General features: G+C 45.3%; 1 protein-coding gene and 1 non-coding gene across 6 annotated transcripts; both read right to left on the bottom strand.

Moving 5' to 3' along the window:
• Positions 1-548: 548 nt before the first annotated feature.
• On the bottom strand, positions 549-39,958 carry GMEB1 (glucocorticoid modulatory element binding protein 1). Of its 5 annotated transcripts, none has more exons than XM_043997424.1 (10): positions 39,894-39,958; positions 27,474-27,628; positions 14,671-14,783; positions 14,094-14,218; positions 13,311-13,414; positions 11,199-11,356; positions 8,784-8,915; positions 8,020-8,157; positions 7,497-7,619; positions 549-2,948 (listed from the first exon to the last, which is right to left on the bottom strand). In XM_043997424.1, exons 2-10 carry the CDS (start codon positions 27,599-27,601, stop codon positions 2,248-2,250), a joined length of 1,722 nt encoding a protein of 573 aa, XP_043853359.1. In that variant the 5' UTR covers positions 27,602-27,628; positions 39,894-39,958; the 3' UTR covers positions 549-2,247. The 5 variants fall into 5 exon arrangements, with proteins under 5 accessions (XP_043853359.1, XP_043853357.1, XP_043853356.1 ...); XM_043997422.1 differs by lacking the exon at positions 39,894-39,958 and adding an exon at positions 39,630-39,732; XM_043997421.1 differs by lacking the exon at positions 39,894-39,958 and adding an exon at positions 38,981-39,137.
• A 25,989-nt stretch (positions 39,959-65,947) lies between these two features.
• LOC122752394 lies at positions 65,948-66,090 on the bottom strand. Its single transcript, XR_006356141.1, has one exon. It is a non-coding gene; the product is annotated as a U11 spliceosomal RNA (small nuclear RNA).
• Between the last annotated feature and the right edge of the window lie 5,162 nt (positions 66,091-71,252).

The following is a 71,252-nucleotide window of genomic DNA, read 5'->3' on the forward strand; positions in this document are numbered from 1 at the left end:
GTAATGGCACCACCTCATAATTCATTCTTCTGAAAAAGAGAAATAGAATCTTGGGGGACTTTTAAAGTTAGAAACCAAAAGCCTGGTGGAGCCTGACACCATGCCTGCTGGCTTTTATGACCAGTTTTGTTTTTTTTTTCTTAGCAAGGCTACTAGGCCTTTAATACCACTTCTGCAGGGGATGGGAAAGGGGAAGAGAAGTCAAGCCCTTCTGGGGAAAGGGTCCAAGGCCTGAGCAGGGACTTAACTGAGGACAGGGGAACCTCCCTGGGATAACTCTGTGAGGTTGATCTATTAGCAGCTCTCTAACTTAGAGAGCTAAGTGACCACTCGGGGGCTCACAGGTAATCAGTCTGTGGACTCTGCCCAGTCCAGGGCTTCCCAATCCCCCATCGCCAGGAAGCCTCTCCTGCAGGCCTGCAGCCTCCGTCAAGTGACAACTTCTCCAGCTTCTGGGGTAAAAAAAGGTGGCTTCAAGTGGGTGCCTTCCAGAGACAAGAAACCATGGATCAAATTGTCCTTTTAATAAAAAAGAAATGTCCCATCCCACAAACCTGCTCTCCTCCCGCAGGCAAGGGTGTACTCTTCCTTCTCTCTGAGTGGAGAGAATCCAGCAGGTCCCTCACACCTCCCTCACCCCTGCACCAACCAGCTTCCTCCCACTTCTGCCCACTCCCCCACCCCCAGCCAAGAGGAAGCCAAAGGGAAGAAGAGATGGGGCTCTCCCAAGTCCCAGACAACTGACAGAAAAGAAGGGAAACCAAACAAACCCCCAGAGACATTATTATTGACATTCCCGGTACATTTCCTATAATATGTCACAGACAATGCTTCTTTCCTGGGGAGTCCAGCTCTCTCAGGAGGAGACATCTGTTCGGTGCCCACCAAGAGGGCTGGGGCCACAGCATCAGTTCCTGCCCAGCCCCAAGGCTGCCACCAGCTCATTATGTTGCAGCAGCAGCAGCAGCAGCAGCAGCATCCCAAGTAAACGAAACTAGAGGGGGTCAGGGGGTGGGGGTGGGGGTGGGGAGGAAACGAGGAGGAAAGGAGGGGGTGGAGCAGGCACCTGTAGTTCTTCTTATCCAAACTGATGACCAAAGCCTGCAAAGGTTTGGTTTTGAGAAGACAGAGGCCCCCCCAGGGGTTAGGGAAGATAAGGATCAGAGGAAGCACCAATAATTGGGCAGCTGCTTTAGATTCCAAAGCTAAGAAGGAAGGAAGGAAGGAAGGAGAGAAAAAAGAAAGACAAAGGAAAAATGCTTCCAAGTCAAAGCAGCAGCTGATCTGGAGAATTCTCTTGCTCCTGGAGTTACACAATGAGCAAAAAATGATGGCTTCAGAATACGGGCTCACAAGGGAAAGGGTAAAACAACCAATAAGCACCAGAGGGAAGAGAGAGAGGGTGGGCAGGCCAACTGGGCGGATGCCACTTTAAAAAGGAAAATCCCTGGACAGAATGGGGAGCGGAGGGAGAGGGGGGGGCATCCTGCTCCTCTGAGGATCCTTTTGCACCTTAGGATTCATCCCTGGGAATTCTCCCTCAAAGGCTGCCAAGTCCTGGGGCTCCTGCCTGGGGTATTTTGTGGGTGGCCGCAGGCACCTTCCATCATACTTACCTGAGGTGAGGACCTACCTGGGGCCACTGCTCTCCGAAGGAAAGCCTGTGGCTCATTCCCCAACCTTGGCTCTTCCCACAGGCACCTTTGGCTGCTGCCCCCTGGGGTCCCGGGGACAGGGCACCCTTTGAGAGGCAAGAGAGCCACCCCTCCTGCCCAGATCCTTGTCAAAGCACTTCCCTTACTGGAGGAGAGGTTGATCCACTCCTTCCCACCAGCAATCTGGCCACTTCCCCACTTCCTCTGGCCGCCAGGTTTCCCCTTGGCCCTGCGAGGGCCCACTCTTCCCTCCCAGGAACTTTAAAGGCAAACTCAAACAGCCTGTGCCCCATGGTGGAGGGGTCATCCTGCTGCCTCATCTAACTGAAACAACTTTCCAGGTGGCAGCAAGATCAGTCTCTTCCCTTCCTCTCTAAGGGCAACTCCTCTTGTCCACTGCTTACCTGGTGGGGGAGAGGGGAAGACAGGGGACCAGCATGTTCAGTCACATTACTGAGATTTTTCTTCTTTTTTTTTTTTTTAAATTGGAAAAACAAAACCAAACCAAAAAAGGATCCTATGTGGAAATGAGCAGGACAGTGGTAAAAATGAACCAACCATTAAAATCCCCAACAAAGCCTGAGTCTCCCAGCTAATCCTCCAGGACCACGATCTCCACGTTGTGCACTTGGTGCTGGTGCTCCTCGATCTCAGCCACCACCTTCTCCTCAGTCCTCAGCTCAGTCTCCAGGATGAGGGCTTTGCCCTCCGGCTCCTCCGCCTCCGGGTCTGGCGCGGGATCGATTTCGATGATGGTCTGCCCATCCTCCGAAGTGCTCTCCACAGCCTGGATGGCGGAGGTCAGGCCCGACTCCATGGCCACCAGCTCCACGGGACTCACCACGGTGGCCATGTTGCCCAAGGCGCCCCCGTCCTGCATGGCGGCCGAGCTCAGCAGTGCCAGGCTGGAGGAGGGGTGGATGGTCACTGCATCAGGGGAGCTGGTCTTGGCGGAAGAGACGACGGTGGCGTAGCGGAAGAGCTGGGAGCCGGAAGGCAGCGTGTGCACAGTCACGGGGCTGGAGCCCTGGCCGAGGGTAGCCATGGGGAGGTTGCCCATGGAGAATGACTGGCCCATCGGTGCTATGGCGATGGGAGAGATGACAGTGAACTGAGGCTGCTGGACGGGGGGTGAGGGGCTCAGGACGGTGGTGGAGGCAGGGCGCTGCAGGCGGGGCCTCTTTGGAGGCTTGGGGTTATTCATGGGCATCAAGACCACATTCTGCACAGTCTGAGACTTCAGCCTGTGGTCCTGGGCCTGCTTCTTCTGCTCTTCCAACTGCCGTTCGAGGTCTACGAGGAAAACACAATTTCGGTTTAGACGGCAGCAAAGTCTGTTCAGGGTGGCAGATTTTTTTCCCCAAGAGACGTTAATATTTATCAACAACAACACAGAAGTGGCGTGGCAGGGTCAAGAGAGTGCTGGGCTTGGTGGCAAGAAGCCCTAGGTTCAAATGTTTTTTTTTTTGTTTGTTTTTTTTGGGTGAGGCAATTGGGGTTAAGTGACTTGCCCAGGGTCACACAGCTAGTAAATGTCAAGTGTCTGAGGCAGATTTGAACTCAGGTCCTCCTGAATCCAGGGCTGGTGCTCTATCCACTGCATCACCTAGCTGCCCCCCTGGGTTCAAATATTAACTCTAACACTTAGGACCATGAACTTGCCCACTTAACAGGAAGCTGTCCACCAAATGATCACTTGCTGGGGAAGGTCCTACACTGTATGGATCCCGTGAAGAATAAGCACATGTATTCTCCTAGTAACCACATCCATTTCTAGCCTTCCACTGTTTCTTCCCACCCCTAGGAGAAAGGCTGTTTTGTTGTGACAAGTGTCCTGCACAGGCCCACGCACCCCTGATCACAGAGGCCCTACAGGGCATTTCTGAGCCCCTGAACAGGGAGGGAGGGCTCAGAATAACAGAGAGGCCCGTAAACCTCATTCAGAGAGACACAATTCTACGTTTCCTGTGTAAACTGTGGTCCTAGAAAGGGCCCGGTCACCCTGTGCCACATGCTGACTGCCCTGTCTAGTGACTTGGGGGTCATCTAATCTGGGTTGTCCCTGGGCATGGGAAAATCACAGGGCTCCCTGCCCACATACATGAACATTTGTACAAATTAACAATGTGATGTATGCAAACACATTACTATCATCATCGTCATCAAAAAATTCATGCTAAGAGAGGAAGGGACCAGATCCGTTACCTCCTCCAACTCCTTCATCTGACAGAGAAGGAGAAAGGCCGTGCCCAAGGTCATGGTGCTGGTCAGTTCCTCTGACCCCAAAGTCCTCACTGTCCATTGACATGGGGAGCCTGAAGCTATTTTGTGGCGGAGCTTTTTCCTCCCATTTTAACCCAAGAGTTCCTCCCTCCTTCTGGCTCTGTGGTGAGAAAGGCCCCTCTGAAGGGTCCCTCACAGGGCTTTTCCTACATCTGCCACCTGCCGGTTCTGGCCAAACTGGCCAAGTCTCTTGTCCGGAGCAGGAGCTCCACGCTCAGCCCTCTGCGTCTGGGCTCCGGCGGCTCCTCCCCACCTCCACCCCCTGAGAAGATCTGTCCCTCTGTAAAGCCCAGCTCACACATCCCCTCCTCCAAGAAGCTCTCCCTGCTCCCAGATCCTCAGAGGCCTTGCTCTGGTCCCCACTGATGTGCATGCACATGGGGTCTGGGGTGGAGGTGTGTGTGCGCACGCACACGCACGCTCTTCCAAAGAGATTACAAGCTCCTCAATGGCAGGGTGGCACACTCTCTACACGCTGTCTATCTCCCTTTGTCAGGAATGAGGCTTGCATGCAGGAGGCGCCCTGATGGTTTTATCCAGTTGCCTTATTTGCTCTGTTTCTTAGGTGGCACAGTGGATAGAGTGCTGGACTCAGCTGGTAGGAAGAAGTGAATTCAAATCCTGCCTCAGAGACTTAATATCTGTGTGACCTTGGGCAAGTCTTCTCACAGTCTCCGTTTTCTCATCTGTAAAATGGGGATGATAATAGCACCTATCTCACCAAGTTGTTGTGAGAATCCAATAAAATTACATGGGGTGTTCTGCATGCCTTCAAGTACTATAGAAATGCTGGCTTTTCTTCTAGTTTCTTAGCTACAGGAATAGAAGAAATAAGATTCAGCTATCAAGTTAGCGACTGGTTTTATCCCTGCAGTGGGATGGCTGGTGTGCTAATGACGATTCAGAAAGGGAAGGGTGATCACAGAGAGCCAGCATGGCGCTAACCAGAACATGCTAGGCCAGAGCCACCTCATTTCCTTGGTTGACAGGGTTACTAAACTGGTAGCTCAAGGGAATGTTAAAGATCCAGCTTACCAAAATTTTAGCAAAGCATTTGATAAAGTGTCCCATGCGATTCTTGTAGAAAGGACAGAGGTATGTGAGTTGGCCAAATGGCTGAGACTCAGGAAGAGCCCATTTGCTGTTGGTTTGGAAGGTGGCCTCCAGTGGGATGCCCCAGCTTTGGTCTTGTGCTATAGAGCAGTTATCAATTACTCAGAGAGATGGAACATTAAATTTACAGAAGACACACAAAGCTGAAAGGGAAGGACAGCTAGCTAGCAAACCTGCTAGATAAATGGATCAATCCATTGGTTGGGTCGATAAGAGTCAATATTGAGGGGCAGCTAGGTGGCGCAGTGGATAAAGCACTGGCCTTTGATTCAGGAGGACCTGAGTTCAAATCCAGCCTCAGACACTTGACACTAGCTGTGTGACCCTGGGCAAGTCACTTAACCCTCATTGCCCCCGCAAAAAAAAAAAGAAAAAAAAAATTTGAAAAAAAAAAAAAAGAGTCAATATTGAAACAGCCTTGATGAGTAAGAACTTTAGGCTGGATTGAATAGAATGAAATACAACAGGGCTAAGTATAAAGTCTTACACTTGGGTTCAAAAAATCAACTTCACAAGTAAGAGATACAGGAGGGGCTAAATGGCAGCTTGTCTGAAAGATATCTAGGGGTCTTAGTGGACCAGAAACTCAATATGAGTCAACAATGTGGCATGGCAGCCAACAAAGCTAGTGCCCTGTTCAGGCTGCCTCCTGGCAGGCGGAGGCAGCTCTCCAGTCATACCACATGTCCAGGACTGTGTTTAGCCCCACAGTCTGAATGACACTGGTAAGTTAGAGAGGATTTAGGAGGGCAATCAGGATTGGTGAAGGATCTCAAGTTGCTGTTAACTGAGGATCTCCTTGGGGCTACACAATAGCAGTGTTAAAGTATGTGAAGAGGAAGCCGACTGTGTTCTGCTTTGCTCCAGGAGGCAGGACCGGCCGCAGGGAAAGGAGGTCCAAAATGGCCCATTTAGACAGAAGAAAAGGCTTTCTTGTACTGAGAGCTGCTCAGAAGTGAAATGGGCTGCCCTCAGACCCCCAGGTTTAGTGATTCTACCTCTGCCCACAGACTCCCTCATCTCTCTCTGTCTCCCATCACTAGTTGCGAGGTGGACATTTCCGGCGCGCATCTCAAACCCAGGATGTCTAAAAGGGAGCTCCTTCTCCTTCCTAGGCCGCTTCTCGCCCTCCCTCCTTCTGCTGAAGGCCCCATTGCCAGACCTCCAGGCCTGCAAGGTCCTAACCATGATATCCCCCCAACTCCTCGGTCCTCCTGATGTCTCCGAGGCAGGCAGCCGCCAAACCTCCACAACACCTCTGGGGCCTGAGCTGCCGCTCTCACGCAGCTCTTGAGTTTTCTTGCCTAAATTACTGCTGTGACCCTCCAGCTCCTTCTGGCTTCCAGTCTCCCCCGACTCCAATACATCCTCCTCACTGATGCCGGAGAGTTTTCTTAGTCAAGCAGAAGTCCATGTCCCTGCCCATCTCTATGGTCTGATTCCTCTGCCAATCCTTCAGTCTGTCCTATACTCCATGAGCCAGTTACAGCTTGCTCTCACTGCCCACTCCTTTGACCCCATCTCCAGGCCTCTGCACTGACAATCCCCAGTCCCTGCCCTGTACGCTCTCCTGACCAAGGCTCTGTCACGGTCCTTCTCTTTTTTCTTGACTCAGCTAATGAGTCAGTCAACCAGCCTATGTGCCAGGCACCGTGCCGAGTGCTGGTTACACAAAGAAGGACAAAGCAAGATGAACTCTCAGGGAGCTCCCATCTTCTCACTGCTCCTTATTGCCAGAGATAAGGCAGCACGAGCTACTCAAAAGGAAGGGTCACAACTGATGGGCACCAGCCCAAGGGGAACCTCGGCCTTCTGCCAAAGACGTGCAGTTTTCTAGGGCTGCTGGGGGGGTCCCGCTGCCCCGGACTTGGGCCCTGGGCTCGGCTGCTTCAGCCCCTCCTGTCTGTTCCCATGATGCTCCCTGTCCTTCGCTGGGTGTTACGCTCACTCCACCTGAAATGGCCAAGCTGATGTCAATCAGCCTTTCTGCGGGAGGCCCAGACTACCTCTAGATTTCCATTTCCGTTGGCACTGGCCCATCTGCAGGCTTCTCCTCACTGAATCCAAGAGGTGCCAGGGAGCTCAGAGGCTGTCTAGTCCCAAGGGGGTTCCTTTGTGATCTAAAACGCCTTTCCTCTACAGGGAGCGCTGTCCAGCCTTCTCCTGAGCATCTTCAACAAGAAGGGGACTCATCTGCCCTTGAAGTGGCCCCTTCCACTCTGGCCAGGATATTACTTACAATTTTCTGATCGATCCCCATTATTGCTTCTGGACAGCTCTCACTTTCTACACATTTGTCCTCACACAAAGCCTTGCTGGGATACTATCTGATGTAACTTGGGGTAAAAAGGTCTCCCCCACTTCCCTCTAGGGACAGTCAACCACGAGATCTTGTGCTGGCCCCTGAGAGGAATGGAGGGGCAGGAAAGAAAGCTACACAGTTACCTGACAGAGTGTAGAGAAAGTGTTCTTCTCCTTGCTCTGTCTGGCTCCTCCTGTTGTCCAAAACCCTCTTGACCGTGTCCATCAGACCGAAGGTGTGGGCTACATTGTTGAGGACAGCAGCATCTGAAAGAAAAGTCCCCCCTGGGATGAGGGCAGAATGCTGGCATCCCCCCCTACGATCAACCCCCAAGTGAAGGGGCCTGCCCCACCATCCCACCAGCCAGGCCAGGCTTTGTGAACACCCCTTCCCCAGGCCTCTGGCTATCTGCCACCCCTCCACTCAAAAATCTGGGGGGAAAAAATCCCTTTTCCCAAGAAAAAGCAACACAGCTCCAGCTGTGTGACCTCACTGGCCTCAGTTTCCTCATAGCACCTGCCTCCCAGGGCTCCTGAGAAGCCAGTGGGATAATGTATGTGGAGTGCTTTGCAAAGCGCCGAGTGTGGTGGAAGGGCGAGCTATTATTAGTCTCATTGTTAATTATATAATAAATCTGTTAATTGCCTGTGTCACGTTTTGGCTCACCTGTGATCTGAAAGGGGGCCTGCAGAAGCCTTTGCTGAACTCCCCGGAGCAGGTCCTCTATCTCCTTCTGAATGTTGCACACCACCTCCTCCATGAGCCCCACATCGGCTATGCCCTTCCAGAACATCAGAGTGTCCTCTGGCACAAGGAGCAAGAGGCGGAGTTGGAGAAGGGACATACCATGGCCGAGGCTCTCCATGGAGGCTGGAGGCCAGGCCACCTCCTCCGAGCAGCCGCCTTAAGGAGGAAGCCAATCACAGTAGGGGGCCCGCCCCCACCCCGCCATTGTTTCAAGCTCTGCCTCTGAGAATGCTATTCAGGGTCGTCCGGAAAGGCACCCGCCAGCCTGCCTGCACCGCCCTGAATTCTCTTTCTGGAGTTCTGGGGGAGGCCTAGGTTTTGAAATGTGCATGAGGGAATAACAGAGTGGGGGAGATGGAGGAGAAAGAAGGGAAGGAAAGGAAAGAGAGGAGGGGAGAGAGGAGAAGAGGGAAGAAAGAAAAGAGAAGGAGATGGAGGAAAGAGGAGAAGAGCGAAGAAGGGAGAGAGACAAGTAGAAATAAAGAGGGAGAAAGAGAGAGAGGGAAGGGAATGAGGGGAAGGAAGAGAGGAGGGAAGAAGGGAGAAAGAGAGAGACAGACAGAGATTTTAGATCTTCAGTCTATCCACAATCATAACGGGCACTACGAAGATGCCAGGAGAGGGGTGGAGGTGGTGATGGGGGTACTGGTAAGCACACTCTCCCCAAGGCCTTCACGCTGTACCCGAAATCTCTTCGGAGTCCTTCTTCAGTCCTTCCTCAGTGGCCATGGTGACAGCCGCAGTGAGAGCTGAGTTCCACTCCAGCCCTGCCTCCTCCATGTGCTCCTCTGAAATGGCAATCTGTGTGACTCCCCCTGCCAAAAGGTCATCAGAGGGAGAGGTTGGGGGCCTGCGGTGCAGGGAGCGCCGAGTTCTCGCTCACACCCACAGCCTCTGTGACTGTCAGAGGACAGGCCCTTCCCCTCCGGCCCAGGGAAGCTGTGAGCAGAGAGCGTCCAGCCAGTAAAGCCCATATTCACTGCCTAGCCTGAGGCCAAGAAAACCACTGGACAGCTGATAGACGAGTCTAGAATAACACCCAGCAGAGGGGACAGGTCAATGCCCGGCTGCTGATCGAGTGACTGGATTCCATTGGCACAAAAGCGCCAGAGGGCTGCGGGGTCACTGAGAGGTTAAGGGCTTGGGCTCTATCACCCAGGTCACCCACACCACAGCCGAAGGGATTGGGGGGGATGCTCCAACAGGTCAAACCATCCTGAGGGGAGCCCAAGGAAGGTAACGTTCCCAGTCTGGCATCTGGCCAGCACAGCCATACTGCAACAAGAGAGCAGGAAAAGAAATGAAGAAGAAATGCCTAGCAAGGCAAGGGCCCTGATGGGGGGAGCCTGAGGACCCAGGCTTTCTTCCTAATCTAGCCATCTGCCCCTCTTGGGAGGCCCTGTGCGAGCTGGGTCAGCTCCCTGGACCTGTGTCCTAATCCAGTCCTGCACAAGATCTTAATAAAGCCAAATTTTAAAGTAGAGGAGACCAAATGCAAATGAGCTGGGGTTTACTTTTTGTTTTTTTCCATTTTTCTAGCACAAAATCCAACTGCCCGAACAGCAGAGGTGGTTTGTCCCCTAAAACCACCCAATGGCTGATCAAAGATCAGAGAATATTTGCTCTGGAAGAAACCAGGAGTCATGACTGTCTAGAACTGTGCTTCAGGGCTCCTGAAATTATGCATTTGTCTGAGATAGTCATGGTCCATCCACATTCCCTCCAGATGTACTAAAGGCCAATCATGGGGTCCTTTGCTCTCTGGCCCTTGAGGTCCTGGCCCAAGACCTTCTTTTGGGAGATCACAATTCTACCCTCAAAGGTGGCCCTTGGAACGTTAAACCATGGTCTTTCCTGGGCCACCCTCAGCTAAATGAGGTCTCACTGCAGGGGTCTAGCAGGGAGCAATCATTAATCTAATCTGATGTCCTACCAGGCCTTCATCAGCTGATAGATTCACCGGAAACGTGCAGGGGCCCCAACCTGAGAAATGTGTACAAGATGATGGCTCTTAAGAAACCTGCATGATGCTTCCTTAGGTATGAGTGCTGGACTGAAGTCGGGGTGATTTGAGTTCAGAACCTGCCTCTGACAACTATTAGCTGTGTGACCGTGGGCAAGGCACCTAATCTCTCTGAACTTCAGTCTCCTCATCCATCTGTAAAATGGGGGCAATGGGGGGAAGCTAGGTGGCGCAGTGGATAAAGCACTGGCCCTGGATTCAGAAGTACCTGAGTTCAAATCTGGCCTCAGACACTTGACACTTACTAGCTGTGTGACCCTGGGCAAGTCACTTAACCCTCATTGCTCAGCCAAAAAAAAAAAGGGGGGGGGGGGCAATGATGATGATCTGCTATGAATGACTTGGCTATTCTCACAATACGATGATTCAAGACAATTCTGAAGAGCTTAGGATGAAAGGCGCTGAAAGGTGCTGTCTCCAGAGAAAGGATTCATGGAGCCTGAATACAAATCAAAGATACTTTTTTTCCCCTTTATTTTTCTTGGGGTTTTTTTTGTCTTTTTTCTTTCATAGGATGACTTACATGGAAATGTATACTACATGACTACACATATGTAACTTATGTCAAATTGCTTGATTTCTCAATGATGGGGAGGGGATGGAGGGAGAGAGAGAATTTGGAACTCAAAATTTGAAAAAAGAATATTAAGGTTGTTTTTACATGTAACTGGGGGGAAATAAGTATTAAATTAAATTAAAAGGGAGAAAAGGGGGACAATAATACCTCACGGGGCATCTGAGGAGACCAGGTCTGTAAAGCATTTCTTAAAACCCTAAAGTACTGGGTAAAAAGTGCTAGATAAACATCAACTCAATGATTATGTGGGATACGGTTTGAAGAAAGAAGCAAAGGAGGCCACAGCTATCAGGAGGAGAAGGGATGCAGCACAAGACCTAAAGCATGGGGCTTGTTTTCCCAGCTCTATTTGCCACAGCCACCTTGAGGGGAACTTGGAGGTGGAGGCCAGTTAAAAGGACAACATGTGAGCGAGCAAGCTAACGAGCAAGGAGGGAGGGAGGAGACGGGGCAAGAGGAAAAACAAAGTATGTGTTCAGGTGGTTTCCTACCCCCTACCATCAGCCGAAGGGGGTGTCTGCACCACGCTTGTCTGCTGCCCTGGCACCGGCGCTCGGGCACTGCTGATCAGGAGGTCAAATTTGGTGCTTCTGCAGGTATTGGAGCAAACCTTGTCATGCTGGTAAAAGTCTATCTGTCCGGAGTCCATCATTTTCCTGTCCAGAGGGGAAAGACACAAAAATCTCAGACTCATCTGGATGTTACAGCCCAAACCTGTCAAGTGTCATCCACAATTCACTGGTTACAGAAAAGTTTAATGACTTTATTACTAAGATTTTCATAGGATCTATTCTCTCTCTCTCTCCCCCCTCCCCTTCCCACCCCTGAGGCAGAAACAGGCTGCCCCGCCCCCCCCCCCCCCCAGTCCTGTGCAAACCAAACCCAGAAAGAACAGAAACAGAAGGGAGGGCAAACAGGTCAAATCACAGATTAAAAACTCCGTGGGGAAGTTAGAGCAGTGTGGCGGTGGCAGCTGCTGCTGCTATCATACATTTCCACGGACCCAACAGGGCCAGACAAGCCCTCTCCAATCCAAGGCACCTCAGCAGCCGGCACCCTCTCTTTCATCACTGATAACAAGCAGCATTGTACTGACTCAGAATGGAGAAGACCTCAGTCCTGCTGGACTGTCCCAGAGAGAGCACTGGTCTGTGAGGGATCTCCAGGGCCACTGCCTGCATGGGCTTGGAGAGCCTTTCATCACAGTGGGCACGCCTGTCACAATGGCAGCTGGGGTCCTACCAGGATGCGGCCTGCAGCCACGCTCCCCAAGGCTTGGGCTGGAAGGCCACCCTGGTTTCTTTTGGGCCTGGGGCATGTGGGCACATGCTTATCTTCACCAGTAAGACAAACAAGCCAAGGTATTGGAGGCATCGAGGTGGCTGAGTGGAGCCCAAGCTGCATGTGGAGTCAGGAAGACTCGAGTGCTGGCTCTTCAGCCTAAGCAAGTCCCTTAACTTTCCTGTGCCTCGGTCTTCTCAGCTCTGAAATGAGGCAGGTGGGTCTGATGGCCTCTCAATCTGTGATGCAAGGATCAGGTTTAGGAAAAACCTCCTCCTATTTACAGGGATCCAAAAGCAGGAGGCGCTGCCTCAGGAAGGGGAGAGGTGGGAAAGGGCACCTCCTGGGCAACTTTCAGTTCAGAGATTCCATGGTTCTGAAGAGCAACAGAGCTAAGGAGGGAAGCACAGTCCTTCCCAAATTCACATCTACTCAATGAGACGTGATTCTACCAAAGATCATCTGGAGGAGCGCTTAAAGCACACACATCCACCTTAGTATAATTTAATCTAAGAGAATAGAGGCCAGAAAATGTGGCGGGGGAGACTTCACTGGACCTGGAGTCAGAGGACCAGCCATGGCTCTGATATTTACTGATACTCAGTAACCTCAGGCAAGTCACCTGCCCCTCACTGCTTACAGAATTGGTGACATCCCTCAGAATCCCCATGTGTAAATCTGAGGGAGCTGGACTAGATGATGTCCATAGGTACATTCCCTTCCAGCTCTACACCCTATAATTTGGTATAAAGGGAGCAGGTGACACTGATTACCCCAAAGCTTCATATCACATGTTTAGAAGGCAGTATAAAATGACTTAAGGATGTCCCCCAGGAGCATGGCTAATTGAGAGCTGACTGACTCTCCTCTCTACATAGATGCAAGTTCATTCATCACTGTGGGTAGAGCAACAGTACCCAAGTATACAGAGAAGCTCTCTGAGCGGCCCTTCTCGACCCCAAACTCTCCCCACATCCAGCCAGCCCAGAGGAAATGAGGGCCTGTTCCCCAAATGAGGAGGAGAGGATAAGGAGCTTTTTGCCCTGTCCCTCCCTCACCGGCTCGGTCCAACCAGGGTCCAGGGTGATGAGGCCAGTCGCTGAACTCCCCTGTCCTCTGGAGAGGCTGGCCTGTCATCCAGCTCCATGGAAATTTCTCGGGCTGACAGCACGAGCTGGGATCGGCTCCCCTCCCAGAAGCACCCAGGTTCCTCAGGTGCCGCCCGGATCAGTGCATCAGCTAAGTGAGCCAGGCCACCAGGACCACAGCGCACGGCACTTCAGCTCTCAGGAGGGGCCTGTCCCCAGCTGGCGGCTGCCCGGAGCTTACCTTAGCATGATCCCACCCAGGCGAATGGCCCTCTTCCAGTCCTTCAGGGTGGACTTGCCAGCCAGATGAACAAAATGCTTGGGGCTGATCAACTGATCATTGAACTGAAGCCAAAAAGCAAAGTCAAACAACAGACGTTAACTCAGCCAGGCAGAAAGTGAAGGAAAAGCCATCAAGAGACAAGATACAGGAGCCCTCTTTGTACATCTTGCCCCTCTAGCCCAGTCTCAGTCTTCCCTCATTCTGGCTCTGCTCTCACAGCTGCTGACCCCACCCTCATGGCTCCAAAGAAAACACCACCCCCCAATGCCCCCTTGTGCAGAGGCAATTAAAGCGGGGCATCTACTGACCTGGGCAATCCCCTTGTGCCCCAGGGCAGGCTGGCTGACCCAACATTCAGCATGCAGACAAATCCTCATGTGAAGTGATCCTGCCAGGCCTCACTGCCCTGCACTGGATGTGAGGGAGGGGACTGTCCTGGCAGAAAATGCCATCCAATAGCCACTTCAACTACTTGGTCACCCTTCCCACTGACAGTGATGACCTCTGCGTGAGCAGCTATGGCTTACTGACTGGCACATGAAGAGCAGTCTTGCATATACTTTGCGCTCACAGGCTGCTGAAGACTGCTCTTTGGTTTGTTGCTGTGGCCCCAAACACAAATACACACCTAATAATAACAGTGATAAGAATAGCGGAGGGCATGGGAGGCACCAATAAGCCACCCCCTTACATGCAAGGAGCCCTTTGGAGGAAGGCACAGAAAGCCAAGGGAAAGGTTACCTTGACGCACTTCACATTAATTCCTGGACATACAAACTTCTTCCAGAGGAGGATGGCTTTACTTTCCCCACAGGTGATTGGATACGCAATTTCCATCTCTTCGTTTGCATCTATGGTGCCAGCATCTGCAAACAGAAACATCTCAGCGTAACACTCTTTGTCTAAAGAGATTCAGACAGCTGGCATCCAAACCCACGTTGGCCAGGCCTTTGGTGAATCCTAGTTGTTGGTGAGATTTATTAATCAAAAGCAGCAAACATGTGCTCTGCTCAGTTTACAATCCAAAGCAAAAACATCTGGGGCAGGGACCATCCCTGATAGTCTGGGGTCCTAGATGGGATTTCATCTAACCCAGTTGGGTAGCTATATTGGGCCAGGAGGAGGAGGTGGGCACAAGCAATAATGTATTCAACATGCTTGTGCCAAAGGACAATGATATGCTAGATGGGGCACCATGAGACTTCTAGCAAAAGCATTTAATCAACACCATATTCAGGTCACAAGGGATAAAAGACAAGCAAAAATCCAGCACAAGGTATTGGGAGTCAGTGGGTACCACATGAGCAGACAGACTTACCAATCCCTTCTTCAATTTTGTGTATTGTGTGGGTTTCTACAGCTACAACCGACGCATTGTTCTCCGACCCCGCTTCATAAATCCTGTTGTAAAAGTGTCCATCGATAAACAAACTATATAAATCACGAAAAAATTAAGACTCATAGCATCGAGCAAAAAAATGTCCATACTTGTCCTTAATCTGTCCCTTAGGGCTCAACATAGAAAAAAGGAGCCTACCTTGGGACAAAAACCTCAGTGATCTACATTATCCCCAACTGTACTTAGACTCAAGTAAACCAAATGCCCAGAAGTGTCTTGTAAGTAGTACCAAAGAAATGAAAAAAACTCTAGTTTTTCTCTTATCAAAAGAATGTGAGCACTTGGCTTTCTGTAAGGGGTTGTACTTATCCCTCATACACTTGGGTGCCATTCTTTCAACAATAAAAATGGTCAGGAAAGAATACCCTTATGCAAGAAGGTGCTAACAAGGTAACGAGTAGCATTACCTCCACAGTTCAAGCTAGGAAGAAGGAAAAAAACAACTGGAGTCAAAAGAGAATATGGTGGCTCACATTTATGTAACACTTCAAGAATCACGAAGCACTTTTGGTAGTGTCTCCTTTGAGCTTCACAAGACCCTGGTTTTGGAGAGGATAGTATTCTCTTCATTTTGGACCTGCCCCAGGGTCACCCCAGTGTCAGAAGCAGGATCTGAGCCTGGGTCTTCCTGACTCCAAGTCTGGCCTTCCGCCTGCTTCTCCCAGAATATTGCTATAGCACTTAGTATGCCTTAGGGGTCCTGCTAACCAAAGCAGTGATCTGACCAGTGATCAAAAAATTACAGAGAACTTTGCCCAAAAAACAACTCACTCTGACAATACTAATTATTATGGTGAATCAAATCACCACAAAACCTGCTAACCTACTGAAAACTCTACCTTCAAACAACACAAATGGATGGTAACAATAAATGGCACAGTGTCAGGACAGCTATTGGTCTTAGATTTAGGAAGACCTGAGTTCAAGTCCTAACTCTAACATTGGCTGCATTACCATCAAGTCATTTAACTGTGAAGAGCCCTCTCTAAGTCTATAGGCTGCAGAGGAATCGATGATCTACAATGAAGGCAATTTACACACCCTAGATTTCTTCTATGCTAATGATTCTCAGATTTACTTATCCAGCCCTAACCTCTCTCCTGATCTCCAGACTCATATCTCCAAATACTATCTCAAAATGGATATTCTGAATGTGTCTTAAATCCAACATGTCCCAAACTGCTCTCATCCCTAAATCAATGATATCACTGGACTGGGTCAAATCAGTTAACAAGCATGTATCAAATGCCTACTATATGCCAGGAATTGTGTGCTAAGTACTGGGGATACCCCCCCCCCAAAAAAGGGGGCAAAAAACAGTCCTTGTTCTCAAGTGCTCATAGCCTAATACGTGTAAACAGGTCAGTACAAACAACATCTATGCAGGACCAACCGGACACAATCAACAGAAGGAAGGTACTAGGATGAAGGAGGACTGGGAAAGGCTTCTTGTGGAAGGTGGGATTTTAGCTGGAACTTGAAGGAAGCCAGTAAAAATGCTCGGAGTATCTTGTTAGAGAAACAGCAAAGAGGCCAGTATCACTGGATTCTGCAGTACAGGGTTTGGGGGCTAGAGGGAGAAGAGGGGAGGGCCATGAGAGTAATGTGTAAGAAGACTGAAAAAGCAGGAAGGGGCCAGGCCATGAGGGGCTTTGAACACAGAGGGCTTCCTATTTGATCCTAGAGGTGATAGGGAGCCACTGGAGTTTAATGAATTGGGGGGGGGGTGTGGAGATTACATGGTTAGACCTGCACTTTGAGATCATTTTGACAGATGGGAGGAGAGTAGACTGGAGTGAAGAAGAGACTTGTGGGAATAAGATAGGTGTGAGTGCCAAAGACCTTGTATAGATGTACAAGAATGGTGGCAATGTCAGAAGAGAGAAGAACGCATATAGGATAGATTTTACTAAGTTAGAAACAACAGGACTTGGCAACTGATTGGATATGGGGGAGTGATGAGAGTGAAGAGTCAAGGATGATGCCCAGGGTGAAAGCCTGGGTGTTCTAAGAGATCTAGGCAATTTTCTTTTATTATTTTCTGCAATTTGATGCCTAGACTATTTTACTGGCCATAGCATTCAGGTAGTCCAATAATCCTTTAATCTTTCTCTCTTGGATTTGTTTTCCAGGTTAGTTGTTTTTGTTATGAGCTATCCTATATTCTATTTTCAGGGAGTTTGTTGCTTCTGCAAAATTTTCTACCTTTTGTGTCATGCTGTTAATTCTTTCCTATTCTTTCTTCAATAGCTCTTTTATCTTTTCCAATTTTTTTTCTTCTAGCCCTCTCATTTCTTTAATAAAAACATTTTAAACTCTTTTAAAACAAATATTGCTTTGTCTCTTCTGGGCATTCTAGTTGAATTTGTGCCCCAGCTGTGTTTTCCTTTGGAACCTTACAGATGTTTTGGAGAATCCCTGTCATCACAATAGCTTTTTTTTTTTAAATGGTAGGATTCTTTTTTTTCTTTCTTATTCTTCCAGTCTATTTCCTGACTTTTATGTCAGGGCTGGACTAGTACTGTTGTTGTTTTCTTGGAATACTGAGTGTTGCATTATTCCAGACTTTCAGTGACAAGCTCAGGCTGAAGACATGCAAGTTTTCAGTACTTCCAAAGTAGTCTGATACAGAGCAAGTGTGGTCATTTCCCCCTTGGTCTAAACTCTGAGTAACAGGCTTGGGGGCTTGCCTCATTTGGAGTTCCAGTAGCCTGCTGCAGGTTCACCCACTAGAAAGCTTTGTTGTAAGCTTCCCTTTAGTTTCAGATTCCTGCCCTCACAATCTCTCTGTAGTTGCTGCTTGCTTCTATACTGGTTCTTTCTCAGTATACAGCTTAGGACCTAACCCAGAATACCACCTCTGGAGAGAGGTATCTTCTCTCAGTCTGCCCTGAATCTGTGTCCCAGAACTGGGAAGGAACAACAAAGCTACCAGGCTTTGGTAGTGCATTCCCATATGAAGTCACAGTGTCTTAGTATAGGTCTAGGACTTTCATTTTGTGCTGGGCACAGGAGATGCTCTTTGTGGCACACTCTTGACCAGACCCTATCCAGGTGTTCACAGACTTCTCTCTCTGTCTCCCTGTGGCAACCTGAACTGGAAAAATGACTCGCTGTGAATTTTTCTTGAACTTCCTGATCTGGATTTGGTTTAGAGCATATTCTAGATCTATATGAAAAAGAATTTTGTGGCAGTACTCATTATACTTTTTTACTACTCATCCATTTTGGCTCCACCTTAATAAATATACATTCTAAAATGTTTAATGTTTATTGGGTAGGGTTTGGGGGTTTTTTTGCTTTTATATTACATTTATTTCTGAGTGTATTCTTTCTCCCTTCCCTACCCAAGGAATTATCTCTCTCTTTTTTTTTTTAGTGAGGCAATTGGGGTTAAGTGACTTGCCCAGGGTCACACAGCTAGTAAGTGTTAAGTGTCTGAGGCCAGACCCGAACCCAGGTACTCCTGACTCCAGGGCCGGTGCTCTATCCACTGCGCCACCTAGCTTCCCCAAAGATATATTTTTTAAAGTAGTAAAAGGTAATTTCTATATTCAACCAATTCTTCTTTACTATCTAAAATCTTGTATAATGATAAACTATGTTTATAATGACTCTTGGGCAATGCAGAAGGACAAAGCAAGAGGGTTGCAGGGTGTTGTAGAAAGAGCACTGGGCAGGGCCAGCTAGATGGTGTAGTGGATAGATCACCGGCCCTGGAGGCAGGAGGATCTGAGTTCAAATCCAGCCCCAGACACTTAACACTTACTAGCTGTATGAGACCCTAAGCAAGTCACTTAACCTCAATTGCCTCACAAAAAAAAAAAAAAAAGGCAGCTAGGTGGCGCAGCAGATAAAGCACCAGCCCTGGATTCAGGAGGACCTGAATTCAAATTCGGCCTCAGACACTAGACACTTACTAGCTGTGTGACCCTGGGCAAGTCACTTAACCCTCACTGCCCCAAGCAAAAAAAAGAAAGAAAAAGCACTGGGCTGGAAACTGAGACATCTGGGTTCTAGTTCTGGCTCTGGTGCAACTTACTTTGTGACCTTAGTTCAATCATTTCCAATGATAGTAATTGCTGCTGTCATAATAATTATCACTATTATTTTGGGCAATGACAATTATTAAGATTAAACTCTTTGAGGCCCTTCTCTGGGTCTCTGTTCTCATTTGTAAAATGAGACACCTGGATAATATAATTTCTAAGAATCCTTTAAGCTCTAGCTGTGTGTATGGTAAAATGCCTTCTGAATCCTCAAAGGGAGTTTAAATTGTACTGAGAACAGCCTTAGTGTCAAATCTATTTTCTACCCTAATTATTTTTTTTACCCTAATTATTAAAATTGGTAGTCTACGGGAAATTAACCAGTTGATTTCCATTTACCCAGACTGATTAGGAGAATAGGTATTTTGGTTTACTGAACAGTTTCTGAAATTTATCACACTTGGTACCAAAGGTACTATATTTTATTTGTATATCCACAAATGGCAATTTACTGCTTATACTAAGTGGTTTTATTATGCTGGCATAAGAGCTAATGCATCTTCTTAAGACCTTAAATTTACTACTAGGGAGAGACAATGGAATTTTGAGAAAGAATGTCAACTCTTTTTTTTTTTGAGCTTTCCCTCAAAAATAGGATTTATGGGGGCAGCTAGGTGGTGCAGTGGATAGAGCACCGGCCCTGGAGTCAGGAGGACCTGAGTTCAAATCCAGCCTCAGACACTTAACACTTACTAGCTGTGTGACCCTGGGCAAGTCACTTAAACCCCAATTGGCTCACAAAAAACAAAAAACAAAAAACAAAAAAAATAGGATTTATAAGATTAGTGCTAAGTGCTGATATCTGAGTCAACATTATAATGTCTGGTTAACATTAATTAGCAAGGGGGCAGCTAGGTGGTGCAGTGGATAGAGCACCGGCCCTGGAGTCAGGAGTACCTGAGTTCAAATCTGGCCTTAGACATTTGACACTTACTAGCTGTGTGACCCTGGGCAAGTCACTTAACCCCAACTGCCTCACAAAAAAACCAAAAAAAACATTAATTAGCAAGTATAGTTAATGTAGCTCAGTAAAGCACCTTGAAATGGGGAATAGAGGTTGAGAGTTAGGAAAGTAGCAGAATAACATAAAAACATGCTGAAATCCTCACTGCACACCTACATAGGTGGAGAAAAAAAAAAAAAGCCACTCCGCCCCCTTTCTCCTCTGTCCAGGTAAAGCAACTTTGAATGATGGAGATTTTTGTGTTTTGTTTTTGTTTATAGCCATTCAGTCCAAAGCCTCCCAACCAGAGCAGGAATTCTTTCAACAGCAGGGGTTTATAACCTGGCTGTAGGAGTACTTTGTCAAGGGGATACTGCAAATAATCAGTAAATCACTTTATCATCCTACTGAATTTCTTTATTTCTTACATGCTCAGTCAGGAGAAACTCTAGAATTTATTTTCCTTCTTTAAAAAAATTATAAGATTTTTATTGCTATCTTACACTTGATATGTACTGACCCTGGGCATGTCACTTAACCCTCATTGCCCCACAAAAAAAAAAAATAAAATAAAATAAAAACATGAAAGGGGTGAGGAAAGGAAGCTGATCAACACATCAAAAAAATCTGATGTTGTATATGCAACTGTGGACCCTAATTTCTACAAGGGGTGGGGGGTGGGGTAAGAAGGTATCTTTTCAGAGCTCTTCTTTGGGACCAATATCCCAATGTTATTGACCTGATGTCAGGAGCTTTTCATTCACCAGAGGTGGCTTGATCGCTTGCAAGCTTGCGCTCGCGCTGCTCTCTCTCTCTCTCTCTCACACACACACACACACACACGTTTATTTATTTTACTGGACCTGTGATTTTACCAATGTCACAGCCAGTATGTGTCAACAGGAGGGTCCGTAACTCCTGCTGCACCTTCTGGCTCATTCGCTTGTGGACAGCCCTAACTACTAGGGAGGGAAGGCTGGATGTAGTTAGACATACCCAAAACTCTGGGAAAGCAAATCTGAAAATGTTCAGAGAAAAAGATAAGTCACAAGAGACTACGAAAAGGCTCTCTAAGAAACTGACACCACTCTAACAAATGATGCCTGTGAGGAAGTGGGAGACCAGAGTGGCTATCTAGGAAGGAGCACCTTCAATGTGCTCAGAATTTAGGATATATATGAAATAGGAAGGAAGGACAGATCACCAAGGACCAATATGGTAGACTGGCTTAATAAAGGCTCACTGACTGACTGGTATGAGGCGGGTGAAAGTTCAGAATAGGTGAAAGCTTAAGAACAATGCTAAAGACAACAACAAGTGCTTACAGCATTTAGGCATGTTTGGGGGAAGAAGAAAAGGGAAGAAGGCCCATTTGTTAGGGCAGATGGTGCAATGCTAACAGATGACACAGAAAAAACAGAACTACTGAACTGTTCTGCTTCTGTCTTTGCTCTCTCAAGGAAAATGATCTCCAAACTGGAACAGGAATCACAGACATGGTCACTAGAGACAGCAAAAGAGCACCTAGGTGCTTTAAATGAGTTCCAAGTATTTAGGCCTCGAAACATAACACTGCAGGATGCTGAAAGGACTGAACATTTCATCAAGGAACAACTACTGATTATCTTGGAGAAAAAGTGTGATCTATATAAGAGGGAAGAGGTACCAGGAGACTGGAGAGACAGATACATGTTCCTCTCCACAAAAAGGAGCGGAGAAGAGAGAATTATGAAACCGATGAGCCTGACATCAAGCCCCAGCAAATGACAGAAGAGATTATGAAACAGATGGCTTGTGAGTACTCGGGAAGAGGAGCCATGAGAAACAAGTCATTACCAGCCACTTAAATTTCTGCACTGATGATGTTACCAGACCACAGAAATGCTATAGACATCACAATATCACAGACCTTAGAGATCAATTTAATCCAGATCCCCTCATTTTACAGATAATGAAACCAAGGTCTAGCTCAAGCTGACACAGCAAATAAATGGGAGAGTCAGGAATTGAACCCAGGTCTTTTGACTCCAAATCCAATTCCATCCAAGTTGCCACATAACATATCTGGATTTCAGTAAGACATCTGATAAAATCGACAAGATCCTTGAGGTCAAGATGGAGGCAGGAAGTATGGATAATGGTTCAGGCAGGTAAATCCCAGTTGGCTGACTCTTCCTAAAAAGTGTTGATTAACAGACACATTTCAGCATGGTAGGAGGCTCTAGCAATATGCCTCTGTCCTCGGTCCTATTCTGCTTGATACTTTATCAATAACCTGGATGAAGGTATGCTGTATCAAATCTGCTGATGACACGGAACAGGGAGGGAGAGTTAAACTGCTGAAGGACAAACTTGTGATCCACAAAGATCTTGCCAAACAAAGACGCTGATCCTAAAATATGACAGAACTGAACAGAGGTTGATTGTTACAAAAGCTGGAGCACTTGTGCTGAAAAAAATCCACTTTAAAAGTAAAGGATGGGGGGCAGCTAGATGGCGCAGTGGATAGAGCACTGGCCCTGGACTCAGGAGTACCTGAGTTCAAATCCAGCGTCAGACACTTAACACTTACTAGCTGTGTGACCCTGGGCAAGTCACTTAACCCCAATTGCCCCTCAAAAAACAAACAAACAAACAAACAAAAAAAAAAGTAAAGGATGGGGATAGAGCACGAGCCCTGGAGTCAGGAGTACCTGAGTTCAAATCCAGCCTCAGACACTTAACACTTACTAACTGTGTGACCCTGGGCAAGTCACTTAACCCCAATTGCCTCACTAAAAAAAAAAAAAGTAAAGAATGGAAAAAAAAAAAATCTGGCTTTAACTCCTATTCAGAGGAAAAAAAAGATAGGGCTTGTATTTGGCAGTAATCTGACTATGAGTTAGTAGTGTGACCCAGTTGTCCCCAAATGCTAACTACAATTGTGTTACTAGGGACAGAACAGGAAGGACAAAAGTGATGATAAACTGACAGGCTTATGTTCGGGTCCAGGAGACCTATCCCGATAGAGGAGGGCCTAGGAGAAAGTGGGATGTGTCGAGAGGAGAAGGACTAGATGGTGAGGGGTACTAGAGAGACGGAAGACATAGGGGAACATGAAAGCTGGTTCACATATTTCAAAGGATCACAGATTTAGACCTGGGAAGGGCCTCAGGTCATCTGGTCCAAATTCTTCACTTTACAGATAAGGCAACTGAGACCCAAAGGACAAACAAGCTGACCAAGACCTCACAAGCAATAAGTTGCAGAAGTAGGATTCAAATCAGGGTTCTCTGGCTAGAAACTGTGCTCTTTCTGCCATACCTGTTCCTCCCCCTTCCTTTCTCCTCAGGAGGGAAGACAGTCTTTTTCCTGGATCGAATGAGAGCTATCATGCAAGAGAAGAATTAGTCTTGTTCAGTGTAAGTCCAAAGGGTAGAGCTAGGTCATATGGTTAGACTTAGAGCTTTCTATGAACAGGCTACCTTGTCAGACAGTGGCCCCTTCCCAATCTCAGTGCTGGAAGTATCCACCTGTCAGGGAAGCTGCACTGGAGATTCCTGCTTTAGATGGGGAGTTGTACTAAATGATCCCTAAAGTCCCTTCAAATCTTGGGGCTCGGAGACTCCTAATGTAGAAATTCTACTATATTTCACCTGTATATCCATCTAGGATCCGTGATTTGGGGATCCATGCCGTCACTGCTTCCACAACCCACTCTCATCTTAGCAGCCTGTCCACCTAAATAGCTTTGTCCAAAAGAAGAAACACCTCATGGCCATATCCCAGGTAATGAATGAGCTTTTCCAAACTTGGCTAGCATGATCTTCAGACCATAAAGTCTGTGGTCAGGCCTTACCCCACGTGGCCAGGCCTGCAAGAAGTGGTGATTTAATGGCCTAACCTTCAAGACACTAGCATCACTAAAGGAGCCAATGTAACTAGGAAGAGAGAAACTGGTATGTGGAGAAAGAGCTTTACATCAAATATCTCTAATAAAAATCTGATATCCAAGACCAATGGGGAATTAACACAAATATGAGAAAAAGAACCATTCTCAAATAGTTAATTGGTTAAAGGATATGAACAGTAGCTTCTCAAAAGAAGAAATGCAAACTGTCAACAACAAATGAAGGAATGCTCTAAATCACTAATAAGAGAAATGTAAATTTAAAAATTTTTTGAGGTTTTATATCACAACCTTTTTAATTTTTTTTATAGGCAAAGATGATTTTTAAAAACAGTACGTGTAAGATGAAGGGGCTCTGAGGAAATAAACACACTAATATATTGTCAACATTGTTGATGAAACTGTAAATTACTCATTCTGGAAAACAATTTGGAATCATACAAGTAAAGTCATTAAACTGTTCATGCCTTTTCACTTAGGCAGGCTACTACTGGGTATATACCTTAAGTAGACCAATGATATAAAGAAGGGTTCTACAGAAAATAAATATTCAGAGCAGCATACTCTATGGTAGTAAAAAACTGGCAATAAAGTGGGGAATAACTGAAAAAAGTGGCATATTAATATAAAATTATTATTATCATTATAGTACTATAAAAACAATAAATATGAAGAATTTAGAAAAACATGACTTGCATGAACTTGTACGAACTGATACAGAGTTAAAAAAAATAAAATCAAGAGAACCATATAAATAATTACTCTAATGGTAAATGAAAATAACACTAAAATATTGCTGAATTCAAACTAATTATAATGACCAATCTTGGTCCCAGAAAAAAGAAGAAAACACAACTTCCCCTCTCAGTAGCAGAGAAAAGAGAACGTGGATACCCAACAAAATGTAGCCAGTCAGATACATACAGCTAGTTAGTCAGTTGGGTTTTGCTCAAAATTTTCTTTGTGATGAGAGGAATCAGTGGGTTAAGGGAATACTTCATGTATGATTCTAAGCAGGGGGGAGAAAGGAATAAATAAAAATAATCAATAATTGGTAAGGGGGATGGGACCCAGGGTCATTTCCACTTTGTGCTGAGTCATTAAGGAGTACCCCATTATGAATCCAAAACGAACTTGTGTTCAATCTCATAAGTATTATGCAAAATTCAATTCAATGAGAAAACATCTTCTGATGATGACATTTATACAGTGTTTACTATACTGACTATTATGCGAAAGGCACTGTGGGCACTGGAAAAATAGGAGGATGGTGTTAGAATCCTAATGTCCTCTGGCCTTCTAAGAGCCTTCTGAGTTGCTTATAGAATATATTTGCATTATGCACATCACCAGTTCTTCCTTTAGTTTAAAAAAAAACCTACTTGCCCCCCACTTCTTTAAAAGTTACTGTCTACATTAAATAATTGAAAATCAATCCCCTAACTCAACCTCACAACAACTTTAGTATCTGTGTCAAAAAATCCTAAAAGAAACTGGTTTTTGTTTTTTGTTTCTTGCTAACTTAACTGTTAACAAGTGTCATTCTGTCTACAGGAACAGTAACTGGTTCTAAATGAACACAGAGAAACTATTCCTATCCTTCAATGGAAGGGCATATATCCAAGGAGACGAAGAGAGTGTCCAGACCAAAAAAGAATCCCCCAAAAGGCAATACAATGAAGGCAACGAAGAGATAGAACCAAAGAGAGATGAAAGAAACTAAGTCTATGAAGAGAAAGTCTGTAGGCATGTTCCCCAAAGAGGTCAAAGACAGAAGGGTCGTATATCTACAAATATATTCACAGCAGCACTTTTGTGATAGCAAAAAATAGATGCCACTTGCCTAGAAAATGACTAAAGAAATTGGTGGTGGTGGTGGTTCAATTGTTTCAGTCACATCTGACTCTTTGTGACTCCATTTGGGGTTTTCCTGGCAAAGATTCTAAAGTGGTTTGTCATTTCCTTCTCCAGCTCATTTTACAGATGAGAAACTGAGGCAAACAGGGTTACATGACTTGCCCAGGGTCACAGAGCTAGTAATTGTCTGAGGCTGGATTTGAACTCAGGTCTTTGTGCTCTGTGCTCCATCCACTGTGTCACCTAGCTTTCCCAAAGAGATTGGTAAATGAATGTAACTTACTGTTATTGTGGAATGAGAAACGATGACTACGTGATCATAGAATTATGTGATATGTGGCTTGGGAGGGATCTTAAAGACCATCTAGTCCAAGCCACGTACAGACAGAGCCGTGACATCCAGACTAACTGACACACCATCATCTAGCCTCTACCCAAAAGACCTACGAGGACGGAGACCCGCCAGCTCTGGAGACAGCCCCTTCCACTGTGGATACTGCTGACTATTAGGGAGTTCTCCTCATTTGGAGCTCGACCGGCTCCTTTCTAAGTCCTTCCTCTAGGCAGAAAGGTGGGGGACTACAGGAGTGGGAGGCGGCACACACTATAAAATGATGTCATTCTGTCTTTTAGTTTTGCTTTGCTGAACTGTTGTTCTTTGTTGAGGGGAGGGTTCAATAAAACCTTTTAAAAGAGAGTAAGGGTAGAGCAAGAAAAAAAAATGAAAAGTAACCTGAATGAATGCCGTGTTATTATTTTTGTGATCGTGAACTGGAATTGACTGAAATGTTTGTTTTTTAACAATAATTAATTATAACACCATTGCATCGCTGGGGGAAAAATCCCCAAACCAGGAAAGATTCAAGCTAGACTCCAGGAAGTATATTCTACCTACAAAGGTGAAACACTTGAAGGAAATCTCAAAAGAGCCCAGGGAACCTCTTAGAGGTTTTGAAGAAAAAATTAAATACCCATCTTGGTTGAGTTGAGTACTTATGATGCTGGGACCCTTATTTTGGGAAGAAATTGTCCCTAAAGTTGTCCTCACCCCTCCAGTCATTTCTGCATGTTTAATTCTTATTTATCCTTTTAAATCCAATTCAGGTCCCAATCCACTGTGTTGTACTCTTTTTTTGGGGGGGGGGGCAATGAAGGTTAAGTGACTTGCCCAGGGTCACACAGCTAGTAAGTGTCCAGTGCCTGAGGCTGGATTTGAACCCAGGTCCTCATGAATCCAGGACTGGTGCTTTATCCACTATGCCACCTAGCTGCCCCCACTCCCCATCCACTGTGAAACCTTCCCTGATCATCGCAGGGTTAACTGTGTGACACGGCAGCCCAAGAAGCTGACCCTTTCCAAATATATTGCCTCATAACGCTAATTATCTTCTTATGAATCCTTCCTTTCTCCAAACAGATTGTGAGTTTCACAGGGGTGGGGACCATATCTTCTTCATATTCCCTACAACCAGTGTGGTGCTGGTAAATGTTTAACAACCAGCTCACTTAAAAACAAACAAAACAAACAACAAATTGGATCTAGACCGAACTTTGAAGTTTAATCTGCTTTACATTTTCTCCATCACTTTCTTAAGTCTGACGATCAACAAGACAGTAAATCAAGGCCTTATTTGTTCGTTTGCCAATTTCCAAGGTATAAATGCTCACATTGAAAATGTAACTATCAGCCCTTAGCACAAGCTGCTCCAGCACACCTAGTATAGTGCTTTGCAGATGGCAAGTACTTAAAATGCATTTGGTTGCCATTTTCTTGAGGGCTCAAAGACCCTTTTCACAAGAAAGGGAACATGTGTGTAGGTCCCTGAATGCAAGCCTAGCTGTAAAAGCTGCCTGCCTGCCTTGCTGCCACCACCATCACTCATGACACAGGTCAGGACGTCAGAGGAAGGTGGGTCAGGAGCTTTCTCCCTTGCTCTCCACAGAGCACCAGGTGTTCAGAGTATCCAAAGGGTTGCTCACTTACCCTTGCTGCACAGGCTGTAACTGCAAGATCACCTGGGTTTTGGTGTCTTCAGGGTTCTCTCCCTGGTTCCCTTCCGTCGGCACCACAACTACATCCCCCACAGGGACACTCACTTCAGCATTGGCCATCTTTCACATGAAGTCGGGAGGAGAACTCTGTAAGGGATGAAGCTCTATCAGCGACACACTCTGGTAGGAGAGAAGTCCTGAGAAGCCAGGGTCCTGGGGAGGCAAGCCCAGGGTGCAGCTTGGGGCTTGGAGCTTGGTAGGATGAATGCTACATAGGAACTGAGTGAAGCTGGGAGACGGATTCTTCTCCTTTTCCCAGAGGCTGAGTGGTATAGGGGTGATTATGCTCCCCAAGTGTCAGGATGGGGGAAAACCTATGTTTGTTCTAATGTATTCTATCTTTGAAGTAAATATTTCTTTGTAGAAACTCATCTGACTTAAGGAGTTAAATGGGACTGAGGTGCTTAGACCCTAAAACTGGGGGAATGTAATCAGTGGGAGCTTGAGAAGGACCAAAGAACCCTGGGGGAGGGGTGAAATGTGACACCCCCTGGCCTTCAGGCAGTGGGGACCAGGGGGAAAAACATCAGCCAGGGCAAAGCAAGCACCGAGGAAGGATCCCTGAGAATCTGAATTATGGAAAAGCTTCCCAGCGCAGAATAAAGGCTGTGGGAAGAGTGAGGTTTAGGCTCCCATCCAGCAAGCATGGGCGGGGGGGGGGGGGGGGGGGGGGGGGATATCTGTCATGTAAACTGTGTGCATAGATATTTTCTCCTCCCAAAGGGTACCTACTACATGCCAGGCACTGGCTAAGCTCTGACTCTCCACCATACCCTGTACAGCAGTCTGCACAGAGGGGATGCTCCACCAAGCCCTGCTTAGGGAAGAAGCCACCTAAAACTCAGGAATTTCGGGGAAAGCAGCAATTCACCAGAGGTCTGGTAGTGGGTACCACCTACCCAGCCCCATCCCTGCTAAGATCAGCAAGGTGCCTCACAGGTATCATCTCCTGGGACCATTCCAACAGCCCTGTGAGGTAGCTGCTGCCGGTAACTGAGGCTCAGAGGGGTTAGGTGACTTGTCCATGGTTTCTGGGTGTCAGAGGCAGGTCCTGACTCGATGTCCAGCTCTCTTTCCTTCACCACCCCATGCTGCATCGAATAACCCTACAATCAGGGGTGGGCTGGAGCCAGCTTGGACAGGCTCTGCAGAGCTGCTTGTTAAATTTTCAGTGTGACCATTTACCCCTCCGGAATTGGCAAACATGACAAATCAGGGCTTGATTTATTGTTTTGCTGATTGTCCAGACTTAGAAAGTGATGGAGAAAAATGTGAATAATACAGATTAAACTTAAAAGAATGTTGTGAGCATTTTTGTTTTCAGATATCATTTACCAGCACAGCCCTGCCTGTAATCCTCTTTCTTCTCATAGGGTTAGAGAGGTGATCTAGTACTACCAGATGAAGAAGCAGGCCTGGCGAGGGGAGGATCACAGGCTGACAGATCTGGGCCTGGAAGGGACAGCAGAGGTCATCTAGTGCGGCGCCTTCATCTTGCTGATGAGGAACTGGGACCCAGAAAGGTTGAGCAACTTTCAGGCCACAGAGATAGCAAGCCGCAGAGCCAGGCTCTGAGTCCCAGGCCTTCACCTGGGGCTCTTTCCACTTCGTGACCGCACCTCCAGCAAAGAGAGAAACCATGTTTTCTCTCGGCAGCCCCAAAGGGCTTTGATCTCTTCCCACTCTTTTACTTCCCCCCATACTCATTCTGTGGCCAAGGCCTGTCGATTTTGACCTTTGTAACATATCTAAATACACCCCCTTCTGTCCTCTGACCACACCCCTCTGGTGCAGGCCCACAAATCACTTCATGCCTTGATTATTCTAAAAGAGGCTGGGGGGCTCTGCCTGCCTCCCATCTCTTTCCACTCCAGTCCGCCAAAGACAGGTCTGACCAGGTCACTCCTCTATTTAGTAAAATCCTGTAGCTTCCTATGACCTCCAGGACTAACTATAAAATGTTCTGTTTGACATTTAAAGCCCTTTATAACCCTCCCCACCCCCGCCACACACACCCTTTCCTAGTCTCCCTATACATTACACTTCTCCCTGAAGGTCCTCTGTAATCCAGGGCCTCCTGGCAACTCCTTTTATCCGGGGCTGCCCCCCATTCCTGCAATTCTCTCCCTCCAGGTTTCCCTTAAGGCCCTACTAAATTGCCACCTTCTACAGGAAGCCTTCCCCAGCCCCTCCTTAATCCCATTGCCTTCCTTCTGTTGATTATCTCCAATTTATCCTGTATATGGCTTGTTTGTACAAGTTATTTACTTAAAATTCCTCCACTGGACAGAGACTGTCTTTTGCCTTTCTTTGTTCCCCCAGGGTACTTAGCGCAGTGCCTGGTACATAGTAGGTGCTTAATAAATGTTTGGGAAGCTAGGTGGCACAGCAGATAGAGCACCAGGCCCAGAGTGAAGAAGACTCCTCTTCCTGAGTTCAAATCTGGCCTCAGACTTTTAGTAGCTGTGTGACCCTGGGCAAGTCACTTCACCCTGCTTGCTTTAGTTTCCTCAGCTGTAAAATGAGTTGGAGAAGAAAATGGCAAACCCCTCCAGGATCTTTGTCAAGAAAACCCCAAATGGGGTCACAACTGAAATGACTAAATAACAAAATAAATGTCTATTGACTTATTGTAGGGGCAAGTAAGATAATAGGAAGGTAAGGGCCTTGAATGTTTCCTTTTGTGGAAAGCATGGTGCCAATACAACCTTAATAACTGCCTACTGAATTGAATTACTCTAGTCCAGAGTATCGACATGTTTTTTTAGTCCTGAGTAGGAAGATATCTATGGAAAAGAGTTAATTATGCCCCATGTACCACTCATAAGAACTAAGAGGAGGAAAAAAGGTAAGGAAGAAACTGAAAAAGGATGGGAGTAGAAAATGGGAGAGGGGCGGCTAGGTGGCACAGTGGATAGAGCACCAGCCCTGGAGTCAGGAGTACCCGAGTTCAAATCTGGCCGCAGACACTTAACACTTACTAGCTGTGTGACCCTGGGCAAGTCACTTAGCCCCAATTGCCTCACTTAAAAAAAAAAAAAGAAAGAAAATGGGAGAAAGAAACAGGGAGAGAAAGCGAGTTAAGAGGAAAGAATGTAGGATGTGCTGTTTTTAAATTGGGGCCACCTTTTGTTATTAAATGATGACTATGTGCCAGGCACAGTGCTAAGCACTTTACAAATATTATCTCATTCTCTTGTCACAACAACCTTGGGAGGTAGGTGCTATCATGATACCCATTTTATTTTATTTTATGGAGCAATGGGGTTTAAGGGATTTTCCCAGGGTCACATAGCTAGTAAGTGTCAAGTGTCTGGATTTGAACTCAGGTCCTCCTGAATCCAGGGCCAGTGCTTTATCCACTGTGCCATCTAGCTGCCCCCTATGATCTCTATTTTATTGATGAGGAAACTGAGGCTGAGGGATGTTAACTTCCCTAGTTCACACAGCTAGCTAGTAAGTGTCTGAGGCAAAATTTGAACTTGGGTCTCACTGCCTAAGTCCAGAGCTCTATCTACTGTGCCCTTTAGCTGCCCCTTACCTTATACCTAGCCTTATACCTCCCCCTAGACACCCATTTTCCAGTTCTAGGACCATAAGCAAACTAGTACTGCCCCAGCTACAGGAAGGGGTTTGTTAATTTCCTCTCCCATGGCTCCAGTCCAACCGAGCCCTTCCCTGTTCACCACTCCCCAATATAAGTTTCATCCATTAGCATCCAATTCCTTGAGGGCAGGGATTGTCTTCAATTTTTGTATTAGTATTCCCAGCATTTCCACAGAGCTTGGCATATAGCAAGTGCTTAATGATGCTTTTCCTTGTATTCAAAAAGGAGTGGGAGAAGGCCTCAAAAACACTTTGGTCTACTCCCATGACAGGCTTACTGAGAGATAACAAACATTTAGGACCTAAGGAATCGCCTTAGGAAAACAGAAGACCTGAAAACCAGCCTGTCCTTTTGCCTTGGCTCTTGGTTCTGATCCAGCCTTACACTCTTGGGACTCCCTTAGCAGACCTCTGTTTGCACCCTTCACCTGAAAGATGCAACTTGCTCAATGGAAATAGGATCAGGGCAAGCTCCCTTGGGGGGGGGGGGGGATTTGGAAAGGCTTTATCGAGGAGCTTTGGGAACCAAGCTTGCAGCAGCCCTCAAACTCCCAGCTCCTAAATTCTTTCTACCTCAGCTAATTTGGGCCCCAAAATACATTTGTCTAATACATCCCCACTGCAACTTGGGGCCATGCTGATTTTCATATTCTGGTTAAACTTGAAGAAGAACTGAAGCAACAGGGTGTACTAGTTCTTACTCTGAATTCCAAGTAAAACATGACACAAACATACTGACAGCTCATTAAGAACAGCTATACTAGGTCTGATTCTATTAGACTGCAAACCACGCGAGGGCAGGGATTATGTCTTACAGAAACTGCAGCTCCACAAGCAAGTGGAGAGTAAGCACTTAATAGATATTTGTCATATTGTTCTGGTGTATTGACTCATGATTCTTCCAATCTGTTATTTCATCTCTGGCACCAATAGCAAAAGTTGTTTTGAAGGACCCTACACTAAGCTAAGCTCAAAAGGTTAACAACTTGCTGAAATTCCTTACCTCTTCCCCCAGCTCCTTTTTGCTTAATACTCTTATATTTTATTCAATTCAACAAAAGTTCATTGGGTGCCTTCTTTGTGCAAAGTAATGTGGTTTGTAAACACCAAGATGGAAAAATTACCAAGGTGCCTTGTCTCAAGGTTGTTATGATCTAGAACCAGGGAGTAAAAACCACATAAAGTATAAAAGATGATAGAGCCAAAGCCTGAAATGGTTCAAGAAAATCTGAGACAGGTGACATCACTTTTAGCTAGGGAAGAGCCACCATCCTGGTTGAGTTGCTCATTCCTCTCTCCCCCCTCCTGCCTAACAGGTGCTTCAGGAGGAGAATGGGTCTGGAGAATAAAGCTGGGGAGTCTTCTGAATGGAAGTGATCAACAGTAGTCAGGGTTAGTGAATATATTCTTCAAAGGAGAGCTGAAAGAGAAAGAGGAAGAGTGGGAAACACCCACACTTTGAGGTGGGAATAGGAGGCTCAATCTGGAAAGCTGACTTGGGAGTGGTCAGACAGGTTTAAGAAGACCAGGAGAAAGAAGCAATAAGGAAGAGATAAAGGAAAACTGGGAAATGGCAATAACAAGTTCTTAGATTATTTGGGAAAGAGTTGTTTCAGTAGAGTGGTGAGGGTCAAAGCCAAACTGCAGGAGACTGGAGTTCAAGGGCTACTGAGGAAATGAAGGCGTGGAGCGTGGGCTATTTTTTTTAGAGGTTAGCAGCAAAGGGGGAGAGAGGAAGACAGCTCATGAGAAGTGGCTTCAGTCTTCTCAGTAAAGTCATATGAGATCACCTGCTGAGAAAGAGGAGTGTGAGGATGGAGCTGGGGGCCAGAAAAGAAAGGAGGTTTGTATTCATCAGTGTGGAGAGTGGGGTAAGGCAGTCAGTCAGAGGCTGACTCATAAAATATGTAAACCCTTTGGAAACCTATTTGCATGTCATGAGTGGTCATCATGAAGTGCTGAAAGATTAAAAACTGTAACATGTGCAATAAATGCTTGCCTAGTTGACTGATACATTTGATGACAGCAACAGAAATATTAATCAAGAGGCTGGGGGCTATTGTTTGTCAATCCCCCCCCCCAATCTGGAGAGGGATCTAATCAGTTTATAAAATCATACAGGGTAAAGAGAACACAGCCCCTTTCACTATGACCCAGAATAAGAGAATCCCTTAATTCCAGTGATAAGGGCTCCTGTGAAAGGAAAACACAACCTCCCTCCTTTCTTGGCAGAGGTGGAGAACTATGGGTGGAACATTCCACGTCCTGTCAGATTTGATTGATATGTTGGTTCGTTTTGCAAAACTGCCTTTTCTTCCCCCCCTTTCTTTGTTACCAACTCTCAATCTATGATCTTATGATGCTTCACTTGGTGGAAAGGGGGGGGAAGAATCTTCAAAAATGAAGGTCATGTGAAAACAAAAGATATCAACAAATTTTTTTAAAAAGAAAAATGCAACATTTTGAACAATGTAAATTTGGAAAAAATAAAAGTAATGCTTTCCTAAGTGCTGCTTGAAAATATAGCATTTGGTACCTCCAAAAAGTGGTACTAGTAGAAAACAGATTCCAAAAAGTCTAAGATTAATTTAATGGATGCCAAACCCACAATATGCTATTAACTAAAACTACATATTGAGAATACCCATGCTAACCTTTCGAACATTTATACTGCAGTTACCATAGATTTAGAGCTGAAGGAAACCTAAAAGTCATTTGGTCTATTCCTTTTATTTTACAGATGGACAAATTGAGGCCCATGAACGTAAATCACTTGCCCAAGTTAAGGTAGTAAGTGGGAAAGGGCTAGAATTAAAACCCAGATCCATAGATTAGATTCAGTATTCTATAAACAGTACTCCATAGGTCCTAGTGTGCCAGAGTATTAGGCTGATAAAACCAAGAATCTGCCCCAATTTGACAACTCTTATGTTCTCCTAGAGACACATCTGAGAAAGGGATGTTCCTCTAACACCCAAGAGGCCAGATTCTCAGCAGGTCATCGGAAACCAGCCCTTCTTACCACTGGAGCAACTGAAGGCAAAGCCATGCTGCTTTTCTGCTGAATGCAAACTGAAGTATGGCTGTTGTTCATGGCAACAAAAATTCCTGGGGCAAGATGGGAATGAAGCTCCACTGGGTAGTTTATGAAAAGGCATTATGGAAAACCCCATCCTGGTTTTAAAAGGAAATGAAAAGGGAAACCAAAGTGGTAGGAAAACTACACATTATTTCCCTGTTCCTATTCTCAAAAGACTATGATTGTTTAGATAACAAGTAAATAAATGGGAACTGACCTACTCAAAATTAAATTCGGCCTTTTGTGTTTCTCCTAAAAGTTACAGGAAAACAATGTCTAAACCTAAGGAATATGCTTATTGTGCTCAATGTAGCAAGGATATGTCTGGAATTTGAAGGATAAGAAGAGTAGTGATAATAAGGTATTTTGAAAACATTTAACCCAAACATCTATTTATTGGACTCCTAATAGCTAAAGTAGGGAAAACTTTAGTCTTTATGCTTGAATACACAAAGCAGTCTAAACTTGGCCAAATCTTATGTTGAAAGTGTGCTTGAGGCAGCAAGCCCTGACTTTCCCCCCCTACTTCATTCCTTCTCATTAATTCAATGCAAGGATCACAAGAAATTAAGTTACAAAGAACCACAGTCAAAATAAAAGCAAAGATTTTAGGAAAAGCTAAGCTTTCTGAATAGCTGTTTGGAAATCACTGCGTTAGATGGGAATAAATGAGTGGTCAACAGGGAGCTCTGTAAGGTCATCTTGCTGTTGTTTGTCCTTCATTCTCGAAGTGGACCAATGACGTCCGGAGTGATGTCTTGAAGTGAGGAAGAGTTGCACAAAGAGTCATCGCAGTAGGGTTTAAGGGATTACAACTTGAGTTAAAAGCCAGGACTTGAGGGCCAGAATAAGTCTTTGTGAAATCAAATGGCTGAATACACTGTAATGAATGAATGTGATAAAAGACTGTTGTGCAGAAAGAAATGACAAATGAGGAATTCAGAGAAATACTGGGAAAGTTATAAGAACTGATATAGAGTGAAACAGAGAGAACCAAAAGAATATACACAATTGCGACAATAGAAATGGAAAGACCATTCACAAGAAGTTGAATTAGGTCCTTCAAAAACCAGTCATGGTCCCCCACCTTCCTCCTCTCAGAGGCATGGGATGCCTGGGAAGAATGCTGTATAGTAAGACAGTTTCTTGTGCTTTTGCTTAATTGCTTTTTGTTATAAAGGGAGGGGGTTTAATTAAAGAGAGTAGGAATTGTGGAAATGATTTTTTAAAACTTAAAAAAAAACACCACTCAATTCCTTAAAGATTGGGGCATTTTCTCAATTCATTCTGCATCACCCTCAAGGTCAAGCAGAGTACCTAGCCCTTAACAGGGGATGGGGACTGGCTGAGATTTCATCACTTTCCTCAAGGATGAAGAAACTCCTACTAAGGCAACTCAGCACCTTCCTGGCAATTTATAGTCTTATAGTGTCCCCTAGGGCCCAGAAAGGTTAAATATCACACCTGGATGGCCAATCAAGGTTGAATTAAAATTAAATTTCTCGGGGGCAGCTAGGTGGCACAGTGGATAGAGCACCAGCCCTGGAGTCAGGAGTACCTGAGCTCAAATCCGGCCTCAGACACTTAACACTTACTAGCTGTGTGACCCTGGGCAAGTCACTTAACCCCAATTGCCTCACTAAAAAAAAAAAATTAAATTTCTCTTCCTCTCAAGATCTGACCTTGGAAGGCTTCCTTTCTTTCTTCATGGGATGGGTCCTTCTACTATTATCTTATGCTTCTTCCCTGACCTCCTCAAATAGCAGGGGTCCCCTGCATGCCTTTCCTTACATCCTGGAATGGGGAAGAGGGAATTCCTTCAATAAGAATAACTGACATTTACATAGAACTCTTTTAAAAAATCTACCATGGCCTTTACATTCATCTCCTCACTAGAGCCTTCCAACAACTGGGTAAGAAAGGTGCTGTAGGTATTTTTGTCCCCATAGGTTTGGAGAGGTGAAGTGACCAGACCCTGGTCAGAATTAGTGTCCGAGGAAGGATTTGTTCACAGGCCTTCCTGGCTGGATGTTCAGCCCTTGATACTCTCCAATGAAATCTTCTCCAAAAATGTTTCTCCATCCAAAATCCCAGGTCCACTTTTTCAATCCCCTGGGAGAGGAAATACCACATCACAGATCCAATCAATCAATCAATCAATCCACAAGCATTTATTAAGCACTTATTAAGTGTCTGGTGGTGAGGCGCCACCAGGGAGATGGAGTTACAAAGAAAAAGCAGCAACAATTCCTGCCTTCAAGGAGCTCACATTCTAGTAAATAACAACTTTAGAACTGAAAGGACAGTAAAGATCATTTCATCAAGGAGTTTTTAACCTGGGACCCAGAGTCTATGAACTCGGATGGGAAAACTTTTTTGTCTATGAATGCAGGCAACAAACATGCTGAAAAAAGGGCCACAGGCTTATTAAACGGGACAGTATTTGTAAAAGCGCTTAGCACAGAGCCTGGTACTTAAGTAGTCACTTCCTAGACCAGACTGCCAAAAGGGCCCAAGACACAAAAAGAGTTAAGAACCCTGATCTAGTCCAACAGCTTCACTTCACAAAGGAGCTATGTGGTTTGCCCAAGCTCACACAAGTAGTAGATGACAGTGAAAGGATTTTAACCCATGTCCCGATTCCACATGTGGTGCCCTTTGCACCACACTCTGCGGCCTCTGAGCAGACTGGCTTCCCTCCTTGGCTCCTCCAGCAGCCTTCATTCCGAGGCAGAAGCAGGCCTCCGCTACTTCTGCAGTTTATGACATGGCTGCCCATTTCATAACTGAAGGAGATGCTACATTTCAGTCACACCATCCTCGCCACTGGGATACTCTCTTCTCTCTTGGCTTTCCATTAGTTCAGCCCTTCTCAGTCAGTCTCCTTTGCTGGATCACTGCCTGTCAGGGTACCCCAAGGCTCTGTACCAGGTACTCTTTCCTTCCTCCCAGTAACCTTACCGGCTCCTAAATTCAATTATCTCTATGCAGATGACTCCCAGACCAATAGCCCATGTCTCTCCCCAGAGCCAGTCCTGATCACCAAATAACTATGGGACATTTCTTAATGGATGTCCTGTTGGCATTACTTCTCTTAAGGGCACCACCAGCCTTCCTGTCCCCCAGATTACCAACTGCTCAGTCTGGCATTTAATTCCCTCCAAAGCGTGCCTCTAGCTTACCTCTCTAGGCTCCCTTCCTGCACACTAGGCTTCAGCCAAACTGACCTAATCATCTGATCTTCCATCTTCTGTCTGGATGCCTGTGCACAGTCCCCCAACCTGGATCGTCCCCCTTCTCACCTGCAAGTCTTAGAATTCTTGGCCTCGAGTTCATGCGCTGCATCCTAGATGAGGCCTTTCCTGACTTCCCCACCCCCAACTGCCCCTTCTCTATTCCCCTGCAGGTACTTCCTATATCTTGTTTTTACTTTTCTGCGTAGTTTCCCACTTAGAATGTAAGTTCCTTGAAGGCTTTAAAAAAAAATACCTTTGTATCACAAGGGCTTAGCACTGTACCTGGCACACAGTAGGCACTTGATGATTTACTGAGTCAGTCAACAAGCACTTATTGTTTACTATGTTGAGAGAGAAAGCTGGCCTGAGTTCAAAGCCTGCCTGATACATATTGGATGAATGACCCTGACAAGTCAGAACACCTCTCAATGCTCTAGGCCAGGTGGTGTCAAACTCAAATAGAAATAGGGTCCCCTAAACTGTGCATAAAGATCCCCAAGGGCCACGTACTGACATAAGCACATATGAACTGTTTCCCAATTACATTTTAATTCAGTTAGGGCCTAACACCTCTTCTCTAGAAAACTCTTATAAAACTTTGAATTTGCAGGAGGAGAAGGCGCTGCCCAGCAGCAGTAGGATTCCCCTCTGGGAGTTAGCCTGATCAACAGCATCCCAAGTCAGGCACCCATGGCTCCCTCCCTCCCTGTACCAGGCACAGTGCTAAGTGGTGAGGGTACAAAGCAAAGTGAGAACCCTGTGTGCCTTCAAGGAACTCACATCCTCACAGGGGAAACACATGGGATAAAAGGAGGAGGGTAAGCTGGGTGCAGAAGGCTCCTACTACTGGGGGGTGCCCCCACCCCAAGGCTGGGAGAGACCTCCTACAAATGACAGGATTTAATGGATGAAATACTCTTAAGTAGATAAAACATGTTCTCATGAAGTTTAAAAATCAGAGTGAAGGTGCTTCCGAGGAAAGAGGCAACGTTCCATTTTCTACATGACCTGCCGTGGGAGCGCCCCTGCCTCCATCCCTGACCTGAGGGTCCTCTCCATGTACTCCTGGCTTCTTCTCTCACTTAAGAGGATCCTCCTTTAGCCCCCGACTCCCTGTTCTATATAGAAAGGGGTGCAGGCGGGGTCCTCTAAAAGCACTCCTGGCTCCTTCCTTGGTCTCTCTCCAGTAACACCCCCAACTCTCCCTGGCCCCAGACATACAGAGAAGGGGGAGAGGGTCTTCTCGCAGCACTCTGGGCTCTTTCCCTAACCTCTGACCTTGGAAGCACCGCTCACTTTTCCCCAGACAGAGGTGGGGGAGGGGTTGTCCAGCAGCCCCTTTGCCCACTTCCCTGCCACTTGGCAGAGTGGGCAGAGCACTGGCTCTGGAGGCGGAGGGCTTGGGTTCGAATCCTTGAAAGCTGGGTTGTCCAGAGGATCGAATGAGAGCTCATGTGTTAAAGCGATCGGCGCTCAGTGCAGTGCCCGACACACAGTAGGCGCTTAACAAACACTTACTCCCGCCCTGCCCTCCCCATCCTGGCTCTGACGCGTCCACCCGGGGTGACCTTGGGCTGGCCCCTCCAGCTCCCAGGACCTCAGTTTCCTCGCCTGTAAGAAGGCGAGGCGGCCGGACGCGATGGGGCCCTGGTTCCCTGCCACGTACGGGGCGCCCCGGCCCGGACCTCCTCCGCGCTCTGCTGCCCGGCCCTCCCCTGCCCTGCCTGGGCCCGGGGCGCGCGAGCTCTGCGGGGGCTCGCGCCGGGGGCTGGCGGGGCCAGGCCGGGCCGGGGGCGCGCGAGAAGCGGCGGGCGGGCGGGGGCCGGGCCGGGAGCGCGCGCGGCCTGCCTCCTTCCCTCCCCCCTCGGGGCTCGCGCGGCCCCGCCGGCGGCGGCGGCGGCCACGGCGGCCACGGCAGCGTCGCCTCGTCGCTCCCCCGCCCCCGTCACCCCCCCCCGCGGCGCCGCGACGTCCGCTCGCTCCCCCCGGCGGCGGCACGCACGGGGCGTGGGGAGGCGCCCGCGGAGGCAGCCCCCCCGCCTCTCGCCTCCCCTCCCCCTCCACGCTCGCCTCGCCTCCCCTCCCGCCGCGCGGCCCCCGCTCCCGCCTCCGCCCCCCACCCCCGCCGCAGCCCGCGCGCCCACCCCTCCCCCCTCCTCCTCCTCACCGTCTCCGGCGGGCGGGCGGCGGGCGGCGAGTTCGGGAGGCCGACGGAGCATGCGCAGAAACCGCCGCTGCCGCAGCCACCAGCGCCGCCAGTCCGGGCTTCAACACTTCCGGCCGCCGCCAGGGAGCTGGCGCCTTAAAGGAGCCGCAGCCCTTTTTGGGGCCTTCCCGCGAGAGCGCTCCCTTCCTCCTCTCTCCTCCCTCCTCCCCCGCCGGACAACTCCCTGCTGCACTGACCGAGGAGACGCGCTCGGTGCTTGCTCACCTGCTTGCACTCGGGGGACACTCACACGCCCCACACCGCCCGCTACACACACACAACACTCCGACGTCTGCAACACACTATCTTACAGCGTGCAAAAAACTCTTCCAGCTTGTGCACACAGAGAACGACCCAACCAAAATACACAACACGCTCTGACACTTAGACATCCCGCGTCCAATAGTCCCAATACGCACACATTAGCTTGCAACCTGCAAAAATCCGCTGCAGCTCGCAGAAACACACTCCAAAATATACACACTAGCATGCAACACAAAGCATTCCAACAAACACTCTAGTATGCAACAACAAAAACCTTCCACCGTAGATACACACTAGCATGCAACACAATGTGTTCCAACACACTGGTGTACAACAACAAAAACTTTCCACCGTAGATACACACTAGCATGCAACACAAAAAATTCCAATACACACTCTAGCTTACTACATACAAAAGCCCTCTCCAGCATATGCTAGAGTGTGTATATACACACACACTATATATATATATAGTGTATATACACACACTAGCATACAGCACACACAAAAACACTCCAACCTATACAACACACTTCAACACAGAAAAATGAACTCCCTCCAACATACACTAACACAAAAACACTCCAGTATATATACACACACAACACTGAAACACCACAGAGTTGGTATACAACACATAAAAACACACACTACAGCACAATACACAACCCTACTCTGAGCACATACAGACAAGACAACCCACTAACATACATACAAAATGCACAGACCCAGGATACCCACCTGTAGGCAGGATTGGCACATGCATGTACAACAGATCAATGCACAGACCACAAATAGCTTGCCTGACAGTTGAGCTGGTATCTTATCAAAGCTGCAGGCATGAATGAGGGTGTCATTCAATTCTCCGTCATCCTGTGTAGAAATTATATAGGCCTTGTCTCCTCATTAAATGCACAAACCTGCACCTATGAGCTGAATGAGACAGGGTCCCTGCCTCACAAGGACCATTAGACTATGAGCTCCTTGAGATGAAGGACTGTCTTTTGCCATTTTGTGCTTGGCATGTAGGCAGTGAATAAATATTGACTGATTATATTTGATTATAGTTGAAAGCAAGACTTTGAGGTGACATCAAGGTGATTAGTATGTGGTGGAATCACTGTGAGAAGTAGAAGGCGTTTGGGGGTTCTGAGAAAGAGGGGGCAGTGTGACAGTGTTCAGAGAAGGTTTCATGGGGCAGGTGATAGGATTATCACTTTGACTGGGACCAGAATGAAAGGGCACTCCTTAATTCTTCCTTTAGCTACTCAGTCATCAAAGTTCAGAAAGTTCACACCTCTGCAGTGAGAAGGTTAAGATTAGATCAGTTAAATTAAAATGACATCAATCAATTTGTCAACAAGCATTTACTAGCTTACTTTACAAGCATTTACCATTCCATCAGGTCTTTTCCAGGAGATTGTCCCCTCTTGTCATCCCAATTCTCTCACTTATCTTCAGTCTCTTTGTCTACCAGCTGCTCTCTCCTGCCTACAAATATACCCATGTCTTCTTCATTCTTTTTTTTTTTTAAGTGAGGCAATTGGGGTTAAGTGACTTGCCCAGGGTCACACAGCTAGTAAGTGTTGAGTGTCTGAGGCCAGATTTGAACTCAGGTCCTCCTGACTCCAGGGCCAGTGCTCTATCCACTGTGCCACCTAGCTGCCCCCTTCTTCATTCTTTAAAAAAAAAAAACAACTCACTTGGTCCATCCATCCCCATTAGCTATCATTTCATATCTCTCCTCCATTTTGTGGAGGAGAGATATGAAACTAAACTCCTTGAGAACTGATTGACTATAATAAGATGCTTCCTCTTCCTTTCCTCTCACTCTCTTCTTAACTCTCTGCAATTTGGTTTCTCACCTCATCATTTTACCCAAACTGCTCACTCCAAAATTACCAATAATCTCTTAATTGCTTAATCTAATGTCTTTTTCTTAGTCCTCCCTCTCCACACCTCTCAGCAGCCTTTGATGCTGTTGGTCACCCTCTTTCTCCTCTTCTCTCTAGGTTTTCTTCTGGTTCTTCTCCTTTCCATTTTACTGTTCCTTCTCAGCCTCCTTTGCTGGATCTTCATGCAGGTCATGCCCACTAATCCTGGATGTCCCACAGGGTGCAGGCCTCCATCATCTTGCACCTGGACTATGGCAGACAGGTGGGAGGAGAACAAAGAGAGATCAATATCATAAAAACCTTTTTTTTTTAATTTTTTTTTGCAGGGCAATGAGGGTTAAGTGACTTGCCCAGGGTCACACAGCTAGTAAGTGTTAAGTGTCTGAGGCTGGATTTGAACTCAGGTCATCCTGACTCCAGGGCCGGTGCTCTATCCACTGCGCCACCTAGCCGCCCCAATATCATAAAAACCTAGAGAGAAGAGAGTATCAAGGAGAAGAGGGGGATTAACATTGTCAAAGGCTGCAGAAAAGGATGGCATTCTTCTTGGCTTCAGGAAGGATGAGGACTGAGGAAAGGCCATTGGATTTGGCATTTAAGAAATCACTGCTAACTTTGGAGAAGGCACTTATCAACTGATTGAATACAGAAGGTCAGGGAGAGTGAGGAGGTAAGCATGAGACTAGACTGGGATTGTAAGCCTGGGTTACTGGTAGGATAATGGTGACCTAGACAATTATTGTTGTTCAGTCACGTCCAACTCTTTGTGATCCCATTTGGGGTTTTCGTGGCAAAGATACTGAAGTAGTTTGCCATTTCTTCCTCTGGCTCATTTTACAGATGAGGAAACTGAGGCAAAGAAGGTTAAGTGCCTTTCCTGGGGTCACATAGCTATTAAGTGTCTGAGGCCACCACACCACCTAGCTGCCCCCATTGCACAGTTTATAGGGAAGTTCAGAAAGAGGGCTAAGTTTTCAGAGAGAGATAAGGATTTTGGTTTTACTGAGTTTGAGATACCTATGAGACATATGATTTGAAATGTCCAATAGGCAAGTAATGATGTAGGACTAGCATGGAAGAGTCTGGGGCTAAATATATATCTCTAGGAGGCATCTCAATAGGGATGATAATTCAGCCTGTGGAGGGATATAGAGAAACACAAGAGGAGAGTGCTGGGATCCACTCACACTTAGGGGGTGGGACACAGATAAAAAACTGGAGACTGAGAATGAACTGTCAGGAAGGAGGAGATGCAGGAGAGAACAAGGAGAAGAGAGTACTATGGAAAAGAGGGTGATGGACAGTTTCAAAGGCAGGAGAGGTCAGTAAGGGTGAGGATTGAGAAAAGGGCATTAAAACTGGCAATTCAGGGGTCACTGGTAATGCTGGTGTGAGCAGTTTCAGCTGAATGATGAATTTGGAAGCCAGACAAATTTAGAGGGTTTAGAAGGAAGTTAGAGGCAAGACGTGGAAACCCCTAGTGTAGGAGGCACTTTCACAGTGGCTAGGGTGGGGATGGAGAGTGGGGAGGAAATAGAGGACAGCAGCTGGCGGGAATGGTGGGATCAAGGAAGAGGTTTGTTGGGGGAGGAGGGTTAATATATTTTTATTTAGTTAAATATTTCCCAATTAGACATAACACTTTTTGTAAACATTGATTTTTAAAAATTTTGAGTTCTAAGAGTTTTTTAATGATAAAATAGACATCGGCATGCTAGTGGGTATAATCTAGCTCCAACCCAGGCCTGGGCTGTGTGCTCTGACCAGAGGGAGACGTGACTCTTCACTGGTGAAGAGAGTGTGTAGAAGGGATGCTATTTACCGGCCTAGGGGTCAGAGTTGGTTCCAGAATTGCTTCAGGAGAGAGACATTTATGGTTCCAGAGACATTTCCACCGAGACTCAAGTGAAAAGAGAAGCTGAGTACCTATAGGGGAAGCCCATTCATTGACATCTTTCTAATGTCCAGCTTGTTTCCCTAGAGACTGCAAGAAGAGAACTCCTTAAGGGGGGGGGGGTGACATTGGGCCTTATCTCCTGTTTTGAGCCCTCCCTCAGTTCAAGAACTCATTCACTTTTCTCTATTTTCTGGTGTAACTGTGGAACCAATCCAGTTTTTGTTTGTTGTTTTGCTTGGATAAATAGGTTTACTGGCTGTTGGATATTTGTGATTGTCTTCTGTATGACCATCATTCAGTAGGAAGGACCCAGGCTGGTAAATATAAACTAAGGGCTACCCCTTAAGAGCAACCAGGGAAACAGCTTTTGTTCTGACACTACCCTATCCCTCAACCAAAGATATTTGGGACGGAGATAGAAATCTAGCCCTGTGCTCTTCTCAGAAACTGGAGGAAAAGCTCCCAACCTCATAAACTCCTGAGGCTATTTCGCCTTTCCTCCCCTACCTCTTGCCTCTTTTCTACTGAAGCAAGCCAGGCCTTATAACACAACCACCCATCTCATCCCCAAGCCATTTAAACAACTCGTGTGGACTACTGCTTTTAGAAAGAAATCCCAATCAACAAATCTATATCCAGCACTTACTCTATGCCAGGGACTTTTGTTAAACCCAAGACATAATTCTAAAAGCAAAAATAACCAAAACAAAAAGGTTTCAAGGATGGAACAAGTAGCGAGAAACTGAAGATTAGACAAAGGGGATGATAGTAGGGGGATCTTCTGGAGAAGTGGAAGGAGATGGGATCAAGGACATCTTTAGAGTGACTGACCTTGGCAAGGAGAAGGGCCACTTTTTCATTCAAGATGGGAGTGAAGAGACAGTGAGAGATGAACTCATGGGATATAAGAAGAGAAAGGAAGAAGAGGCGTCTAAATTTTTCCCATGAGGTATGAGGTAAGGCCCTCAGCTGAGAGGATGGGGGCAGGAGTGGTTGTAGGAGACTTGAAGGGAGAAGAGAAGGTTTGGAGTAGCTGCTATGGTGAGTAGGATGGAGAATTTGATTAGGGAAGAGTAACCTCACTGCATCAAGGGTCCACTGGAGCCCTCAACAAAGGGGCCTAGATTTCATGCTTGTAGCAGACCCACTTGGTGAAGTGCTGCATCTTCGTCCAGCTCCAGTCAACAGTGTGAGTAGGAGTTAGAGACGCAGATGGGTTGGGTTTAGAAAGGTTTGAATGGCAGTAGGACAAGGGAGCAGAGAATTCAAGAATAGACAATAGTGTAGGATTGAACTGGTTCCCCAAGATCTGGCTAGCCAAATCTTCATCCGGTTTGAAAGAACATACAACGATGAACTGGGAAAACACTGAAGATGGAGGTACTGGAGCTCATGATAAGGGCCGAGAGTAGGTTTCAAGAATAGAAGTAAGTCATAGGGAAGGCTGGAATGATAAAAGATTTGTAACTCTCGAACATGAAAGTAGGACCTCGAAGGGAAAGATCACAGGGTGACCATCCCAGGGTGTAGCTTAGGTGAAGTGGAGGAGCAGGTCATGAGAACTGAGGAGACTGGGGAAGTAGGAAGTTGGGGTTTGAAGGGATACAAGGATCATATTGATGCCCTCCAGTAGGAAGGCAGGAGTCGGGATAGAGAGCCAGGCATTGAATTCATGGAGAAAGATGAGTCAAGTCAACGAACCTCTATTAAACTCTTCCCCCATGGGCCAGTGGTCAACCCCAAGGGTAAAGAAAGGCAAAAAGAGTCCTTCCCTTCAGGAGCTGTCTGTCTGAAAGAGGAGAGGACAGGCAAGACATAAAAAGGTCAATTGGAGATAATCTCTGAGGGAAGACAATAACATTCAGAGGGACTACGAATGACTTCTTGCATAAGACAGGGCTTTAGCTGAGGCTTAAAGGAAGCCAGGGAGCCTGGAGACAGAGATGGGAGGGGGGAGTGGGACACCTGGGAAAAATGGGGCAGCTAGGTGGCATAGTGGATAGAGTGCCAGGCCAGGCCTGGAGTCAGGAACAGCTGAGCTCAAATCTGCCCTCAGACACTAGCTGTGTGACCCTGGGCAAGTCGCTTCACCCTATTTGCCTCAGTTTCCTCATCTGTCAAATGAGCTGGAGAAGGAAAAGGCAAAAGCACTCCAGCAGCTCTGCCAAGAAAACCACCAAAAGGGTCAGAGTCAGACATGACTGGAAATGACTGAGTAGCAACAAAGGAGGCCAGTGTCACTGTATGAGAGAGTACATGGAAGGAAGTGAGATATAAGAGTCCTGGAAAGTTGGGAAGGAGCCAGGCTATGCAGGAGTTTAAATGCAGACAGAGGATTTTATATTTGCTCTGGAGGTGATAGGCAAACACTGGGGTTCATGAATAGAGTGACATGGTCAAGCTTATACTAGAGGAAGATGACTTTGATAGACAAGAAGAAAACGCACTGGAGGGAGGAGAGACTTGAGGCAGGGAGGCAAACCAGGAGAAAAAAAAACAGTGATGAGGACCTGCACCAAGGTGGTAGTACTGCTAAAGAAGAATGTCCCAAAGGTATGTGAGGGCCAAATTTAATATAAGGAGAGTTAATTGAGTGGCTCACCATAATATTGGGGTCCTAGAAATAATGAGGGACCTCAAGGTTCAAAGCTCCCTCCCCTCCGAACTGCCTTTTTAGATATTTCTCCCAGACCAATAAGAAATGAGCCTAACAACCTCTTTTCCACAAATGAATCAGGCCTTATTAATGGGAATAAAATAAAGAGCAAAGGTGAAATTAATAAAATCAAAGACAAGGGAATAGGGAAAAAGAAATACGGATAATCCTCCTAACTCTAACCTAAGTCTATACAATCCCCAAACTCGATTCCAGTTCAGCTAATTCAAAAGAGCAAGACTCCTATGTTAACTCACCACCTGGGGTCCATAGCTTCAATGGAAAAAAACAGCTTTGCAGCCAGGTTGCACAGGATTTGTCTACTCCTGCAGCTCGCACCACCAGAAAGAAAGTCACTCCGGGAGAGACTGAGCTCCCCTCAGCGAGCGTTTACTCTACCTCCCCCAAAAGGGGAGGTCCTTCAAAACTGCCTGTGTAGAGTGGTTTCTCCTGCTGACATCAACAGCACACATCACTCAGGGCAGGCCAGGTGTGGCTCATCCCAATCAGTCTGCCAAATTCCAATAATCTTACCACATTCCCCCTTTTGTTTCTTTGAGGAACACATAGTGTTTCCTTGATAAAACAGTTAAAAAAATAACAGAATATATTACCCTATGCTAACAAACAATATGTTAATAACAATATAGAAAAAGGAGAAAGGGAAAATTTTGTCCAGAGGGGCGGTCCCTCATGAACCTGAGCTTTGACACTGTCTGCCGGTACAAACAACTCCGAGCAAGGGGAAGCCATGACACTGAGCATCTGGGAGGCTGGGAGGAAAGAGGCCACAGAACTAGGGAGCCAGAGCAGTGAACTGACTGCAGAGTGGCCTTGTTCTGCCATTTTCAGTCATGTCCAACTCTTCATGACCCCATTTGGGTTTTTTTTGGCAGAGATACTAGAATGGTTTGCCATTTCCTTCTCCAGGTCATTTGACAGATGAGGAAACTGAGGCAAACAGGGTTAAGTGACTTGTCCAGGCTCACACAGCTAGTAACTGTCTGACTGCAGAATGATAAAGGCCAAATCTAGATCACTTAGCTAGGGAACAATGAGTGAAGCCACATCAAGGACCGAACAGGAAGAGCAGTGATTAACATAGAGGAAAAAATCCTGCCCTTGCCCCTCACTGGGACCCCCATCCATAGCAGTTCTGCAAGTCTTGAGAACTGTATAAGTGCCATGGGGGAATCAAAGGCCCATTGGAAATGAGAGTGATTTGGGGTTTTTGGTTGTTTGGGGTTTTGGGGTTTTTTTGGACTATGGTATCAGAAATGAATCCTCTCTGTGACCTTTACTGTATATCTAAAATTAGGTCTATGTTTTCTACCTCCTTGGCCTCACTGCCCACAAAGGGAGCCAGTGGTCATTCTTCAAGAGAATGTCATATACTGCTGTCACCTGCTGTTGCTGGGATAATGGTTTAAAAAACCAAAAAGCAGGGGCAGCTAGGTGGCGCAGTGGATAGAGCACTGGCCCTGGATTCAGGAGTACCTGAGTTCAAGTCTGGCCTCAGACCCTTGACACTTAGTAGCTGTGTGACCCTGGGCAAGTCACTTAACCCCCATTGCCTCACTAAAACAACAACAAAAAAAAAAACCCAGAAGAGGAAATAAAATTCTTAAATAAGCCCATTTTAGAGAAAGAAATTGAACAAGCCATCAATGAACTCCCTAAGAAAAAATCTCCAGGGCTAGATGGGTTTACAAGTGAGTTCTACCAAATATTTTTTTTTTGGGCAGGGCAATGAGGGTTAAGTGACTTGCCCAGGGTCACACAGCTAGTAAGTGTCAAGTGTCTGAGGTCAGATTTGAATTCAGGTCCTCCTGAATCCAGGGCTGGTGCTTTATCCACTGTGCCACCTAGCTGCCCCTCTACCAAATATTTAAAGAAAAATTAATTCCAATACTATACAAATTATTTGGAAAAATAGGTGAAGGAGTTCTACCAAACTCCTTTTCTGACACAAATATGGTCTTGATATCTAAACCAGACAGAGCCAAAACAGAGAAAGAAAATTATAGACTAATTTCCCTAATGAATATTGATGCAAAAATCTTAAATAAAATATTAGCAAGGAAAAAACCAAAAAGCTCAATTAATGAGCTGATGACTACTTTTTTAGGGAATGCCAGAGATAGACGTTTCCAGGTTCTGCTGGAATAAGGCCATACAAGAAAGAAAAACGTGATAATCACAGTATCCAGGCTCTTCATACGAGGAAGGAGCCCCTGTCACAAAGTTTACTTTGACATTGTATGTGTGTCTGCTATTCCATTACCACTGTCCATGAGAACAGAGACCCCTCAGTTTCTAAATTTTGTACCTTGGAGAAGGTATTAAGGGTTAGCACAATACAGTGGAAAGAGATTTGTGCTTGTAGCTGGCAGAGTTCTGGCTTTGAATTCAGATTCTGACACTGGCTAGGCGACACCTCTGAATATCTCTCAACCTCAGTTTCTTCACTTGTAAGATGGAGCTCTCAAAATCCATAGTAGCTATCTCAGGGCTGTTATGATGATCACTTAAGCTGTGTGTCAAGCACTTTGGAACTTCAAAGCATTGTGTAAATGTCTATTGGTCAGCCGGCAATCATTCATTAAGCAACTACTATGTGCCAGACACTGTGCTAAATTCTGAGGATATAAAGGTTTAAAAAAAAAAAGTTCTGGGGCAGCTAGGTGGCGTAGTGGATAAAGCACTGGCCCTGGATTCAGGAGGACCTGAGTTCAAATCCAGCCTCAAACACTTGACACTAGCTGTGTGACCCTGGGCAAGTCACTTAACCCTCACTGCCCTGCCCCCCCCCCAAAAAGTTTCCCAATCAGGGAGACAAGACACAAACAATTATATATAAATAAGTTGTATACAGGAACAATTGAGGGTAATTTCACAGGGAAGGCACTAAGATTAAAAGAGGACCAGATAAAGCTTGTTATAGAAGGTGAGGCTTGAAGGAAGCCAGGGGAGCCAGGAGGTGGGGATGAGGAGGGAGAGAATTCCAGGAATAGGGGCAGCCAATGAAAATGCAGAGTCAGGGGACAGCTAGGTGGCACGAAGTGGATAAAGCACTGGCCCTAGAGTAAGGAGGACCTGAATTCAAATCCACCCTCAGACACTTGACACTAGCTGTGTGACCCTGGGCAAGTCACTTAACCCTCATTGCCCTGCAAAAAGAAAAGAAAAGAAAAAAAAGAAAATGCATAGTAAGGAGATGGGGAGTTGTGTTCAAGGAAGAGTGTCAATATATCATAGAGTAAGTAGAGGGAGGTAGTTTTTTTATTTTTCCCAATTATGTGTAAAGAGAGTTTTCAACATTTATTTTGTTTGTTTGTTTTTGTTTTTTTGTTTTTTGGGTGGGGCAATGAGGGTTAAGTGACTTTCCCAAGGTCACACAGTTGGTAAGTGTTAAGTGTCTGAGGTCGGATTTGAACTCAGGTCCTCCTCAATCCAGGACTGGTACTTTATCCACTGTGCCACCTAGCTGCCCCTCAACATTCATTTTTGTAACATTTTGAGTTCCAAATTTTTCTCCCCCTCTCTCTTCCCTTCCCCTTCTCAAGACAGCAAGCAATCTGATATAGCTTATACAGTACAATCATATTAAACATATTTCCACATTAGTCATGTTGTGACAGAAAAATCAAAACAAAAGGGAAAAACCACAAGAAAGAAAAAGTGAAAATAGTATGCTTTGATCTTCATTCAGACTCCATAGTTCTCTTTTTGAGTGTGGAGATCATTGTCCATCATGAGTCTTTTGGAATTGTCTTGGATCATTGTATTGCTGAGAAGAGTTAAATCTATCACAGTAGATCATCACAGTGTTGCTGTTACTGTAGACAAAGTTCTGGTTTTGCTCATTTCACTCAGCATCAGTTCACGTCAGTCTTTCCAGGATTTTCTCAAATCTGCCTGCTCATTGTTTCTTAAAGCACAATGGTTTTCCATTACATTCATATACCACAACTTGGGGCAGCTAGATGGCGCAGTGGATAGAGCACCAGCCCTGGAATCAGGAGTACCTGAGTTCAAATCCAGCCTCAGACACTTAACACTTACTAGCTGTGTGACTCTGGGCAAGTCACTTAACCCCAATTGCCTCACTAAAAACAAAACAAAACAAAAAAACAACAAAATATATACCACAACTTGTTTAGCCATTCCCCAATTGATGGGCATCCCCTCAATTTCCAATTCTTTGCCACCACAAAAAGAGCAGCTCTAAATATTTTTGTACATGTGGGTCCTTTTCCCTTTTTTATTATCTCTTTGGGATACAGACCTAGTAATGGTATTGTTGGTCAAAGGGTATGCACAGTTTTTAGCCCTTTGGGCATAGTTCCAAATTGTCCTCCTGAAGAGGGGGATATTTTTTAAGGAGACTAGAAAGGTAGCTTTTATTCTTTTTTTTTTTTTTTCAGGGCAATGGGGGTTAAGTGACTTGCCCAGGGTCACACAGCTAGTAAGTGTCAAGTGTCTGAGGCCGGATTTGAACTCAGGGAGTCCTGAATCCAGGGCCGGTGCTTTATCCACTGCGCCACCTAGCCGCCCCCTGAAAGGTAGCTTTTAAAAGGGGTGGAACCAAGAGAGACCTGTGCTTTAGGAAGATCACTTAGCTGAATAGAGGACTGGAGTAGGGAGAGACTTGAGGCAGAGAGAGCAACTAGCAGATTAGCATGCCTAGGAGATGAGGGCTTCTGCCAGCGTGATGGCCATGTCAGAGGAAAGAAGAGAATATGTATGAGAGGTGTTGCAAAAGTAGAATCTCTGGGACTTGGTAAAAGATTAAATATGGAATAAGAGAGAGGGAGGAGGGGCAGCTAAGTGGCGCAGTGGATAGAGCACTGGCCCTGGAATCAGGAGTACCTGAGCTCAAATCCAGCCTCAGACACTTAACACTTACTAGCTGTGTGACCCTGGGCAAGTCACTTAACCCCAATTGCCTCACTAAAAAAAAAAAAAGAGAGAGAGAGAGAGAGAGAGAGAGAGAGAGGGAGCAGACAAGGATGATCCCGAGGTTGAGAGCCTAGGTGACTGATCAGATGGTGGTGTCCTCAACAGAAAAAGGGAAGTTGGGAAGAAGGGACAGTTTCTAGGGGGGAAATAATGGATTTATTTTTGCACATGCTGAATTGAGGATGTCTACAGGACATCCGGTGAGATGTTTAATAGGCAGTTGGAGGAATGAAACGAGAGATCAGGAGAGAAGGGTTAGGACTGGACAAATAGATCTGAGAGTGACAGAGATAATTGAATCCATGGGAGATGATGAGATCACCAAAAGGGAGGGGAAAATAAGCACCCAGAGGGAGAAGAAAAGAGGTACCCAGACCTAGCTTTGGGGAGACACCCATGGTTAGTAGAAAGCCTCTTTCTGCAGGTATGACCTGGATGGAGGAATTATTGCCACCTAGTTCTCAAAGTGTCAGCATGGGTCAAGAAGCAGGGTGCCTGATATAAGTGAGAAGAACATGAGATTTAGAATCAGAAGACCTGGGTTTGAATCTCAGCTCCAGGCCTCTGTTTCCCCGCCAAAACAATGCACTGTCAGATAAGCTCAGGCCTAGTGAGCCTGAGCTCACTACAGAGCTGCATCAGTATGTTTAGCAGATACAGTTGCCCATTGGAAGATTCTGGGAAGCCTCACGATGATGATGATGAGACGACAACAACAACAATTTATATATCAGTTACTACATGCCAGGCACTGCGCTAAGAGCTTTATAATTATCTCATTTGATGCTCACAACAACCTTGGGAGGTGGGGGATATTATTATCATCCTCTTTTTGCAGATGAGGAAGGTGAGACAAACATGGATTAAATGACCTGCCCAGGATCACAGGCTATTAAAAGTCTGAGCTCAGGAAGCCCTGAGTTCAAACGTGGCCTGCTCCTCATAGAGCCGTGATGATATGTGATGTAATCATCCTGGAGAGTGTTTGGAACATGACTAGAACGTCTGTAATTGATTTGCTAACCCTGAAGTACCTTTTGAGAGGAATCTTCAAATAGCTTTAGAGGAGATGTAGCAGCCTGGACCTGGGACAGTGAAGCCAGACAGACCTACCCTCATTTGTAATTTTTTTAAAAATTGTGTGTGTGTGTGTGTGTGTGTGTGTGTGTGTGTGTGTGTGTGTGTGTGGCAGTTGGGGTTAAATGACTTTCCCAGAGTCACACAGCTAGTAAGTGTTAAGTGTCTGAGGCCAGATTTGAACTCAGGTCCTCCTGAATCCAGAGCCAGTGCTCTACCCACTGTGCCACCTAGCTGCCCCAATACCCTCATTTGTAAAATGGTGGTTTAAGGTGGGGTTGAGTCAAGGCTCCATCATGTCACCCATGGGAACTGCTAGTTTGGTTTAGTGATTTCCTGTATGGGGGAACTACTGCAGAAAGGCAGATTGTAAGCTGGCTAAAATTTATACTTTTTTTTTTTTTTTTAGTGAGGCAATTGGGGTTAAGTGACTTGCCCAGGGTCACACAGCTAGCAAGTGTTAAGTGTCTGAGGCCGGATTTGAACTCAGGTACTCCTGACTCCAGGGCTGGTGCTCCATCCACTGCGCCACCTAGCTGCCCCTAAAATTTATACTCTTAAAGAGTTTACCTGAGGCTTCAAGAGATTGTTACTTGTTTATGGTCACACAGCTAGTAAGCGGGATTGGAAGGGTGGGATTGGAACCCAGGTCTTCCTGACTGAAGAGCCAACATTCTACCCAATATGCCATGCTTCTTCTCTAAGGGAAAAGACCTCAGAAGTCATTTTGTCCAGCCAACACACGACTAACCCCCTTTCTAACACCCCCAACAAGTGGTCATCCAGCCTTCATTTGAATGCCTTCCCTGCACAGGAGCCCAGGCCAACTTTGGAGCCCTCTAGTTGTTTTTTTGGTTTTTTGGCTTTTTTGGTGAGCCAATTGGGGTTGATTTGCCCTAGGTCACACAGCTAGTAAGTGTCAAGGGTCTGAGGTTGGATTTGAACTCAGGTCCTCCTGAATCCAGGGCCAGTGCTTTATCCACTGTGCCACCTAATTGCCCCCCTCTAGTTGTAAAGAAGACTGCGTTGAGCTTATCTCCTTGCAGTTTCTCTACATTGTCCCAAGTTTTGCCTTCTGAGATCAAGGAGAACAAGCCTAAGTCCTCTCTCATACAACAAGTCAACTCTCACCTCCAAATACTTGAAGGCAGCCTGCTTACTCCTTCTACATCTTCTCTAGGATACATTTCCCCCGTTGCTTCAGCTGACTTTCCTGTGGCATGGTCTCAAATCTCTTCAACATCCTGGGCACCCTCTTCTGGAATTCTCCAGATTGTCGATGCCCTTTGTGAAATACAGATGTCACCTTGCAAGACTGGACCCCATCATTCAGAAACAGTCTGATGAGGCTGGGGTACATCACAGTGATCTCCCCTCCAGGACATCATGCTTATCTCGTTGTAACTTGCCATCATATTAGCTTTGGGACCACCATTTTGCACATACAATTTATATGAAAAGAACAATTTTATAAAGAAAAACAACTTTGAAAGGTTTCGGAACTTTGATCAATACAATGACCAACCATAGCTCCAGAGACCCAGTGCTGTCCTCCTCTGGACGGAGAGGGCATAGATTGACAAAAAGACATATCTTGGGACACAGCCAATATGGGAACTTGTTTTGCCAGATTATGTATATTTGTTATAAGGTTTTCTTTTTCTTTTTCTTTCAAAGAGGGAGAAGAGGAAGAGAGAAAGGAAGAAGATAGCCCAAAAAATAAGAACAAAAAGAGAGTTACAGAAATGTTCTATTTATGCACAGAACAGAAGGAAGTCATAAATGAACACAGATAAGCAGGATAACTTTGAATTTATTCTGTTTTGAAAGAAAAGCAAGCTGTAGATAATAAAGATTTGCAATTCATGTATGATCCTATTCTATTATATATAAAGAAAAGCTCATTTCATTTGATATTTCAGTTCAGAATAAAATAACTTCTTACAACATTAAAACACACATACACCTGAATGCTAATATGGAAGATCAGGGACTTTTCCATTTGCTGTAGAGACCTGAATAAAAGCCAAATTCTGAGGCTCTCCAGGGGAAACCCTAGGAAGGGGTACCAGTCAAAGAGATTCAGAAGCATTCAAAACTGAACCTGGTTCAGTTCTCATTTTATAGTTGAGGAGACTAAAGCAAACAGAGGTCAAGTGACTTGGCCAGAGTCACACAGTTAAGTGTCTGAGGCCATATTGGAAATCAGGTCTTTCTGACTCCAGATCCTGCTCTCTATCTGCTGTCACCAGCCCCCTCTAAAAAACAGAACTTATCCTCCCAACATTCTCATTTCTGTCTAGGGTAGAACCATCCTCTCAGTCACTCAGGTTCACAAATGTAGCATTAGCCTTCCCTGATCCTCCTCCCTCACCCCATGTGTCTGGCCAGTGGCCACATCTTGCCTCCGTATGTGTGTGTCACATCAGACCCCTTCTCTCCACTCACACAGCCAACCACCAACCTAGTTTTCAGTCACTTCTCTCTTAGACTGTTGCAGCAGCCCCCTAATTCATCTCTCCCTGCCTCAAGTCTCTCTCCTTTCCAATCTATGCTTCACACAGCAATAAAAAAAATTCTGGGGGGCAGTTAGGTGGCACCGTGGATAAAGCACCGGCCCTGGATTCAGGAGGACCTGAGTTCAAATCTGGCCTTAGACACATGACACTTACTAGCTGTGTGACCCTGGGCAAGTCACTTAACCCTCATTGCCCCACAAAAAACAAAACAACAACAAAAAAATTCTTCCTAAAGCATAGATCTTTCTCTCTCACACGTGCACTCTCCATAAACTTCAGTAGTTCCATATTACTTCTTAGACCAAATTTTTTGACATGTAAAGTCCTTCACTCCCTAGCTTTGTACAGCCTTTCCCACTTTCTTATGTAACTGGACTTTGCATGGGAAGGCAGCCATGTGGTTAACTGTTGGAAGAAAACATCCTTCATTCCTCTGCCATATGGATGGGGAGCAGATTCTTTTCACTGGCTTTGTCGAACCCTAATTCCACTTTCTTACAACTGCCATGAAGGGACAGACTCATTCTCTCTGTTCAGCTGGGTCTGGGGCCAAGGTCCCAGTTCAAACTGGATGGGAGAAAGGGCCACCTTTCCCCTCCTCCCCACCTCTGCCTTAGGTCTTGTGGGTCAGAGAATAGGACCTGGGGTTTTGGTGTGTTTCATTTGTCCTTTTTAGTTCTAGGCATAAGTTCCTGGCTTGGGAAGCTCTATCCATGGAACTTTGCAACTAGGATTGGAGGCCAAATGGGAGAAAAACCAGGATGAGAGCCCAAGAGGCTTTGGACTTGGCATGTGGTCGAACTGTGCTATACAGGAACAGAATTAAACTATTAACCTAATCCCCTTTCTCTGCCTTAAGAACTAGCCCGGTTATCCCGGCTGGTACTGGGGAGAGATGTTTGTATGTTCTTGTTATACCTTTGAAGTATTGTCTCTTTGTAGAAGGTAATCAGGGAGGCAGCTAGGTGGCGCAGTGGATAAAGCACCTGCCCTGGATTCAGGAGGATCTGAGTTCAAATCCGGCCTCAGACACTTGACACTTACTAGCTGTGTGACCCTGGGCAAGTCACTTAACCCTCATTGCCCTGAAAAAAAAAAAGAAAGAAAGAAAGAAAAAAGAAAAAAAAAAGAAAAGGTAATCAGACTGTTAAGTAGTTAAATGGTACTAGGGTGCTAGGGACCCCTAAAATCCAAGGAACACAATTAGTTCAAGCCTTGGGACAATAGTAAAGACTATACAACCCTCCCTAACCCCCTTAAGAGTCCCAGAGGGGTGAAAACTTCCGACCTTTGGGCAGTAGGCCCAGAGTAGTCCTTGCTACATATTACTCCCCTCCATATACTCTCCAGTCCAGCCATATTGACCTTTTTGCCATTGCTTACATTCACCACCTCCATGCCTTGGCACTGGATGGCCTCATGCTTGCAAAGTTCTCCCTCCATACTTCTGCCCTGTGGAATACCCGGCTTTCTTCCAAACTCATTTCAAGCACCATAAATTCATGGGGTAGTTTCTGGTGCTTATCCCCATCCTCTCCCACCCCCACCCCCAGCTGCTTCTACCTCCCCAACCCCAGCTTACTCTGTATCTGTTTTATATGTATTATTTTCATGAAGTACCCCCCTCGGGATACCCTCCCTCCCAGGCACTCACATACTCATCGACTGGGTGCTCCAAAGGTGGATGCTTCTCAAAGGGTTGGGGTGGGGGGGTGAGAGGACCCACTCCTAACACAGGAGGTCACGAACCTTTACTGGCGTGATTGCTAACAGACCATGTGTAGACACAATTAGCCCTTGGCAAAAGAATTTACTTAGTAAAAACAGTGACCAGGACACATTCCCCACCAGGAGACGTGGGGCACATTCTCCCACAGTGACACACAGTGAGTGTCCTAGGAGAGAGCAGGCACAGACTTAGGGCCCAGTGGTATTGAGATGCACGTGCAGGGAACATGTATGCTAAGGAGGTTATACTTATTGTCTCTCAGAATGTAGGCATCCTGAAGGAGGAACTGCTTTTGCCTTTGCCTCCCCAGCACAGTACCTGGTATATGATAGGCACTTAATAAATGCTTCTGTTCACTTCATTCAGCATCAGTTCATGTAAGTCTTTCCAGGTTTTACTGAATCTGCCTGCTCATCATTTCTTTCTTTCTTTCTTTCTTTCTTTCTTTCTTTCTTTCTTTCTTTCTTTCTTTCTTTCTTTCTTTCTTTCTTTCTTTCTTTTTTTTGTGGGGCAATGAGGGTTGTTAAGTGACTTGCCCAGGGTCACACAGCTAGTAAGCATCAAGTGTCTGAGGCTGGATTTGAACTCAGGTGCTCCTGAATCCAGGGCCAGTGCTTTATCTACTGTGCCACCTAGCTGCCCCCCTGCTCATCGTTTCTTACAGCACAATAGTATACCATTACATTCATATACCACAACTTGTTCAGCCATTCCCCAATTGATGGGCATCCCTTCAATTTCCAATTCTTTGCCACCACAAAAAGAGCCCCTATAATTATTTTTGTACATGTGGGTCCTTTTCCCTTTTTTGTGATCTTTTTGGGATAAAGACCTAATAGTGGTATTGCTGGGTCAAAGGGCATGCACAGTTTTATAACCTTTTGGGCATGGTTCCAAATTGCTCTTCAGAATGGTTAGAGCAGTTCACAGTTCCTGGGTTCAAGTCTTACCTCTAATGTATATTAGCTGTATGAGTTTGGGCAAGTCATTCACTGGCTCAGTAGCCCCGGGAAACTCTCTAAGAATATATGTTGCACATGCCAAATATGGAAATATGTTTGCCATGGCCTCACATATATAATCAAAATCAAAGTGCTTGCCTTCTCAAGGAGGGGGGAGGAGAATTTGGAACTCAAAATTTCAAAAGATGATTGTTAAATTCTTTTACATGTAACTTGGAAATATTTAACAAAATAAAGAAAAAAAGACAAAACACTATAAATCTGCATTGGTAGAGAGCAGGAACCTCATTCAGTATTAGTGAAATTCCAGGTCCTGTCCCAATCAATAGCATCAACACAGCCCTTCTAATCTCTTCTGAACACTCTTCTATTTTCTATTGTGTCTTTTTTTGGGGGGGAGGGACAGGGTAACAGGGTTAAGTGACTTGCCCAGGGTCACACAGCTAGTAAGTGTCAAGTTTCTGAGGCCGGATTTGAACACCTAGCTGCCCCCTTCTACTGTGTCTTAAACAAACAAACTTGGACAAGGGTGGGAAAACTGAATTTTGACAAACCCCTATGGGCATAAACATGATAACTGTATTTCAATATAATTGTTTTTCTTTGGGATCCTATGTATTTTATGTTATGTGTTGAAAAACATTATTTTGAGAAGAGGTTCATAAACATCTCCAGATTGAGCAAGAGGTCCATGCAGGAATATGCTAGCATCAATTGTGTGAGCATTCACACCATATGCTACAAATAAGGGTCTGATTTATTGTTTTGTTGATTTTTTTTTAGATTTAAGAAAGAGATAGAGAAAATGTTAATAACATAAATTAATTTTTTTTCTTTTTGGACGGGGTAATGAGGGTCCAGGGTTACACAGCTTGTGTCAAGTGTCTGAGGCTGGATTTGAACTCAGGTCCTTCTGAATCCAGGGTTGGTGCTTTATCCACTGCCCCACCCAGCTGCCCTAGATTAAACTTAAAAGTATATCATGAATATATTTTGTTTTCCCAGAATTCTGGTTGTTAAACATTTACCAGGACACCAAAAAGATTAAGAACTCATCCTATGACTCAGTTTCACCAGATTGCCAAAGGAGTCTATGATTAAGAATCTCTGGTCTATAAGAATTCTAACATGGAATGGTTGTATCTCTCCAAGTTTTGGGTTTTTTTTTTTTCATATTTAACAATTTTTTAAAATTTTGATTTCCAATTCTCTCCGTCTCCCACCCCTTCTCCACACATTGAAAAGGCAAACAATATATCAATTATACATGTGAAGCCATACAAAACATACCCCCCCCAAAAGAAAGTTTTCCATAATTTTTTTTTTGGTGGAGCAATGAGGGTTAAGTGACTTGTCCAAGGTCACATAGCTAGTAAGTGTAAAGTGTCTGAAGCTGGATTTGAACTCAGGTCCTCCTGAATCCAGGGCAGGTGCTTTATCCACTGTGCCACCTAGCTGGCCCCCATCATTTTTTTTTTTAGTGAGGCAATTGGGGTTAAGTGACTTGCCCAGGGTCACACAGCTAGCAAATGTTAAGTGTCTGAAGCTGGACTTGAACTCAGGTACTCCTGACTCCAGGACCGGTGCTCTATCCACTGCACAACCTAGCTGCCCCTCCCCCATCATTTTTACTTTAGTAACTAGCTCTTCTATATTGGTGAAAAGCAAGTCCAGAATAACAGGTGCCCTTTCTCCCTTCTCTACCTTCTGAAGACAAGCTAAGAATGTATTAGCAGGGCAGCTAGGTGGCGCAGTGATAAAGCCTTGGATTCAGGAGGACCTGAGTTCAAATCCGACCTCAGACATTTGACACTTAACTAGCTGTATGACCCTGGGCAAGTCACTTAACCCTCATTGCCCTGCCCAAAAAAAAAAAAAAAAGAAGAATGTATTAGTAGCTCTACTTTTGTGAGAGAATTCTAGCAGATATATGGATAATTCAGGTTCCCCCTCAGAACTATAGGATCATAGATTTAAAACTGGAGAGGGCCTCAAAGGTCATCTGGTCCAACCCACTCATTTTTCATATGAGGAAACTGAGGACCAGGGAAATGAAATGTTTTGCCCAAAGTCAATTCGTGAACAGGCACCTGTTAAGTCTTGCTATCGGCCAACCACTGTGGTAAGTTCTGGGTATACAAAGACAAGGGTGAAATAGTCCCTCCCCACCCCCACCCCCAAGCTAACTTCCTAATGGGGGAGACCAGAAGTTTAACTATGAGGTTATATAGACTACATATAAAATGAATGCAAGGTGGTTACGGGAGGGAGGGCACTAGCAGCCAGTGGGGAGCCAGGAAAGGTTTCATTTAAAAGCTGGTTCTTGAGCTGAGATGTGAAGGAAAGTAGAGATTCCAAGAGGAGGGAGAAAGAAGGGAGAACATGCCAGGAATGGGGGGAAACCAATGAAAAGGCATGGAAATGGGCAATGGGACGGTGTGTGTGCAGAAAAGTAAGAAAGCCAATATCACTAGACTAGACATAGAGGGTTGTAACATACAAGACTAGAAAGGTTGGAAGAGACTCTTTTGTGAGGAACTTTAAATGCCAAACAGAGGAGTTTATATGTGAGATGTGTCTGTGTGTATATACATACATACATACACACATATTATATGTAATGTTTTCTCTATATGTATATATATATATATATATATTTCCATATGTAAAATAGGTCATCCATACAGATTGTCTCAATGTATAGATGCAACTCATGAGTTGCATGGATATAGGTAGAATCTGGCTCGCTCCGCTCCAAGGGTGACTTTGATTTCCACCTTGAGGGGAGCAAGAGAAGAGTTTTGGCTGGGTGCTTGCTCCTTTTTTGGCCCATCTTCAAGATGGGTATTGGACTACAACTATATCTGTCTGCTTCTCAAATATTGGTCCTCTGGGGGTAGCAGTCTAGTTTAACAGGAAAGCTTCCTCCCAGGTCACTCAAGCAGGAGGGCAGCCCCTGGTTTAAACTCACCAGCTTAGCTCCTTCCCACCAAAGGGCAGTTGTACAAAAGACCACTACAAATAGCAAATAGTAAGCAAACCCATTTATCCAAGCAAACAAAATATGGGGAAGTTGTATTACAGACTAGAATATACAAGACTGAATGAGAGAGACAGAGACAAAGAGAGAGAGAGAGAGAGAGAGAGAGAGAGAGAGAGAGAGAGAGAGAGATCTTAGCTCAGGCCCAGAGTGAAAGGCTAATCTCACCCCAAGAGATCATTCTATCAGTCCCTTAAGAAGCAAGTTGAAGGGCAGCTAGATGGTGTAGTGGATAGAGCACTGGCCCTGGAGTCAGGAGTACCTGAGTTCAAATCCGGCTTCAGACACTTAACACTTACTAGCTGTGTGACCCTGGGCAAGTCACTTAACCCCAATTGCCTCCCTAAAAAAAAAAAGAAGCAAGTTGAAAATTCAGTCAGTCAGTAAATATTTATTAATAACCTACCATGTGGAGCTGTGAGATGATCCAACCATTCTGGAGAGCAATTTGGAATTATGCCCAAAGGGCGATAAAGCTGTGCATACCCTTTGACCCAGCAATTCCACTTTTAGGTCTTTTGCCCAAAGAAATCATGGAAGGGGGAAAGGGACCCACATGTACAAAAATATTTATAGCTGCTCTTTCCATGGTAGCAAGGAATTGGAAGTTGAGGGGGTGCCCATCAATTGGGGAATGGCTGGACAAGTTGTGGTATATGAATACAATTGAATACTATTGTGCTGTAAGAAATGATGAGCAGGAAGAGTTCAGAGAAACCTGGAGGGTCTTACGTGAGCTGATGATGAGTGAGATGAGCAGAACCAGAAGAACATTGTACACAGTATCATCAACATTGAGTGTTGACCTACTGTGATGGACTATATTCTTCTCACCAATGCAATGGTACAGAAGAGTTCCAGGGAACTCATGATAGAAGAGGATCTCCAAATCCAAGAAAAAAAAAAAAGAAAGAAAGAACTGTGGAGTATAGATGCTGATTGAACCATATTATTTCTTTTGTTTTGGGTGCTGTTGTGTTTTTTTTTCTATTTTGAGGTTTTGCATCACTGCTCTGATTCTTTCTCTTGTAACAGGATTAATGCAGAAATAGGATTAATGTTATTATGTGTATATATATGTGTGTGTGTATATATATCTATATGTATATGTATAGAGATATATAGATAAAACCTATATCAGATTACCTGCTGTCTAGGGGAGGGGGGAGGGAGGGGAGGGAGGGAGAAAAATCTGAAATTGTAAAGCATGTATAAACAAAAGTTGAGAACTATCTTTACATGTAACGGAAAAAATAAAATATCTCATAAGAAAAAAAAAATGCTGAAATTACACCAAAGCATTTATCCCCTTTCCCTGCCAAATGAATTGGCCTGGTGCTACATCTGGGAGTTCAGTCAACTGGCCGACCCGCTGTTGCCCTAATAGAGATATTCCACAAAAGAGAACTCTTGTCAGTCAAAAGCCAAGCAAACCATGATATTTAAAAGGATCAGCAGGGCAGCTAGGTGGCGCAATGGATAGAGCACCAGCCCTGGGATTCAGGAGGACCTGAGTCCAAATCCGGCCTCAGACACTTAACACTTACTAGCTGTGTGACCCTGGGCAAGTCACAACCCCAATTGCCTCACCAAAAAAAAAAAAAAAAAAAGGATCACTTGGATATTGTCACAGTCTCCAAGAAAACTCAAAAATTTGGCTCTGCAGCCACCAGGTAGAGTTATTCTAGGCAGCTAGGGGGTGCCATGGTACACAAAGCACTAGACGTGGAATCAAGAAGACCTGAGTTGGGGCAGCTAGGTGGCACAATGGATAAAGCCCTGGCCTTGGATTCGGGACGACCTGAGTTCAAATCCAGCCTCAGATACTTGACATTGAACTAGCTGTGTGACCCTGGTCAAGTCACTTAACCCTCATTGCCCTGCCAAAAAAAAAAAAAAAAGAAGAAGAAGAAGACCTGGGTGAGCCTGGGCAACCTCTCTCTCCACCTCAGTTTCCTCAGCTGCCAATGAGGATCATAATAGTACCTCCCCTCAAGAGAAGGAAGGTACTAGAATCAAGGAAGAGCTGGGGAAGGCTTCCTGTAGAAGGTGGGATTTTAGTTGGGACTTAAAGGAAGTCAGGGAGGTCAGTAGTCAGAGGGCCCCGGGAGAAAGTTCCAGGAATAGGGGACAGCCAGAGAGAATGCCCAGAGCTGAGAGATGGAGGGATCTTGATCATGCATCAAACAGCCAGGTGGTCAGTGTCATTAGCTTCTAGAAGAGTAGGTGTCAGGGAGTAAGGTGTAAAAAAGACTGGAAAGGAGGGGCAGCTAGGTGGCTCAGTGGATAGAACACCGGCCCTGGAGTTAGGCGGACCTGAGTTCAAATCTGGCCTCAGACACTTAACACTAGCTGTGTGACCCTGGGCAAGTCACTTAACCCCAATTGCCTCACCAAAAAAAAAAAAATTAGTATAAACTAATTAAGCAAGGACTCCCTACTTAATAAGGACTGCTGAGAAAACTGGAAAGCAGTTTGGCAGAAATAAGTTTTAGATCATAATTTATACCATATACCACCACTTAACCCTCATTGCCCCCCCAAAATAATAATACTGAATTTTAAAATAGTTTGAATTCTGGTAATGTCTTCATTTCTATTATTTTAGGGGACCTTAGTGGGGTTTCTGGGGGGCTTGGGACTTAATCCAGTCTCTTTACACCTTACTCCCTGACACCTACTCTTTCAGAAGGTCTCTGGACCTGAGTTTACTCATTTGTAAAATGAAGGGATTGGATTCTATAGGCTCCAAAATCCCTTGTATCTCTAAATCTATGATTTTGTAATTCCCTTCATCCTAGAACTCTTCCTCTCACATTTTCTCCATCTCCTGGGATTCTCTAAAACCTAGCTTTATAAAATTTTTAATTTTTATCATGAACTCAGCATCAAATGAATATGAACATTTCAATACAGAAAGAATAAAGAGCGCTGTATGTGAAACTGTGACTTACTATTACAGTTTTTAAAAGCTTATATTAGATTTAACATAATAGTACCAATGATGCCCTCCCTACTCGTCTGTGTCTCTTTCTAAACTTCCTTTTGTTCTCTACATTTAAAATAAGTCCCATAGATGTTCTTTCCTTCTATTTTTTTCCTTCATTATCACTACCCACAACTCTCTCCTGCTCCAAATAGATTTTCTCCCTTATAACTAGTAAGAATAGTAGAGGGGCAGCTAGGTGGCGCAGTGGATAGAGCACTGGCCCCGGAGTCAGGAGGACCTGAGTTCAAATCCAGCCTCAGACACTTAACTAGCTGTGTGACCCTGGGCAAGTCACTTAACCCCAAATTGCCTCACTCCAAAAAAAAAAAAAAAAGAATAGTGGAGCAACACAAATTGATACATTATCCGTTAATGTATATGTCTCATTCTGCACACTCAGTCCACCACCTCTCTGCGAAGGAGGGCACATACTTCTTTATCAGTTTTCTGAAGTGACAATTGAGCTTTGAAGTCTTTCAAAGTTATTTTTCTTTACTATGTTGTTGTTACTAAATAAATTATTCCCCTGGTTCTGCTCACTTCACATCAGTTCATACAAATCTTTCTATGTCTCTCTGAATATATCCCTTTTATCATTTCTTATGGAGAAATAATATTCCATTCCATTCATATATCATAATTTGTTCAGCCATTTCCCAATTATACCTTATTAGCTTCTAGTTTTTTGTTACAATAAAACGTGATGTCATTAATATTATTATACATGTGGTATCTTTCCTCCTTTTATCTCTTTGGTGTGTGAGATTGGTAGTGGTACCCCTCAGTCAAAGGATATGCACAATCCAGTAAATTTGGAGGTATGGTTCTAAATTGCTTTCCAAATTAACTGGACCAGTTTGCAGCTCCACCAATAAATAGAACACTAGTGTGCTCATCCTTCCATATCCCCTCCAGCGGTCACCATTTTCCTTTTCATAATCTTTCTCAAAAAACTTAACTTCAGAATTGTTTCAGTTTGCAGAGTTATCTTTTATTGTGAGTGATTTGGAACATTTTTTCATATGTCCACTGATCGCTTTAATTTCTTCATTTGAGAATTACTCAACTTGAAGAATTTTCCAAGGAAGAAACTGTAAACCTCAAAACTACAATGTGTGTGTGGTGGGACCCAACTACAAATCATTAATAAGAGAAATACAAATTAAAGATGACTAATGTTTTGTTGTTGTTTAGTCGTTTCAGTTATATCCAACTCTTTGTGACCCCATTTGGGGTTTTCTTAGCAAAGATACTGAAGTGATTTGCTGTTTTCTCCTCCAGCTCATTTTATAGATGAGGAAACTAAATCAAACAGGGTTAAGTGAGTTGCCCCAGGGTCACACACCCAGGAAGTGTCTGAGGCCATATTTGAAATCCTGAAGATAAGCGTTTCAGATTTGAAGCCCAGTGCTCTATCCACTGGGCCACCTGGCTGCTCTATGTATATGACACATAGTAGGTGCTTAATCAATTCTAGATGCAATCTAAACCTCCCTTACCTTTCTAGCATTCGATGACAAATTTCCTCACCTTTTAAATAGGAGAAAGCTATTCCTTCTGTTTGTATCTCAGAGTTTGATAAATCCTATGTAAACAACAACAAAAAAAATCAAGGTTCGCCAGGGAAAGGAGATACATAGCAGCTTCTTCACCTTTGACTCTGTATATTTCTCTGCTCACTGGCACCACCGTGTGGATTGTCAGAGGAAACCCTGAGGGTGATAAATAAGCTTAGCACAATTTTGAAAATTTTAATAACTCTAATAAAAGACTGCAACGATTAGTCATGTCTTGATAGAAGAGATGATGAGCTCAGAATATAGAGTGGGCTTGCATTTTTCCAATATGGCTAATGTAAGAATTTGTTTTTCTTGATTATGCGCATTTGTCATGAGTTTCCTTTTTCTTTTCTTTTTCTCAATAGGAGGTGAGTGGTGAAAGGGGGAGGAAAAAATGATTGTTAAAAAATAAAATTTGATTTTAAAATATTTTTTGATTAACAGTGAGGTGAAAAAAAGCGGGGGGAGGGGAAGCTCAGCTCGACAGAAAAAGACAATCGAAATGAGACTGGACCACCTGTCATTTCAAAGGTTTAGGAAATTACCATACCAAGTGAGTTAACTCTTTGAAACTTATACGGAGTTTCTCTAAAAGCACTGAAACATATATACAGAACTATCTTCTCTAGTACTGTGAATAAATAAAATTCGCGGCTGAATCAACTGACCTGAGAGATATTTGAATGAAAACTACTGTGTAAAACCATCATCTATTCTTTCAAAGCGTAGTAAGGGCGCCAGGACCAACGATCACCAGCTGCCCAGGCAACAAAAATTGTGCTTCCGAAATCTCTTGATGTCGATTCCGCACGAAAAACGGCTGAGGTTACCCCCGCCGCTCGACGTGTGCCATGCACGACAGAAGCCCTTTTTAACGCGAGCGCTCGCAAGACCACGGTGGCGATACCGAGCGACACATTCTTAAGTAAGAGTGAGAACAGCTTCGAGATTTCTTTCAACGACGTCTGAATCCATAGAGTATAGCTTTTTCTTTAAATTGCATAGTTTTATTTGGGAGGAGGGTTGTAATGTAGTTTTACAACCCACCCCCCCCCCCAGCTCTAAAAGACAATCTCTTGTATGCAAATAGGAAAGCCGAGCCTTCTGGGAAGTCAGGGGCTGGCCGCGCTATGGGTGGGAGCGGGTGTGGTTTGGGTAGGGCGGAGTCTTCGGTGTAAGAGGTGGGTGGGAGGATGTATCTGAATGCAAGAACTCGGGATTTGGGCGCCCCTCGTCCCTGCTTTTCTGCGAGTTCTGGAAGGAGCTCTGTGGTCCAGCTCCCTCACCTGTAATTGGCAGAGGAGGAACCTGAGAAGCGAGATGTCTTGCTCTAAATCAAAAATAGCAGACATGCCGGGTTTAAACCCGCACTCCTACCACGCTCCCTCCCCGGCTGCCCTCAAGACCCGGCAAAGAATCCTTTCCCGATCTCCCTTAATACGAGTGCCTTCCCTCTATTGATTGTCTCCAATTTACCCTGTCTATAGCTTTCGTGTAGATCATTTTTTGTATCCCCTGCGCTTAGCGCTATGCTTGTCATATAGGCGCTTAATATATGCTTGGGTTTTGTTTGTTTGTTTGTTTGTTTGTTTTAGTGAGACAATTGGGGTTAAGTGACTTGCCCAGAGTCACACAGCTAAAGTGTCTGACTGAGGCCGGATTTGAACTCAGGTACTCCTGACTGTAGGGCCGGTGCTCTATCCACCGCGCCACCTAGCTGCCCCAATATATGCTTGTTAACAACCGGCTGGGGCAGCTAGGTGGCGCAGTGGATAAAGCACAGGCCTTGGATTCAGGACGACCTGAGTTCAAATGCAGCCTCAGACACTTAACACTTGGCTAGCTGTGTGACTCTGGGCAAGTCATTTAACCCTCATTGCCGAAGGAAGGAAGGAAGGAAGAAAGATTAACAGGCAGTGAGTATGTACAAATCTTGAGTTCAGGCTGAGGATCTGCAAGAAAAGAGAGTAAGAAGAGATGGGGTCCCAGGGAGAGGAGAACGGGCTCTTACCATCACTGTTTTTTAAACTCCTCACAGTCTTTAATTAGCTAATCTGAATAACAAATATAAATATCATTCTTATATCAAATATAATTCATGGCCCTGGATTCAGGAGGACCTGAGTTCAAATTTGACCTCAGACACTTGACACTAGCTGTGTGACCCTAGGCAAGTCACTTAACCCACATTGCCCTGCAAAAAAAATATATATATATATATAATTCATAATCACAGTCTTTAATTAGCTAATCTGAATAATGTAAATATATGTCATCTAATTTATAATATATTAACAGCAGTGTATTAAAGATGTTATATAGAGGGGCAGCTAGATGGCGCAGTGGTTAAAGCACCGGCCCTGGATTCAGGAGTAACTGAGTTCAAATCCGGCCTCAGACACTTAACACTTACTAGCTGTGTGACCCTGGGCAAGTCACTTAACCCCCATTGCCCTGCAAAAAAAAAAAAAAAAAAAAAAAAGATGTTATATAGAAATAAAAGTAAGATAAATAACTAAAAATATCTAAAAGTTTTCTTTAAAACCGGGTGCTTAAGAATTAAAGGACAAATATATAATGCTTTTTAAAAAAAGATAGTCTAGGGGCAGCTAGGCGGTGCAGTGGATAGAGCACCGGCCCTGGAGTCAGGAGTACCTGAGTTCAAATCCGGCCTCAGACACTTAACACACACTTACTAGCTGTGTGACCCTGGGCAAGTCACTTAACCCCAATTGCCTCACTAAAAAAAAAAAAAAAAAAGATAGTCTAGCCCCTAGCTTCTTAAACTGTGGGTAAGGGGTCCCGTAATTGAATGTGGGGGTTGCAAAAATTTTGGCAACAGAAAAAGGCTACGTAGCCCTATTTTATATACCTATATACCCTGGGTCGTGTAAAAGTTTCTTAGACGAAAAGGGGTCTGGAGTGGAAAAAGTTTAAGAAGCCCTAGTCTAGCCCTATCATTTCAATCCAACCAATGTAGGTCTCTAACTCACCTGTAACCTACTTATTTGGGGGTTTCTGAGATATAAGGAGATTTGGCCATCATCCTAAACAGCTAGCATGGGTTTAAAGGCTGTGATTATTAACCTTGTTTTACAGATGAAAAAATTGAGGTTTAGACTTTGCAAAGCTCAGCACTTGCAAAGCACAGCCTCTTTTGAGTCTTGAATCAACTGAGAGAAATAATACAGATTTTTCATTTTACCAAAGAACAAACTGAGGGTCACCCAATGTTGGGTCAAAAAAACCCCAAAAATCTCCCTTTATCCAGTTGCTTCTACTTAACTAAACTGAGAACACCAGTGTGCTTGTATCTCTTGGTGTGGCAGGTGTAAGATGAAATGAATGAAGAAACAAAGGTTGGAGCTTCCAAGCATATTGATCAAGCAACGCATGCCAATTGCCCAACAAATCAGGACCAGACCCCTCAGCTTTGACATTGGACACAGGGCATCAGATTTTTTTATACAACAAAAGCGAGCAAATAAGACCAATTAATTAAAAGAAAACAACCAGGATACAAAATTAGGTAATTTGATTTCTAATTGGAGGAAAGATTAGGGACATTCCAAATAGGGAGGGGGAGAGTGAACAGGTGCAGTTTCCTGAAATCAGAAAAAAGGTTTCCTACTTTCCCCCTAGTGACTATATTGAAGCAAAGGAACATAGAAACAATTTGATCAGTTTGATCAATATGGGGTCAGATAAGACTTATGGGTTACTTGAGATGTATAATTGTGAGGAAACTCCCTTTTTGTGTGTGTGAGGCAATTGGGGTTAAGTAACTTGCCCAGGGTCACACAGCTAGTAAGTGTAAAGTGTCTGAGGTCAGATTTGAACTCAGGTCCTCCTGAAGCCAGGACTAGTGCTTTATCCACTGTGCCATCTAGCTGCCCGGAAGAAACTCCTTACATGTGTATTTGGGTCTCACTGGGTTTCTGGTCAGCATAACTTAAGTCCTCAGTTAAGGGTCTCTAAGGGTAGAGGTGATCCAGCTTCCTGGCCAAGCAGGGCCAGGTTCAAACAATGCTAAAGTTTTCTCACAAGACTACATCCATAAAAGAAAGAGAAGTGAGCTAGCTCCAGAATTGAGTCACAAGACGAAGTTAGTACAGTTCCCCAAATTCCCACTACCACTTACTGTCCTAATCCCCTCACGGGTTACATTTGGGTGAGGAGTGAATCTCCCCACTGTTTAATCTGTGTGTGTGTGTGTGTGTGTGTGTGTGTATGGGGGCAATGAGGATTAAGTGACTTGCCCAGGGTCACACAGCTAGTCAGTGTCAAGTGCCTGACTCCGGATCTGAACCCAGGTCCTCCTGAATCAAGGGCCGGTGCTCTAGCCACTGCACCACCTAGCTGCCCCATCCAGTGTTTAATCTTTTTGGAAGCTTCAGGAAGAGGAATCTGAGGTCTCAATTAGGCATGATTTTAGGTTCATAATGGAAAAACAAAGAACAGCTGATGCAAATGAGTAGTGATCTTTTCCCCTCCCCTTTAGAAGGCTGATCTTGGCTTTGAGATTTGAGGGGGCTGGTGGGAAGGACGTGTGAATTGGATGCTTCCTGATTTCAGACTGAAACAGATCGTTGTATCTGCAGTTCAGTCTAGTCCAGTCACTTTTTGGGGGGGGGCAATGAGGGTCACACAGCTAGTGTCAAGTGCCAGTCACTTATTTATTTATTTATTTATTTGATTATTTGATTATTTATTTATTTATTTATAGTGAGGTAATTGGGGTTAAGTGACTTGCCCAGGGTCACACAGCTAGTAAATGTTAAGTGTCTGAGGCTGGATTTGAACTCAGGTTCTCCTGACTCCAAGGCCGGTGCTCTATCCACTTCGCCACCTAGCTGCCCCCAGTCACTTATTTTTACAGAAAAGGAAACAGAGGTCTAAGGAGCTTGCCCAAGGTTATTGGATTTCATTGTCTCCATATTCCCAGCTCAGGGTCATCTTTCCCACCACTGTTTAACTCATGAAAGAAGGGGTGTTAGGCAGTGTGAGAGGGGAAAAAAAACATTCTCTTCTCAATAATTCTCAGGAACTCCACAGGGATGTGACAAAGGCTCTTTATTTTTCTCATGAGGAGGCACCCTAGTGTGCAGCTAGTGGGTGCAAAGAAAGGGGGCTTCCATGCCCTGTTTTATACCCTAACGTGAATGGACCCTCCCCTTTTGCATCACTGGTCCAATTACTCAAGGGCTACAATCTACCCACAAAAACTAGTCAATCAGAATGCAGTATTCCCACCCCTCTTCCTTGTATGGGCATAACTCAGGAATGGACCTTATATTTCCTCATATGGACACAACTCTCAAGCGGACCTTATTGAAACCAGGGCTCCTTAAACCATGTGACCTTGCTAGCCTAAAGGGGAGGAGGGGATCCAAGACCTTTGTCCTACAAACAGGTCAGGAGGAGTATGACTAACTGTTATATCCACATTGAGAGGAGACAACTACCCATTTTCTCATAGGCAGTAAATTTTGATGTCCATTCACTGTACTTTTCTTCCCCAGCTGCTCCTGAAGCACACATTGCACAGTCAACACTCCCCTTCCTTCTGTCATGGGGTACAGAGCACCCCAGAAGTTCTCTGGGGCACATCAAGGAAGCTTCTCCTAGAGAAATTAAACCAGAGGACAGATAACGCCTAGAGAGATAAGCTGAACCAAATTGGACTGAGCTAGCTTGGGATTCCTACCCTTCATTCTGGTCTCCCTTACCCTGGGGAGATAAATTTGGGTGTGGCTTCGGCCTTTGTGTTCTGTAGAGGGATCTGTAGCCACCCCTCACCCAATTCCTCTAGTCACTACTGAGAGGGACATATGGATATGACCCTCCACTGAGATGGAAAGTGCCCCCCCTTCGGCCTAGTGATCTGATCTCAAAGTCTTAAAGCCCCTTAAAGCCCCCTATTTCTCTCTCTCTCTGTTTTTTCTCTAGAGAGAGGCAATAACGGGAAGCTACTGTCCCCCTTTCTAAATATAGGCATATCAACTTAAAAATTGCTTCATAGGGTCTGCACCGAG

The sequence above is a fragment of the Dromiciops gliroides genome, chromosome 3 (genome assembly GCF_019393635.1).
Source record: "Dromiciops gliroides isolate mDroGli1 chromosome 3, mDroGli1.pri, whole genome shotgun sequence".
NCBI classification, from domain to species: Eukaryota; Metazoa; Chordata; class Mammalia; order Microbiotheria; family Microbiotheriidae; genus Dromiciops; species Dromiciops gliroides.

Coding starts and splice junctions, on each gene's coding strand:
- GMEB1 (XM_043997424.1), bottom strand. CDS start 27,601: ATGGCCAATGCTGAAGTGAGTGTCCCTGTGGGGGATGTAGTTGTGGTG. Junction 14,784..27,473: donor TTACAGCCTGTGCAGCAAGG/GTAAGTGAGCAA, acceptor TGATTTATATAG/TTTGTTTATCGATGGACACT. Junction 14,219..14,670: donor CAAAATTGAAGAAGGGATTG/GTAAGTCTGTCT, acceptor TTCTGTTTGCAG/ATGCTGGCACCATAGATGCA.